A 71,671-nucleotide genomic window follows, 5' to 3' on the forward strand; every position below is an offset into this window, starting at 1 on the left:
AGTGTTTGTGTGTCTTACTGTGTGTGTGTCTAAGTGTGTATGTGTGTCTTACTGTGTGTCTTCGTGGGTGTATGTCTGTCTTACTGTGTGTGTGTCTAAGTGTTTATGTGTGTCTTACTGTGAGTGTGTCTTAGTGTGTATGTCTGTTACTGTGTGTGTGTCTAAGTGTGTATGTGTGTCTTACACACGTGTCTAAGTGTGTATGTGTGTCTGTGTGTCTTTGTGGGTGTATGTCTGTCTTACTGTGTGTGTGTCTTTGTGTGTGTATGTGTGTCTTACTTTGTGTGTGTCTTAGTGTGTATGTGCGTCTTACTTTTTGTCTTTGTGCATGTGTGTGTGTGTCTGTGTGTGTCACATTGCACACACGCGTGTTTCCGACAGACCTCAGTCTAGACTTCAGACTATTAAGCGTGTGTTTGAGGAGGAGGAGGAGAAGAGATCCCCATGCCTTTCACACTCCGATACGTTGAGCAGGAGCACGGTGTGTTTTTATAGGAAACACAAAAAAAGGAAATCTAAAAGAGAACCAAAGCTCTACAAATTGCTGAAGAGAGAAAATGGATGCAGCCCTAAACAGGTCGACCAATGCCAAGCATCTAGCCCCTGAGTGAGTTCAAAGTTAATAGGAAGATAGTTAGGTCTGTGGGAGTGAAGAAGAAACAGTCCTATTGGAAATGAAGTATCTGTTTAATTAAGGTGTCCAAATACATCAAAAGATGGGACAGCCTAATTAAACCAATACTTACTTAATTCACCGGCACCCCTGAAAGCGTTCTCATAAATCATCCAATTGGATCGGCTGAATAACTAACGGGTAGTTTCTTGCGTAAAGCTTTATAACCTCCCATGGTGGCTCCGGTTACCTTTGAAGATAATAGTGGATGACACCTTAGGGAAGGAGATTTAACAGCTCTATTAAGACTAGAGGATGGATGAAATTTTGCCCAGACATTAACTGTGGCTTAAATTCATTATAATATACTCTGCTTTGGACTTCTACGGCCGATGCAACTTGAATGATGCAACTAATGCTAGCCTCTACTTGTTGTCAATTGTATATTTGTATTATTGTATATTAATAAAGATTAATAAAGATCAACTTGACACAGGGTGCAACCGACACTATATCCAACTTCTACCACGGTAAACTGAAAAGGCACGCTGAAACAAAAGCCAGACCTGAACTTTCTTTTCAATTGAACAACATTTCTCATGACACCTTCCCAATGATGGAGGGATGGGATGGTGGAGGACTGCTGAGTCTTTAATTGCTTCCCTCGAGAAGAAAGAGGCACGTGTCTGTGCATCGAGCCTCAGAAGGCACCGCTATATGCTGGGCACTGAGGGCCACTGACAGCCAAGCTCTGTGTGTGTGTGTGTGTGTGTGTGTGTGTGTGTGTGTGTGTGTGTGTGTGTGTGTGTGTGTGTGTGTGTGTGTGTTCATCCCACAGCAGACTCAGCCAAAATCCCAAGGTGCAAAATAAATAGTTTATAATAATAGCCATGCTGCCATCATTTTCATCTTAATGCCCCTGGGTCTCTCGTGGTCCTCAACAACTGATTCTTATGAATATTACCTTCCATTTCCGACACGGATAAATCAGTTATGCCGATATTTAGTTTTAGTTTTTTTGCCTCATGACGGTTAGTACTTTGGCAATACAGCTTCGGAAGAGGTCAGCTAAGACCTAACTTTGTTGGGTCTGTCAGACAACTCCTCATTGACAGCGCCTGATTCTACTCACAGCAAGTGGTTACTGAATCTGGGACCAGGCAGTTTGCTACCGGGCCCGATAGAGCAAACATGAGCCTGCCTACTGTAAAAAGGTACAGTATCGATGTCTTGTAAAGTGAAACAATAATCCTGCACTTATTTACCACCGCTCCAGGGCAGACACCCATTGATTGGGTTAGAAATCGATACGTCCCACTAATCCCGAGCCGCATGGGTTACCGTGGTAATCATTACTTGTGTTAATGCCGTACGACGCCCCGCCGCCAAGATGAATGCTAACATCGGGGCTGATGACGTCACCACCTTAAACCCACATGATTTATCAAGGAAAAAGGATGAATGTCTTAAAAAAGATGCCTAAGCAAAACGCTTGGCTTGACTGTTAGTTATAATTCATTATGGTGGTACCTTGAAGTCTCCATTTCCACCCTAACACAGACAGCTTCTACTGTACATATTTAGCAGGGGCGGACCCTTTGACAGAGCAGGTGTTACTGCTGCCATGGCGGAGGTCTCCCAAGCGCTGAGTGAGTGTTGATGGCTGGTTTAACCTGTGTGCATTCACATGGATTGTTCAATGTGCACTGATTGCTCAACGCACAGCAGAGTCCAATCAGTGTGACTCAGGCCAGCTGAGCACACTGACACACACACACACACACACCATTTATTCACCAGTGAGTCATTTTGTTCCTTACATTTGTATTTGTGTTGTTTTTGGCAAGGTGTGCGAGTTGAGAAAGGGATTCCAGAAACAATATTCTTTTGGAAAAAGAAGGGAGGACCAACCAAATAGGGCGACGCCTACCAGAGTGACTGTCCCACGACAGGGTGGACTCAGAAAGGGGCCGTCACACCGCCAGCCAATAGCAGCGCGTCACACACAGAATACATTACAGGATATGATCTACACCTCCAGGTTCAGTAGTCTGGTTCAAACTCTAAACTATTAAATAGAGAGACCCTTAAATACATGATTTTTATTTTTCAAGTAGCTTCCATCGTTAAGTATAATAAAGGAAATATATATATATTTAAGGTCAACGTATTGTTAATTTCTACAATTACAACGACGGCATTCTGTCCACTGCTTTATTCACAGAACCATAACATCGAACTAGCACAACTTTAAATAATTTAAAGAGAACAAACTGCCATTCAGGTAGCCAGTAATGTTTAGAAGGAAACTACATTAAAGAATAAAGATTACTGTAACCCCAGGCAATGGGCTCATTCCTTCCTCCACGCCTCCAAAGGATAACGCAGTCCGCCATCAGAGGGGTGATTATCCACTACCGAGAAAGTTCCATCCCAGCAGAGTCAGCAAAAACTGCAACGCATCAACGTTTTCCCACCGTGCCTCCGAGCGAACCGTTGCCATGGCCACGGGCGCTCTCGTGCATCCCATCCAATAGAAAGCATCAGAGCAGCGTGACCTCACAGGGCTTAAAAAGGCCCTAAAGACACTCAATTAGTGTGACGAGCCACACCTGGCCGGTCTCACGTCGTCAGCTGGCGGAGGCATCCCAGGTGCTCGCTGTCTGCTTCGCTCTTTTTACGAACCCAAACTGAATGGAAATTACTTGTAAATACATTATCCGGCAGGCTACATAGCAGCACATAAGAGGCACCAAGCTGTGGCCAACTAGGCCAGGGTGATGCACGCACTCTCATCGTGACCTCGTTTACCAGGGCTGCAGCGAGTAGCTACCGTGCAAAGCAGGGAAAATGGCGCGGAGCATTAAATAAAGTGCTGTGTGCGGTGTGCCTCTGGCCTCATGTGTGAGCTAGCGCCCAATCAGTGTGAGCTACTGGTCAGCCTAGAAGCGTCGGCCCCGCTTCCCTGATGGTTTCTACGCTATTCCTATTCATCCTTTATGGCCATTTCAATGAACGCAAGGAGGCAACCCTTACTCCCACAACCGTGGTCATTTTATTCCCACTAGTGTGTGTGTGTGTGTGTGTGTGTGTGTGTGTGTGTGTGTGTGTGTGTGTGTGTGTGTGTGTTAGCAGCAGTAGCAGCATCCCCCTTCCTAAACACATGATACACTCAAACACTTCCCAAACAGCTGCACCTGCGACGACTCCCCCCCTGTACCCAACCCTCTGAGGTTTAGCGTATGTCTCTGTTCAGGAGGCCATGTGCTGGAATGCCTGCGGTACAAATGACACAGCTCCACCGCCTGCTGCTCGGCCGGATAGCTGTGGCTCTTTATCAGCGGGCTCAGACAGTGCCTTCCTAATGCGCCCGCCGGTGCCAGCCTGGCTCCAGATTAGAGGGGAGCCCGCCTTTGTGGGCCGGCGTGTTTCATTGCGGTGGCGGAACGTGTAATAGAACTATGGGCGATAGCGGTCGTCGTCTCTGTGGGGTTTTGTGGGACTTTGAAAACGCCATCTCGATAAATCAGTTGGAAATCTGTCTCCCTGTGGCTACTTGTGTCAAGGAACCATAAATCTGTTATTGGTGTCTTTCTTTTTAACAGGAGGTCAGTAATGGGTTTATTTCAGCTGTTCGTAGCTGTTTTCTCTGTGTTTAGCAGTACTACGCCAGAAGATGAACTCAGTCTGATCGCCTGATAAGAGTGAACATCTTCTGCACAACCACTTGATGGCAGTATATCACACTGCATTGCTGGCAGTGAAGAGAAACTACATGAACTAATACTTTAGATACCAAGTGGAGAAATGCATTGAGAGTTAGCTGAAGAACTTAAAAACCCACCGAAAGAGAAACACAAGACATGATCGTCATAATCTTTACCAACAGACAGCGCAGCACATTAACTTCCTGCTCGATCCCAATTAGCAAACCCTGTTCAGAACGGCACTAAAGGTTATTCATTTGAAGCCAATGTCCTTTCAGGAAATCTCGCACAAAGCCTATAGCCACTGGTACCACTAGAGGACACAGAACTTTTTAAAACGCACTTGAAGACAGGCCTTCACTCGAGCGTCATCATCTGGTCCAACACTTTTCTAGTATGAGGGGTTTTACCTTCAAAGAGTCTTGTGCTTTGACACATGCCCAGAGTTAACTGTTTATTGATTAACAGGCTTTTATTTTGAAATTAACTTCTGAGGATTTTCATCCAGTGACAAGGTGGGTCAGGAGAAATTCTGAATATAAATTGTAACACAGACACTTATTACACTCCACCGAGGTGACTTTTACCAGGCTCCTCCAGACAGAGGAGGCATGGTTGGTGTAACCTGTGCACACTGATTACTAGGGCTGGGTAACATTATCGATTCATCCATGTACTGCAATTTATTTGTTCTCGATTCAATTTTGATTCAGAATTTTTTGGAAATCAATTATTTCCATAATTTCTTTTTTAAAAAGAAGCATTCTCTGTCATTGTAATCTAGAAGCGAGTATGCCTAAATGTACATGCCCTTTTACATTTGTCCATGTTATGATTATTACTTTTATGCTGCAAGTTTAGCTCAGGAACAATACTATACAATGGTGTATTCCCTTTTTGCTAGTTAAAGCACTATGAAATGGTTAATTCATTTTGAAATGGTTCATTCTAAATAATATTTTGGTATTGTCATCTGCACGCATTGTTGAATCGATATCAAAGCAATTAGAACAATATCAAATCGAATTGAATCGATATCGAATCGAATCAAGACCTAAAGAATCGAATTGAACTGTGAGGGACCTGGCAATACCCAGCCCTACTGATAACTCAACGGGCAACAGGTGTGCAGCCAGGGTCAGGTGACGCTGCTTAAACAAACCATCATCCACTCCCACAATAATGTACCTTACATATTACGTAACAGTAACACAGTTGCGCGCGCGCAAACACACACACACACACCCACACACACAATAAAAAGAGTATAAAAATATAACACAGATGGTGATGCGCATAAAAAAAGATCAATCAAATCTATGTTAATCTTAGCCCACTGAGACGCACCTGCGACAGAAATACCACAGCATCACAACAGGGAAACATGGGGTGGGGCTGGCACGCTACAAACCCCTGTCACACCCACCTCATGGCCCATGCAGGGTGAAACGTTTCTTACAAGTAAGTGGTACCAGCAACGGGGAAGTGGCGGGTTTCAGGAGTAAGAAACCCATTGATGAAGACTCAAACCGTTCCAAGGCCAGGAACCACCGCAGCAAACTACTAAGTGATCACCAGAACCCAATTAAAAACGACTTCCCCTCACTCGAGAAATAACTTTGAAGGAATGAGGCAGTGAAGTGTGGAAGAAGGACTGTGAATGGAATATAAACCCAAGCAATCAACAAAACTTGCACCACGCAGCATTTAAATATTGCGGCCATTAATTGTTGAGCCGGTCAGCAAATATTTGCATATCTTGCATTGTTTGATGAAAATGTCATAGTTGTGTTATTTCCCCCAAGTTGAAACTAAGTGTCACCCAAAATTAATGTCATTCTGGTCACTCATAAATGCTGATGTAGCGTTTGCATTAAAACAAATATATACATATGATCGTGAGAATTGAGAACACAATACAGACTAAAGTCATAAACAGCAAATCATGGCTGTTTCTCCAACTGTTGTAAAACAATATGTAAAACAACGTGACGTTGACAGTGAGCCCTTGAACACATCACGAGACACATCCAACAAGAAAACACTCTTTGAAAACACAAGTTCCTCGTTCTTATTTTAAGAGACGGCAAAACCTTGCTCGGAAAGTTATTTTCAATCCCATAAGGTCTTCTGATTTATTCTTACTCATTTTGTTTTTTTTCAACCAATCATTGATAAACGTGACGGAGGACTAAAGGGAGCATCTGTCCCCCCCCCAGGGGGGGGGGCTCATGGACATGGAAAGACAGAGCAACGTGACCACTTCTTCTGGCGCACAGTCAAGCACAAACCCGTCGGTCTTCTCGCTCTACCTCCCACTCAAACGCTCGGAGAGCCTTTCTCTCCTTTTCAAGATCAAATCACTTTGGGTTTCCTCCATCCCCAACCCCTTACATTCCATTCTGTCTTTCAACACCCATTCCAGCTCTCTCCCATCCTCTCCATCCCTCCCCCTCTCCTCCTTCCTCCCTCCCATCCTCCCTCTCCCATCCTCTCCATCTCTCCCATCCTTCCTCGCCCTCTCCCATCCTCTCTCCCCCTTCCTACCTCCCTCCCATCTTCTCTCCCTCTCACTCTCCCATCCTTCCTCCCATCCTCTCCCATCATTTCTCTCTCTCTCTCTCTCTCTCTCTCTCTCTCTCTCTCTCTCTCTCTCTCTCTCTCTCTCTCTCTCTCTCTCTCTCTCTCTCTCTCTCTCTCTCTCTCTCTCTCTCTCTCTCTCTCTCTCTCTCTCTCTCTCTCTCTCTCCTGGCCGGCATCCCAAGGCAGATGGTCTGATTGGGCAGATGGTCTCCCACCCGCTCTCCCGATGGAACCAAACAAACACTGGATCCAAAGCAAACAGAATCTGCTCTGGGGGGGAGACCTATACGGGAAATCTCTGCCACAATTAATGAGTGCTTTGACCGAGGTCTGCTGACAGCAGAGAGCATGAAGGAGCAGGAGACACCCCACTAGGGGGCAGTTGACTCCCATATAATGATCCACGGCACCCAACTGAGATTCTTCCCGTTGGGTCTTGTGTGTGAGTTAGTAAGTGAGAGATATTAATGGATGGAGGGTACTGCAGATTACAAAGGTTCGCTTAGTTGAACCGTAACGGTGGTCAGTTTACAGGTACGAGGAACAACAGCACATTGGAGAATATAATTCTTGAAGCCGAATTGCTTTTGTCAAAACTCAAAGCTGCTGTCTCGAAGCAGTACGTGTCGTTATGTAAACGATACCTCATTAGGCCTACAGCCGCTGAAATCTCAAATGTCAGTGTAGATCTAGAGAAGTAAAGACGCCCTAGACAGCATTGTGTTTCAGTTCCTCCCTCGGCAGATTCATCACCAAGTTTTGCACTTCATTGCCGACGTTTCGGAAACTCTGTAAAATAATTGCCCAGGGGCTGAGCAACGCTGACCGCTGACAATAGTTTTGTGAGCTCCTCTGAGAGTTTATTTAAAGCTCTGATTCAGGGGCCAATAGGTCCTATTCACAGTACGGAAACACCATAACAACCGTAACATTTTATTGTGGGTCTGTTTGGTTCTGGTGTACCAGTGCAGACACAACGAGTCGAGTAAAGATACGTTGACCATGATCAAAACCTACCTCGTGTTAAACCTACAGGGAGAGGAAGTTACCTTACTGGCGATGTTGTTTGTGCCACAGCCAAGGGCCAGGGTATAGCTGTACTATTTAACAAGATGCCTTTTTTCCCTTTCCGATCCCCCAGAATAGGTGCCGCATTGGAAGCCTATAAGGAAAGTTATTGTGTGTACCACTGTAAAGTTGTGAAGAAGTTTATTACAAATAAATTAAAAGCTTAATAAACTTGGTCTCAAAGACTGAATGAATCGTGATGTGAAAAGTGCCAACCGCTTACCCGTGGTTTTTTCATTTTAACGCCATGTGGAGGACTTATCACTGGCGGCGAGGGACCAATTTGAACGCAATTCAGGTGAATTCACGTCAGCGTGTCCAGTACAAACTCAAGATGGCACACGTTGAATTTATATTTTCTCCCACTTTTTATTCCAAATTTGTATTTCTCGCTCTTAATTAATACTGTCACCTGCACAGTGTCACAAGATGTAAAAAAAAAATACTTTAAACACATTTCTGATTCTCATATCATGTCACTTTTACTTTAACAACGGCAAAGAACGACTTAAAAATGTACTGTGCACAATATTCATGTTCTTATTCTTGTCCCCCACAATTGCCTGTTTTGCATACAAATTGACTCCCGGGGATATGAAAATTTCCCTCTGCAGCTAAAAATAAAGAGTAAATATGAAGAGACGTTTCACTAGAATACTGCGTCTGTCAGGAGAGTACTTAGAGCCAGCGTGAGCGATGCCATCCCGTGGGGACGACTGTTCTCTTTACAGCTCAAATTGATCTTATGTCTCCGAGGCGCTATGCAAAGGACATCTCAGTGTATTCTGCACCTCGTCTGTGGAACTGCTTGTCAGAGCTTCCATGAAAAACGTGGGCATGGTTTTGCGACATGTTCAGTTTTTTTTTATTATAAATCAAAAGTTTATTATTGATGGTACGATGTTTGGTAGGAGCACATGTTTTTGTATTCAAGCCACACAAGAGACTAAAGCTAAATCAAAGTCAAGAAATCTTCTTAATTCCTTTATATATATATATATATATATATATATATATATATATATATATATATATATATATATATATATATATATATATATATATATATATATATACCAGTCCCTCCAGAAAAACGCGATTGTGCGATCGCATAATTCAACGGGTAATCAGCCAAAGTCCGCATATTCATGCGGGGGCCGCATTTTTTCAAATACGCCGCACTTTCACCGCATAAATTGCCGATTTACGCGCAAAATATAACATACAACACAAAAAAGTCACATATATCTTAGCAGAAAGTTGAAAAATGTTACGTTCACTTCACACGAGCAGCCATTTCCCCGTTGCCATGGGAACGTTGTGAAGTGACGTAATTACGCGACGTAAACGTCATCGAAAAGCTGAATTTTTCGCAAGTTCCAGCATTTTTTCGCAAGTTCCCGCAATTTCATCACATAAAATTGCATAAATATGCCGCATATTTCTTCGCATTTTTTTACGAAAACGTGCCGCATAATCAAGGATCTTTGGCCGCAACAATCACAAAAAAACGCCGCATTTTTCTGGAGGTACTGATATACAAGGTGCCTCTGAGGACAATTCCCGCGCCAAGGGAGGACGCTGACATTAGTGACGCGCAGGGTGCATGCGCTGAACCAAATCCACCTGACGCAGAGCATAATAACATTGATTAGGTGCAAATGAAATGTACGAGTAAAAAAGCAAAGATCCTACAGCTTAATAAAGCAGTTGAAAGGCAGTGTATAACAATCTGTGGTTGATCACTTTAAAACTTAACACTTTAAAAGGTCATGCCAATTAACTCGGAAGTAACAGGAGTAGGCAAGAAAACGCACGTTGACGACGACCACGGCGAATAGCAAGACTTTACGTAAAACACCAATTAAACCCTATATCGTTACATGTCATTGTTCGGAGCACTAGTCAAACTAATCAAAGGGAATATTCTTTCAAATTAAGGCGCAAGTGAAGGCATCGATTTCCAATCACGACCAATGTGAAGACACGGTGCGAAAACGGGGACATGTTGCATGCAAAGTTGGCCAAACCAACCAATGGAAGTACAGTAAAATACAGTCCTACCAGCTGCAGAACCTCCACCATCGACTCTGGCCGAACTACTCTCAACTCTTTTCTGAGACATCTTTTTCCGAGATCAGTTTTTAAAGCGAAGTGTAAAGTTGTTTTCCCCTCTTCTTCAGCGGGCTGCTGTGTGAGGCGCGTCTCTGTAGGCGCGTAAACGCTGATCTGTCGTGTGTCGCGCGCTCAGCCCTCTGTGCAGGCTCAGCTCTTCGCGTGACCGAGCATCAGCATCCATCGGTCCTATCCTATTTATAGCATATAGGTTACAACGAAATATATTTATCAACGATATTTCAATAGAAATCAACGCAGGTCTCGGTCAATCAAAACATTTTTTATGCAGATGTTTTTGATATGTCCATGTCTAACAAAAAGATACGCCTTTTATAATGTACCCTATTTGATACAGACTTTATTTATTCAAACAAAGTTCGAAACCATTGGAAATAAATAACTGTACTCGGCTATAGTATGCTTATTCTTATCTGCAGAAAAACAGCCGACGACAAGATTAGGATGTGTTTTAATGTTCTATAATTAGATCTTCACCGCTGAAATAAGACAGATCAAGACTGGTGGACACATTCTTTATTTATCTTGTCAACCTGTAAAGGTACAAACACAGTTGAATTAATACAAATCAATGAAAACCCTCGATGCAATGAAAACAACAGAGTGAGGCAGATCAAAAGACGCCTGTCTCGGAGGTGTCCACAGCTAAGAGGTGTCTGTGTTTCACAAAGCACCTGTTCAGGTGAGTCTCACGGCTGGCTAGACACACTGTCTCCCGGGAGGACGACGGATGACAGTCGGGGTGAATTAATGAGGAGTCCGGTTTTACTGGACAGGATAAGGACAGTTGTACATCCTTGTATCGACAGCGATACAATGTTTCTCTTTCTTTTGACAAATGTACTTATTGTAAGTCGCATTGGATAAAAGCGTCTGCCAAATTCCCTAAATATAAATGTAAATTCTAAAGAGGGAAACGGGGCGGGATGGATGGATCATATCTGCACTCAATATTGGTTCAGCACATATTGACGTTTTATTCAAAAAAATATTAAAAAACAACAGGGTTGACCCAAAGTGCTTGACAAACAAAGAAAACAATGAGAACAGTACAACAATAACATAGGGACATCATGGGGGAGAAAGGAAAAAAGGAGGGGGGGGGGGGGGGGGGGGGTATTATGGTGGATTGAAAGCTTGGGAGAAAAGGAAAGTCTTTAAGTTTAATTTAAAGCAGTCAATGTTGGGAGAGGACTTCATCTATAAAGTCAGATTGCCCTCAGGTTGTCTTGAGGTAACCATGTGGTGTCTCGTGGGGTTAAGATCAGATGTCTGAGGTGTGGACGTGAAAGCCCTCCGTAGCGGACGTCTTCCCCGGGCCTGGGACAACGACGGCAGGGCCGCGTGGTCCGAGAAGCGGCTCTGCTGTCCAAGTTGCGGTGCTCGTAACCAAGGCGACGCCCACGTTGATGACAACGGGCTCCGGGAAGCAGCAGGCGGCCGAGGTGGTGCATGCACACACCGCGTCGCCGACACTAGAGGGGTGACATCACAGACCGTCATCACCTGACCCCCGACCCTAAAATAGATGGTTTGGTCATGTAATGTTTAATTCAGAACATTGTACAACATTTAGTGCGACGAGAAGGGCTGAAATAGTTACTAGGGCCCCGTCCCATTATTACCCCTAGCCCTAGCCCTAAAGGGCGTGTTCCAATACTTGGGGAGCAAGAGGGAGTGCCTATTTCCCCTTAGAATCTTCCATTGTCAGCTAGCCAGCTCGGTACCTCACTTGCAGCTAAGAGAGTATCACAAATTACCCAGGATAACTTAGGAACTCAGCAAGCAGTAATTTTTCCATGTTTCTCAAACAGTTATACATTACGTTAAATTATTTAGCCATTGACTGGATTTAACTATACGATCTGAATGTGTAGGTCGTCTTCGAAACAAGGGTCACATTTACAAACATGAATGAAAATAGTAGTAGGGTTCTTCCTGGAGTGTAGACACGTCGATGCTGCGCGTGACATAGGGGACCACGTTCCCCATGCTAATTTGCATAATAAAATTATAGTGGTGTCACATTTCATAGGGAAAGATCTTTACTATCAATTCCCTCTTTACTTCGGAGGGAAGTGTTCTTGTTAAGGGGAGAGTAATGGGACAGGGCCTAGTACTCAACAAAATAAAGTCACTTGTAAATTTAAATAGTAACGGGTAACTGTTGGAAAAGCGGCGAGTAACTTCAATGCAAAAAAATATATAAAATTCACTACTATTAACTCAAATGAGTTTGGCTTCTGGACGCAGTGTCCAAAGATAGATATGCAAATGAGCGGTTGCGGTGGGGAGCAGGACACCCACTTGAAAATGCCTCCCATGACCATTATCACCTCCTTGTCCTCTTCCTCCTCTTCCCCCTCCTTCTCCTCCTCTTCCCCCCCCCCCCCCCCCCCCCCCCCCCCCCCCCCCACACACACACACACACACGTTGTGGTGGAACCTCAAGGCCATGATATGTAAATGAGCGGTTATGGTAGGAGCAGGACACTGACTTGAAGATGCATCCCATAATCATCGTCTTGCCCAGGCGGGGCTCTATGGGCAGGTGGGCCGGGATGCGTCCCAGCGGTGTCAGCTCGCCGTTGCTGGCCAGAGAGTCCACTTCTGGTGGACCAACCCCAAGGAAACATCAACAACAATCCCCGAAGTAAGTAAGTAACATTTATTTATAAGGCCCATTTAAAAACTGTTTACTGGCCAAAGTGCCGTACATGGTGTAAACAAAGGCATGTAAAAGGACGCAGACCACTTCATATACCTACAGCATATACAAACATTAAAGTTGATTTAAAATAAGATAACATATCATACAAGGGGAGGAAAGGTCAGGGAGAAGAGGTGTGTTTCGTGCCTAAATTAAAAAATGGTGACGGAAGGGGCGTCTCTAATTGAAGGCTTAAAGGCTGCTCACACTGCGATGCGCAGTGCGCGCTAGCCAACCATCGACTTCATTGTTGTTAAAGTCGGGCGACTGGTTTACCTTTAGTCGACCCTCAGTTGAGGATGTGCTCTTTTGCTGATCTCAACATCTTGGTGAAAACCAGCCAGAAATCGAAGTTCTGCAACATTACAAAGGACGGGCCCATTGAATTGCTGATGCTAAACACGTAGTATGTAGTAGTACGGACTTAATACTTAAGTATTTTTTTCTGTGGCGGCTTGCTGTATGTCCTGCACTGTTGTTCTAGTAGATTTAGATGATCAATTTATTTCTCTCTGTAGATGTTGTCTACATATTTGTCTATACGTATCCGTTGGTAGTGTTCTGTATGTTTGTCATTACTGCTTTTACTGTTAGCAACTGTCCTTTTCCAATCACAAAACCGCATATCTTGTTTTGCCTTTGCCTTTCGCTTTTTTTGAACATCTTGGCCAGGGACTACTGGCATTTTTATACCATGTGGATTCATTCACGTACACTCTACCTTTGCGGAAATAAACGAAAGTAATTCATTCAATGATTACACGGCTATCCATGCTGTTCTCCATTGGATTATACAACAGGGATGAGATCTTCTTTCATTCCAGATTGACAGCTTGAGGGTCAGGGATTCTGGACGCAGACAGACAAATGTGGGGTTGTCAGGACGACACGGTTCCACCATACATCTGTCTGGAGTTCCAGCTCATGGGGTTTGAGTGCACAAATCTTCATCTGCTCATGGATATTTAGAGAAATTGGTGGCATTTTGAAAGTAGTCTGATGTCGTTCCCACCAGGATGATATTCAACATGTTTTTGCTGCCTTTAGAGCTCTGGACACAAACTATTTCTAGGGGCGAAATGTCAACGGAGGTTATTACCAATATCATGTCTAATATTAATTGTATCATCATGTCTATATGTAGTTCATGATTGAAGCATTTAGGTCATTTAACAGACACCCTTCCCCTTAGTGACCAACAGTGAATTCACCTGCATATCTGCACATCATTAAGGAGCAGGTATATTCAGACTCACACACAGAGATGCCCACAGGCATGCAAAGGGACATTCGTGATCGCGCCCACAACCCCAGCCAGTAGTTTCTAGATGATATTTATGCAGGCTGTAGGTTATATATAATGGACAGTTAATGTCGATAAATACATTCACTGCAGATGTATTAACTGTATATAACTGTATACAGCAGAATACTTTGCCTCCAGAAACGCTGCCTTGTCACAATGCAAGCCAAGATTCCCAACTATGGAGTGGAAACCAAACTGGAGCAGAAACAATGAAGCCAGTTGTTTTCAAACATTATAGCTGTCCTGACACATCTGAATGTTTGACGTTTTGTAGTGTTAGCTTTTTCTACATTCAAAGAGCACAATATAACCTAGAAATCCAATACAGTATTGATTCCCCCTCCTTCATGGAACCTTAAGGCAGTGACCAACAACCCACCAAGCCAATAGAGAGTAAAACACAAAGCCTGCCACAAGCAACACAGATAATTGATCGGCTCTCCGCTTGACATGCTGCAGTTAACAAAAGACACAAAGAAAACCCCAAAACCTTCTCATTATTTCAAGATCACTCTTCTCCCGACTGCAAGTCATGACGGACTGCCGCCCATTCATAACTCCGAGGTCTTATTACAGCACGCTGTAGCCCCGGTCGCTGGGGCGGTAGATCAGTGTCCCGGTGAAGGCTGCTCTCTTTATCAGAGGGTAGAAGCATCGGCCGCCACACTGTTACCTTCAACCAGGCTGCTGTAGGGATGAGGCGCCTCACCCGGGGGCAGAACAGTCGGCGGGAACACAGGTGAGGAGCTCATGATGTTGATTATGGGCGCTGGCAGGCCTACCGTGAGTCCGGTTATAAAGGCCTGAAACAAAAGCCAGGGAACCATAGACCTGGCGCATTTTCCCAGGTACATTACGTTATGGAAATTAACATATCTACACAGATTTTTTCTATAAATAAAACATTCTACACCATGCGAAAGTATCAGCCACCCTTATCTTGTTTTTCATGACGGAAAAACAACTTTTCAAAACACAGGTTTTACGGGACGCTGGAAGTATTTCAAAATATCATATTAGTGCACACTGCTCTAAAATGCTCCATTATAGACCAAAATAAGACCTGTAACATTAACACGGACATAGATAGTTTAGCTGTATGACATTAACCGCAGAACACAAAGACAATCAAGCTCAAAATAACAGGAGCCACTCAGTTTTCAAATCCTACTATTAGGACCACTGCACGCACGCGCGCGCGCACACACACACACACACACACACACACACACACACACACACACACACACACACACACACACACACACACACACACACACACACACACACACACACACACACACACACACACACACACACACGTTGTGGTGGAACCTCAAGGCGTTTCAGTGCTTTTTGTTTTGTTTCAATAAAAATTAAAAATGGCACCAATTACCGGCAGCGATAATTCTTTAACACACAGCAGCTGTGTCCCACCCTCTGCTCATGTTGTTCATCAACCTGGAGGGAATGTGTTTCACGAAGAAAGAGGAGTTCACATGGAACTTTGGGTTTATTTTACGGCAGAACTACAACGAAAACATAAAGGTATGCCCAAAGGTGGATATGTACAGGGCAGCCACACGGCGCAGTTCTTTAGTTCCACACAACTCAAAAACCGTGTAACTCTTGGGATTAATTATATAAAAATAGACCCTTTACAAAAAAAATGGTTATTCATCGACTCAACGGCAACAATCTGAAAAAGGATATCACTTAGTGTCCAATAATTATTTTCTTTTTTTCCCATAATAAAAAACAAAACTATACAATCTGGAAAATCTCTACAAAAGAAAAAAACGAAAAACTTCACAGTTGAGAGGAGGAGCTCTTCATGCAGTCCGTCGGCGTGGAAACCCCCGCTACACGGTAGTTTCGTGTTTCCATAGGCCCGTCTTGATGCCCGGCGTGCTGTCCGTGTTCAGCAGCAGCGCCGCCGGCCCCGCCTGCTCCCTCCTCGTCCCGTCCTGCCCCGTCGCCAGGTTCAGGCCGTACCACTTGGGCTGGCCCTCCAGGTCCGCCCGGGTGGGAGTGGCCCGCCCGCCCGCGTCTTTGCCCGAACCCGAACCGGCGGCGGGGTCGGTGGCGTCCGGCGTCGCCGCCTGCTGTCCGCTCTCCGACGCCGCTGGGCTTCCTGCCCCGCCCCCCGGCGACATCGACACCCCCCCCTTCCCGCCCTCACCGGCACCATCACCTCCCACCCCACCGCCTCCCGAACCTCCTCCTCCTCCGACGCCGTTCGCCAGCGGCGGCGAAGCCCCCGCCGCCGCCTTGTCCGCGTGGCGCGCGCGGCGCGGCAGGCTGGCGCTGTCGCTGCTGTCGGGCTGCAGCTGGCTCTGGTGGCGCTCGCGGTACGCCATGTAGGCGGCCCTGCGGCTGTTCCTGGCCGCCACGTCGTAGTGGTGGTGGTGGCTGCGGCTGCGGGCGGCGCTCTGCACGCTGCCCTCCACGCTGGTCGGCACGTCGTACGCGTACTCCCGCAGCACCGTGAGCCGGCCGGCGCGGTGCGCCCGCGCGCGGCTCTTGTGGTGCCGCGCCGCCGCCGTCGTCCCCGCGTGCCCGTTGCCCATGGCGACGACCCCCCCGACGAGCGGCGGGTCGCCGCTGTGGCCGTTGGGGCGGAACTGCGCCCCCACGGGCGCCACGTGCATCTTGACCTCGTTGTCCAGCGAGTGCTCCGTCAGGCTGTCGAGGAGGAGGAGGGCGGGCGCCGCGGCGGGCGCCCCCGCCACGGCCGTCCCCCCGGGGGGCTTCCCCAGCTGGGCCGCCTCGGCGTGCAGGTTGGTCAGCTTGCTGCCCTGCGGCGAGGGCCGCACGCCGGCCGCCGCGCTCCGGTTGGTGCAGGACGAGTCGGCGCCGCTGCTCTGCCCGCAGCGCGACGGCTCGCCGCTGGTCCCGCGCCGCAGCGACCCGGCCGTGGAGCTCGCCGCCGCCGCCGCCGCCGCCGTGCCCGGCGCGGGCAGCAGCGCGTCCTCCTGGCGGGCCGAGTACGCCCGCCGCCCCGAGCAACAGGCCTGCGCCCAGTAGCGCCGCATGTCCAGGCGGTTGATGCAGTGGTGCGCCGTCATGAAGGCGGCCAGCGCCAGCGCCGTCACGCCGAACAGGCAGGTGAAGGCCAGGTCCACCGGGTGCTCCTGGGACACCGACATGGCGGCGAACACCCACAGGGCGCCGTACAGCGCCAGCGCGCCCGCCGCGCCCACCAGCTGGGCCGGGAAGGTGTGCTCGTTCTCCAGGGCGGAGACCGCCACGGGGAAGGGCTGGGCGGACGCCGAGGCCCCGCCCATCGCCATCCCACGGGGGCCGTCCGACGCCGGGAGGCGGACGGCCAGGGGGAGGCGGAGGTGGGGGTCGCCGCCGGAGCGCCGCTCCTCCTCCTCTTCGTCCTCGCCCAGCTCCCGGAGCTCGTAGCGGCGCTCCGGGTGGCGGTGGAGCTGCAGCAGGATGCTGAGGAAGTACATGCAGTCCACAAACACGATGAAGCCCACTGGGCCGTAGAAGGCCCCGATGCTGGGCTCCCACGCCATCCAGCAGCTAGAAACAGGGAACACCATTATCATTATCATTATTATTATTAACTCCACACATTATGCCTTCCCAGAACAACCAACAACGTGCTCGCATCATTCCATTTGTGTGTTGGTTTGTGTTAGGGGAACTTTGGGGATGATTATCAATTGTTTACTTTCCACAAACAGCGCCACACACAAACAACGCAGCCTCAGGACGGATAAACAAACGGGTGTCCTTTGTTATTGTTGCCAAAAACAGGCCCAAACATTGCAGTGACCTACTTATGGCATTGTCTACAGCCATGTCCAGGTTAGTTGAAACTAGGAGCTTGTTGAAACATAACACGTTGGACTTTAGAATACTACACATGACCTTCCCTAATTCGTTTTAATGAAAGGGAGTTTTAGCATTGTTTAATTTGTGTGTTGGTTTGCGTTAGGGGAACTTTAGGGATACTTATCAATGAATCACTTTCCACAAACAACTCTGCCTCAGGAAAGAAAAACAACCTTATTTCCCGTGATATTATTGCCAGAGACACATCAAAACTTTGCTGTGGACTACTACTTACTACGGCGCATTGATCCGACTGCCATAGTTTTTGATGTTGGCTGCTGCAGTGATGCCGCAAACGATAATGGGTATCCCTCCGCCAATTAAGTAGAACCTGTCAAGACAAAAACAAGAGAAGAGGTAGAGTTAGAGGAGGCATCTCGGATTCAGCACTTTGCGTTTAGAAGGTGGAACTAGCAGGAAGGGAACAAAATAACGACGTTGACTGAAACTAGGTGCCAACACTGACACCCGGTGGACAAAAGATTATTGCTGCTAAACACAACAGAGAAATGACTGTGTTTGAAGTATTATTTGTGCACCAATGTACGATTGTTACTTATTTGAATGTGGTTCTAAAACATACATGTATTATTTATATTTATCTATATTGAAAAAGTATTTAGATGAAGAAAATTGCCTAACACCAATGTTAAGAAGGGTAAGGCAACCGGCATTATAACGTGTGTGTTGAACTCTGAGGAAGCTAGCGTCGTAGCTTGTTAGCGTAGCGACGGACACGGGCTCCCTACCTGAGCATGGGTCGGGGGGGTGGGGGCGGCTCGTCCAGCTCTTCGTAGCGCTTGGCCTTGCGCGTCACCTGCTTGTAGATGTTGCGCGCCGTGACCCCCACCCAAAGGGTGGTGGCCAGGGTGGAGTAGTGCAGCAGGATCCCCACCTGGGGAGGAAGGGAACGCTCAAGCGGTCAACGAATGTCTCTCTCGTGAAATAAACCCAAGGTCCCATGTGAACTCCTCTTTCGTCGTGAAACACGTTCCCTCCAGGTGGATCGACAACATGAGCAGAGGGTGGGACACAGCTGCTTTTAAAGAACTGAACTTTTAAAGAACGCTGCTGAAGCAAAACAAAAAGCACTACGACGCCTTGAGGTTCCCTCTCTCTCTCTCTCTCTCTCCCTCCCTTGCCCCCTCTCTCTCTCGCCCCCCCCTCTCCCTCTCTCTCTCTCTCTCTCTACCCCTATCTCCCTCCCTCGCCCCCTCTCTCTTGTCCTGTCTCTCACCCTCTCTCTTTCTCCCCATCTCCCTCCCACCCTCTCTCTCTCTTTTATATGCTTGACGGTCTCCAGTGAACCTCAAAATTATCATACAATATATGATAATTGTTTTTTTTGTTTTTTTCTGTAGCCATCACTTGGGTTCCAAAAAACTTGTTTACTCTGCCCACCCACAGCTCATCAACCAAGGGACTTATCTTTGAAATGTGGGAAACACAAAGGAGGGAATGTCTCGGATTCAACCGAAGTGACGGCTGGTGTGAAACAGGTTTAAGTATTTAAGTGTTCAAATCGGGGTTGGAATAACTTTTCCTCTGCAGGGAAAGTTTGGGGAGAAATGTTCCCGGAAACCCTTGAGGCGAATGTAAGGAAATGGAGAAGAAGACAAAAGAAAACGCCAAACTCTCTCCGCCGCGCCAGGGTTACGGTGGGATGAATAAGAGATGGAGCGAGCGAGCAGGAACGAGCCAGGAACCCTTCAGCGACAACCGAGGGGGAGACAAAGCCTGCATCTCCTCCCTCCCTCTCCCCTCCCGCCCTCCCCCTCCTGCCTCCCTCCCTTTCTCTAACCTCGTTCCCTCTCTCTCTCTCTCTCTCTCTCTCTCTCTCTCTCTCTCTCTCTCTCTCTCTCTCTCTCTCTCTCTCTCTCTCTCTCTCTCTCTCCTCCAAACGTCTCCCCCCCTCCTATCCAGCATGACTGGTTGGATGAACAGAGTCATCTGAGAACATAGTCAAGGGTGGGGTTGGTGTTCTGGGTGGTGTTCTGGGTGGGGGTCTGGGTGGGCACCTCGTTGGGGGTCTGGGTGGGGTTCAGGGTGGGGTTCAGGTTGGGGTTCAGGGTGGGGTTCAGGGTGGGGTTCAGGGTGGGGTTGATGAACTGAGAACAGGGTGGTGTTCTGGGTGGGGTTCAGGGTGGGGTTGATGAACTGAGAACAGGGTGGTGTTCTGGGTGGGGTTCAGGGTGGTGTTCTGGGTGGGGTTACGGTTGGGGTACTGGGTGGGGTCGCTGTGCTCACCGCCTGGCACACGCTGATGTAGCGCGTCTGGTTGATGCCGCCGATGAAGACTCCGCAGGTGAGGAAGATGTGGAGGCAGAGGTTGACCAGCATGTGCCAGAACTTCCGGCTGACGCGCACCGCCCTGATAGGAGGAGAGCCAGCGGGGTTAAGTCACTGTGGCGCCGGACGGGTGTCAGGGCCGATTAGAGTGAGCGTGGGGTCGACAGTAGAGCCGCCTGACAGTCATCGTGGGTTAAGGATGAAGAACAGTTGGGGTAAAACTTGAGTGAATAAGGTTTTCATATTTATTTTATATTATAATATTTGGTTGTTAGGATCGTATTATTATTATCTTGTTATTAGTTTGTATATTTCTAACGAGATTAGAAACATAGTTAGAAATATACTGTCTGTTTAATAAATTAACTAGTAATCTTCTGAATTGGTATATAATCCTTAAGCACATTTCAAAGATTGCTAAAATAAGGATAATACAGCGCCACACACTAGTTTTCTGAGTGTGCATTTGTTGATAAAAGGGAAAGGTATACTAAACTAATGTAAAAAATAGTTTAATATAAATAAAAACAACTAGCTTATCAATCACCATTAACTGTCATTTCCATACCAAAGCACTTCTATTGATCTTTTACTGAAGAATCCCATTGGTCCAAACCTCGCCCATAGAGACCCATAGGTGGGGGGTACCTGTGGTGGTGGACGTAGCTGATGATGATGGTGAGCATGCAGACTAGCAGCACCAGCCCCGTGGCGTAGATGACCGGGTGGAGGGGCTGGATGCTGGGGGAGAAGAGGTCCACACTGCTCAGGTCCTGGGGGGGGGGGAGAGAGAGAGAGAGAGAGAGAGAGAGAGAGAGAGAGAGAGAGAGAGAGAGAGAGAGAGAGAGAGAGAGAGAGAGAGACAGTTGGGGGGGGAAGAGAGAGAGAGAGAGAGAGAGAGAGAGAGAGAGAGACAGACACAGACAGACAGAGAGAGAGAGCAATACAGAGAGAGACAGAGAGAGGGGGGAGAGAGAGAGAGACAGAGAGACAGAGAGAGAGACAGAGAGAGAGAGCGAGACAAATAGAGACAGAGAGAGAGAGGGACAGAGACAGAGAGAGAGAGAGAGAGACAGAGAGAGAGAGAGAGACAGAGAGAGAGAGACAGAGAGAGGTGTTTAGTTAGGACAGTCTTTATGACAACCACTGTGATGTACACATGAGGTTTATTCTCACATTTGTTTAAAGGGTTTGTTTGCCAGCCAGTAACCGCACAGATATTCAAAAATAAAAGGCATAGGTAATAAGTCTTCCACATACAGTGCAGTCCGCCCACAGTAACACACGCGTAACATCCGAGACCATCTCCCACCAACACCCAACCCGATTGGACCAGACAGTCTCCAAACCCCGCCCCCCCCCCCCCCCCCCAACCCCAGGGCCAATCCCCACCATGAGCAGGCCGTAGTTCCCGAGGGCGTCGCAGGAGATGGTGGTGAAGTTGTCGTGGTGGGACAGCAGCCGGCAGCCCTCGCCCTGCCAGCCTCCCCGGCCCGCCGCCGCGCTGGCGTTCCAGAAGGCCGCCGTGGCGTCCGAGCCGCGGGCGAAGCGCCGCAGCGTGACGTTGACCGGCGAGCGCAGGCCGTGCTGGGGGACGCCGTCTGCGACGGGGGGATGATGTCATGGTGAAGATTAAAAAGATGGAGTCAGCCGTTTGGGTTGGAGGTCGCATTGATTTTCCTGCATTTGTATAGAGTCTGATGTACTGTGTGCTCTGTTTGGGGCAGGATGTTGTGCTGTTTAGGCTGTTGTGTTTGACTCCTGGTTCAAAAGGTGCCGGGGGGTCGATGCCCGATGCCGGCAGTCTACCCCGTAGGCACCCGTGAGCAAGATGTTCTGACCCCCCCACCTGCTCCTTAATAACATCTGCGTTGTCTGAATCAGTGTGATAAATAACAATATTAAAAACGATACAGGCTTTAACGTTGTCCCAAAAAATGGAAGAAGTGAACAAAGTTCTTGCGCGTAAAGCAAGATCCATCTACACCTGAAAAAAAACTTGGGACACCCTTTATCATATCATCAGAGCCCGACCGATATATCGGTTCACCGATATCGCTTATCTTTTACTCCCTATTATCGGTAATGGCATCGGGCCTAAAATCCAGTATCGGTCGGGCTCTCATCGTGACATCATCATTACCCGCCAATCATTCTCCACTGACCTATCTTGGCCATGACCACGGGCGTGGCCACGCTTCGCCTCTTCCCGCCGTCGGCCAATAGCGTGGAGTTCCCCGTGGACGGGAAGAACTTGCCGTTGCGGAATGCCAACAGGTAGAACTTGAAGACGTTTGCGGTGGAGTCGTCAGTCTGCCCGGCGACAGCAGCGGCAGCCGGTGATTGGAGGAGAGAGGACGGGAGCTGCAGGGATGCTTCCAGAACCGTGTTCTGGGGAAAGAGTCACAATAATGGATGATAATTAAAGCTGCACTATGTACATTTCCCAATAAGCAGCCTCTAGTGGCTGGAGGTGGAGCTGCAGGCATCGCTGTGAACAATTCCCTCGATGGATTCACTCTTTCATGGACATGTTGTATCCTTGTGAAACTTTCTAGTTTGTAATCATTTTTAAAAGCGTAAATAGCTATGGTAGACAACGTACATATTGCATGTTTAAAACAAAACTGTTGATTTCTGATACGTCGAAATGTCTACAAAAGTGTAACTTAAAAACTTTAAAAAACAAAATGTTTTTCTGCTGGCACAAAGGGTAACAGTGTCTGGATAGAAATATTGAAGAAGCTTCCCTCAGTTCCAACAGAAATGTCAACAGTGAGAAAAACAAACAACTTGATTAATGCTGGTCATTAAGGTACATCTGATACCAGCTGTCAACTGACTAAATTTAACAGCTTTGTTTCCAGACACTGGCGAGAAAGGCAGTAAGTAACCACTCTGGCTAACGTTTATATATATATATATATATATATATATGAATACATCTACACACAGCTGTCAACTTATTAATTCCTCATTGTGTTGCATTATGTTAGATCATCCAAAACCTCTGAATCTCCATTTAGAGGGAACAGAGCAGAAACGCAATCGTAATGAGGGCTGCTTTCATCGCAAACTCAGAACGGATTAACCGCAGTTTCAACACCAAGGCCGTTATCACGCCAGTGACATGATAGTGATGCTGTTGAAGGAGATAATGATGTTTACTGAAAAGTAACACTTCACATAAACTGCATTTAAGCATCGGTGCAGGAGTATAAAGTCACAAAAAAAATACAAAAAAACACTGCATAGGAACTTTGAAAAATCAACGACTATGTTTGTATAATATACTTTTTTTCTCCTTATTCATCCAAGTTATAAACACATGCCAAAGTGACGATTATGACGAAGACAACGATGATGATGAAGACGACAATGACGATGAAGACGACAATGACGATGAAGACAACGATGATGATGAAGACGACGATGACGATGAAGACGACAATGACGATGAAGACAACGATGATGATGAAGACGACGATGCCGATGAACACGACGATGAAGATGAAGACAACGATGATGATGAAGACGATGATGGCGACGAACACGACGATGAAGATAAAGACGACGACGAAGATGAAGACGACGATGATGACGACAAAGAGCGCGCCAGCCCCCCGTTAGCCCCGCCCACCTTGTGCAGGATGCTGGCGAAGGCGTTGGTGGCGTTGCACTTGAAGGTGAGCTGGCGGTCCTGTCCGGCCGGCCGCTCCAGCCCGGGCTTCTGGAAGAGGACGCACGCCATGCCGCGCCACTCGCCCGCCCGCACCGGGTGGACCTCCAGGGCGATGTTGGGGGACGTCTGGGGGGGGGGGGGGGGGGACACAGAGTCACGCTCAGACCCCGGCTCCTTGTCGCTCTGATCGGTGTCGACTTTTTAATTTTATCGGAAGGCCTTCCTCGTTTCGTAATCGGGAATTGCGTTCTTCAACGAGATACATTGATCGAATAAAATACATTAATAAATTAATACATAATTAAATAGCACCGCGTGTGAATTAACGTCCACTAAACCTTACTTTGTTCAGTCATTTGTAAAGTATATTAACAGCAATAACCATGAATAAATACATGCGTAAAATAGCACCGTGGGGTAATAAATATCCACAAAACCTTACTTCAATCAATCATTTGAATAAATACATTAAAAGAATAAATACATAAATAACACAGTGCTTTTTTTTTTATATGAATAAAAAGCACTGTGTGTGAATAAATGTCCACAAGGTTTAGTTAATTCAATCATTTGAAAATTGAACCTAATAAGCACAAAATGGTAAATAAGTGTTGGTAGAATACTGCCTAAAAATAACTGTTTTTTCCCCTTTTCCTGTCGTGTGTGTGTTGTATATGGGGTTGAGGGCGGAGCTTTGGGGGGCGTGTTTTAAGAGGGACTGACCAATGAGAAGGCCTGCGCATTGACCACCAGGTTGGCTGCGATCCTCTGCAGGCAGGAGACCACTCGCGTGCAGGCGCGGGCGTCGCGCTGGGCCACCCACAGCACCCGGTCGTCTGCCAGCATCAGGTTACTGGCCATGCTCACTATCACCTCACCCAGCTGGGGGGGGGGGGGGGGAGTGATAGGGAGGGGAGAGAGGGGAGAGGAGGGAGGGGAGAGAGGGGAGAGGAGGGAGGGGAGAGTGATAGGGAGAGGGAGAAGAGTGAGGGAGGGAGGGGAGGGAGGGGAGAGAGGGGAGAGAGGGGAGAGGAGGAGAGGAGAGGGAGAGGAGTGAGGGAGGGAGGGGAGGGGAGAGGGAAAAGAGGGAGGGAGAAGAGGGAGGGAGGGAGAGAGGGAAGAGGGGATGGGGAGAGGAGAGAGGGAGAGGAGGGATGGAGGGAGAGGAGAGGAATGGAGGGAGGGAGATGGAGAGAGAGGGAGAGGGAGGGAGGGAAGAGGGGATGGGGAGAGGAGAGAGGGAGAGGAATGGAGGGAGGGAGATGGAGAGAGAGGGAGAGGGAGAGAGGGAGAGGAGTGGATAGGAGGGAGGGAGATAGAGAAGGGTTAAACAAAGGGTCTAGTATGCACAGATACAGATTACTTTAGGGATCCTGGAGGAAATTAGTTTCAATAGAAATATGATTTATGGACCAAATATGCATCTAACCGACAAAATGTAATAAAATATGCTCTTATGTAAAGTACAAGTATATGTAACTGAAGCAGAGAAAAGTAGGAGACACAGAAGTGTCCCAGGTTTACTGCAGGTGTATAGCACAGGTCACCTGGATATGATTACCAATTAAAATGGTTCAACGTGACCGAGTTCAACTGACAGCGCAGACTGCAGACGCCCCACCTGCTCCTTCGTGACTTCATGAACCCCTAACCCTGCACTCTGAGTCACTCTCGATGAAAGCGTTCAACCTCTAAACCAGTGGTATTCACTATTTTTTTCAGGAGAGCCGCACTGACAGGACGACGTCAACAGGAGAGCCAATTTTACCGCAAAGTATCAAAAGCTATAAATCCAGTCATAAATAAGTATGCCTGCTTAATAATATGTCCTCCCTGAAGCAGTGTTTCCCACAGAATTTTGTGAAACTGTGGAGGGAACCTGGTCCTTAGCGGGGTCCGGTGGCATGCTCCCCCTGAAGAAAATTTGGTACCTTTTAACCTGGAATGCATCAATCTGGTGCACTTTGAGAGGAAAATTAAGACTTGTGTGACTGTGTGCTATTTTCTGGAATAATGTGGAGACACTGGGTCACATAACATGGAAGCTATTGAATAATAAGTTAATAAGAATAAGTCCATCCAAAGAGCACATTCTCTCTTGTTATGCAGGAAAACCGCCAATCTGGCAACCCCGCTGTCAGCGTAGAGCCGAGCAAGTTTAAAAATATTTTCTAGACAAGGCTATATTTCGACCTTTTAATGCCGCTGTTGATTTATTTTTTAAATAATTGTTTGTATTGTTTTTTTAAATATCTGTATTCACTGCATGATCATATCACTGTATATTTTTACCGCCATGCGAGCCGCAAATAGAGGCTTGGCGAGCCGCATGTGGCTTGCGAGCCGCGCAATGAGTAATGCTGCTCTAAACAGTAAAGAGTACACAGCGAGCCCCAACGCTGTGACACTTCCAGGCTAAGACCAAACCAGCTCCTATCTGTGTGTTCCGCCGTCACCATGAACCAATGCGTAATAACTGCAACTGTCGACGACGACGCGCGTCGATAAGGGGCGATCGATCGTGTGTCGGGTAACCGCGGTAACAAGACCAGCCACCGGCAGAGGGGAGAACGAAATCGGTGGGGACCGGTGGGGGACAGTAGGCAGAGCCCACATCAATCAAAGGGCCCCAGCCTTAAGCAGGGGGCCCGTTATTGACCAGTAATGAAAATGTAGAGACCCCTAGGAACTGCAGGGGGAGATTATGCAGTTTGTGTGTGGGTGTACGCATATGCATTTGTGTGAAGGCATGAATCCGTGTGTGTGTGTAGTTATGTGTGTGTTTGCATATGCGAGTAGCATATGTGTTTGCGTGTGTATGAAGGCCTGCGTGTGTTTGTGTGTGTGTAGTTATGTGTGTGTGTAGATGTGTGTATGTCTGTATGTGTGTGTCTCTGAAGGCATACATGTGTGTGCGTAGGAATGTGTGTGTGTGTGGCACGGCGAGCACTTGAAAGAAGCAATTTAAGTCTCCTTCGCCTCGAATGTCAATATTTGAATGTAATCCTACCGTTACACACGGCTGAGTTTACACTATGCGTTCAAATGAGTGAGTCAATCACGACAGGAGGGAAGCAAACTACGCTCAAAGGACACGCGGGTAGGAAGGTAACCCCACACTACAGTGGACCCTCCCCTCGGTTTCACGGGAGGTTTCAGACCCAGCCAGGTGCACCCGACAACAAACGCAAGAGAAAAAAACCCAACACTCTCAAAGTCATCTACTCACCACCTGTTCCCCCCCCCCGCCCCCCTCCCCTCCCTCCCTCCCTCCCTCCCTCCCCGTTCATATTAGATCGTATCTCATCCACGCACACATTGTGCTTCCTGACCAGGGTTCCTCTGCCCGGAACAAAGCGCCTTTGTCTCAGCGGATTGAGCAGGAGCTCTCCACCGTGCGGATATTAAATCTCAACACCAACAAAAAGATCCATTGTGGTCTGAGGAGACCCCACAAGGAACCCTAATCTCTGCTTCCTTTCTCTCCATCTCCTTCACTTTTGTTGCTGTTGCCCCAATTAAGCCAGGGAGCAAATTCACTGTGACTATCTCCACGTTATAAACTCGAGCTAATCAAAGAGCGTTTGGCCTGTGCGTGTGTGTGTGTGTGTGTGTGTGTACGTGTTTGTGTGTGTACGTGTGTGTGTTAGAGGGTGTATGTGTGGGACGCTCACGTCTTTGAACTTCTCGGCGAACTTGGAGAACTTCTCGAACATCTCGGCCACGAACACGATGTCCATCGTGTCGGAGAAGTTGGCGGCGTTCTGCGTGTAGACGAGCAGACGGCGGGCTCGCTGCATCACGTTGGTCTCGTTCAGCGGCATCTAGCGTGGGAAAATAAAATATATATAAATAATAAGAGAAGGTGGGTGCCAAGACGTCTTTCAATGAAAGGTAACAGACTTTTGGGAGTTGCGACAAGTTGGCGCAAAATTTCAGGCATATGAGAGAGAGAGAGAGAGAGAGAGAGAGAGAGAGAGAGAGAGAGAGAGAACATTTTACTATTTGCTCTCACTTCAGAGGTGTTTTCTCACAAAAAACGACAGATTCCTCGACTACACACACAAACAGTACACCAGCTATACTACATACACACACACACACACACACACACTAGAGCACACAAGCTGTAATCGGCTGGTACCTGGCTCACACACACACACACACACACACACACACACACACCAGTGCCCCAGCGGGCAGGCCGACCTGGTTGATGACGTTGAGGAAGCGCGTGATGTCCTTCTTGTACTGGCAGAGGGAGTAGTCCTCGTCGGCCCAGGCCCCAGAGCGGTCGCAACGCCGCCACGCCCGCTGTGCCTCCCCGGGGCCCGCGTCCCCTGCCGCCAGCGTGCGGCCGCAGGGCAGGTAGGCCGTGATGCCCGCCAGCGTGCGGGGCCACCTGGGGGCCAAAGCTCAGCGTCACTTTGATTGTGGGATTCGTTTTTGTTTTTGTATAAAAATATGTTTTTAAAAAGAAAAAATGAGAGAGAAAAAAAATTCAATCCAGAAAGTATTATGGATTTGTGAGTGCAAAGCATCAACTAATTCCGTGTGTGTGTTTTAATGCATTTTAAATGTAATGCAAACCATAACAGATCCTTTTTTTGTGCTTGTGTATATCAATACACAAATGGTTGGGGGATGCTGGTTAAGAAAACCCCCTGAATTATACTGCAGACTTGTCTGTAAAGACTTGCCTGATACATGTATATATGGGTGCATGTGTTTTGGTGACGGTTAGTGCGTGGATAAATCCCGCCACTAGGGGGAGCCAAAGCGCTTGGCAACAAACCCACTGAATTGAAACATTTTACCTAAACCTTTTCATGATAAGATGCCACTGCATCCTTTTGAGGTTATAAAATAATGCAACAACAACCTGGCAACAACAATTGCAACATTTACACACACACACAAACAGCAGCATCAAATCAGAAAACCCCTGTGTGTGTGTGTGTGTGTGTGTGTGAGTATATGTGTGTGTTTGTGTGAGTATATGTGCGTGCATGTGTGTGTGTGTGTGAGTATATGTGTGTGTGTTTGTGTGAGTATATGTGCGTGCATGTGCGCGCGTGTGTGTGTGTGTGTGTGTGACTAAATATGCATGAGTATGTTTGCGTGGGTATATACACCCTGTGTGTGTGTGTGTGTGTGTGTGTGTGTGTGTGTGTGACTATATATGCGTGAGTATGTTTGCGTGGGTATATACACCCTGTGTGTGTGTGTGTGTGTGTGACTATATATGCGTGAGCATGTGTGTGTGGGTATATACACCGTGTGTGTGTGTGTGTGTGTGTGTGTGTGTGTGTGTGACTATATATGCGTGAGCATGTGTGTGTGGGTATATACACCCTGTGTGTGTGTGTGTGTGTGTGTGTGACTATATATGCGTGAGCATGTGTGTGTGGGTATATACACCGTGTGTGTGTGTGCGTGTGGACCGACCTGAACTCCCCCTTGTTGTTGGTCAGGCGCTTGGGGCTGCAGTACTTGGCGGAGCTCTCCAGAACCACCACGTGCACCGTGCGGTTGGTGTTCCCCCGGCTCGTGCGCACGCGGCACTCCCAGTTGCCCGTGGCGCCCGGCTGGATGTTGGAGATGGTCAGGGCGCTGGAGGGGCCAAACAGGGGGGGGGGGGGGGGGCAGGGGATCCACACAGAGCTTTTGATCAGCGGTCGACTTTGATATTGATTCGTTAGCTGTTTGGTATCGTAGGATTGAGGGAGGGGGGGGGGGGGGGGGGGGGGGGGGGGGGGGTCTTGTTCAAAGAGGCCTGTGGACAGCGGGGATCGAACCCGGTGCCATTCGGCTTGGAATCAAACACACTAACCACTACTACGATATTCTGTCCCCCCCCGCCCCCCCCTATGATGAATCAATGAGAGAAGCGTGAGTCGCGGGCAGCAGCTCTGGGTTTAATCAGGTATGGTGGGAATTGAGTGAGGAAGATGGATTTAAATGGATTTAGAGTCAAGTCGGGGCAGGTTGTGTTGACTCGAATTAAGTGAATTAAGCTTTGTGTAAGAGACCCCCGGGGCCTCCCAGAGCGTCAACTGACTCCACGCACTCTCAAACAACTAATTCAACGTGTGTGTGTGTGTGTGTGTGTGTGTGTGTGTGTGTGTGTGTGTGTGTGCGCGCGAATGCGTGTCTGTGTGAGTATTCTGTATGTGTGGGCCTTTGTGTGTGCATGCGTGTGAGTATATTTTTGTGTGTGTGTGAGCATATGTGTGAGTTTGTGAGTATATGTGTGTGCGTGCGTGCGCATGTATGTCACCTTGCGTGTGTGTGCGTATAAGTGTATGTGCATACACGTGTGCCCGTGCTTGTGGGCGTCTACATGTGCGTGCGTGTGTGTCCTGTGCCATGCGGGCGTGCCCGTGTGCCCATCTGTGGACACACACCGTGCGGCCGTACCTGGCGATGAGCGAGCAGTTCTGCACCATGCTCTTCTCGATGGCGATGCCCAGCGCGGCGTCGGGCTCCACGGCGCGGCCGTCCTGGTACCACAGCACCTGCATGTCCTGGGCCACGAAGGAGGCCTGGCACTGGAAGGGCAGGCTGTCCCCCTGGAACACCACCTGCCGCTGGGAGGGCGTGAGCAGGAAGGAGGGCAGCTCCAGGGGAGCGTCTGGAGGGGGCGGGCAGCGGACACCGGTTAAGGGGAGGAAACGGGCTGCGCTTTGAACGCTGGTTTGAAAAGGGTTTTGCGTCTGAAGAATACATTCGAGTTGGTCTCAAAGTGGTTCAAATGTTTCTAGAAGTCAAGCTGACAAATGTATTTATTGTAAGCCGCTTCGGGTCAAAGCGTCTGCTAGACTCTGCATAGACACCCCCTCCCAACCACTTATTGCATGTTGTGCGTCCTGGCACTAGTACTTAGTTGTGGAGCATCTTATCCTAGCTAGCTTTGTTGCATACGGGGAATGGGTTAACCTAGCGATTGTTAGTGCTTGGCACTTGTTTCTATGAAAATCCTTACAGTACCGACAGCGATATATTGTTCATCTTTCTTCTGACAAATGTACTTATTGTAAGTCGCTGTGGATAAAAGCGTCTGCTTAATGCCCTAAAGGTTAATGTAAATGCAAAGTGTTTCGGTTGTTCACCATTACATGCTGTGGTTTTGAATGAGTCTAGACATCACAAGTCAGGACTCAAACCTAAAAGGCATGCGTTGGATGCAGGTCCAACATTCAACGACAAAGTCTCAAGGAGCCAGACCGATGTTAATCCCGTTCACCGCGCCTGAATTCACAAATCACAAACACTTCCTGTCCTTTAGTCGCAGTCTGGCCCCTGGACCCAGACAACAAGAGCTAGCCAAACAGTCTGCGTAGCGTAGCGTAGCATGGTGCTACCTGAGACCCCACCTTGCAGGGCAGAGTATTACATAACCAGACCACCGGGAGACACAGGGAGAAGCTGATAAGATAAGAGCACAAACAAAGCCAGTGCCAGGGCCTACACTCCTCCACGGTGTCATTGCACAAGCAGAGCGCTCACACACCAGCCATTTTCCATTTAGAAGAGGCTGTTTCACAATGTTGGCACAGGCTGTGCCTGTAGATTATTCATGGGTACTTCATCGTTTTCCCCCAGTTTTCAGCTTGAGTTAGATATTTTTCTAAAGGGTGCTGTGATCAATTAAAATCAATTCCCCAAGGCAATTATTAACTTTAGACTATTATTATGGTCCATAACTACCCCAGACTGAACTTCCAAACCAATATGCTTCACAATGGGCGGTCGCCATGGCCTTGAAACCACCGACTGAGATTACTAAGAATCCCAAAGCCACTAATGCCTCTCGTTGGGTCTCATTGCTTCACGCTCCATCATGTAGCAAAGCAGAAGGAAAGCATGTCAAGCATTGTGGCTCGAGTTCACTTTAATTGCCGAGATTTTCTTTGTTTGTGTGCCTTCGATGATCTTTGACAAAGTATTGTATGCTATTATTGACGTTGTTGCCTCGTGTTCAAAAAAAGTGTCAAATGCTTCGTTTTCCTCAGGATAACCAGATTTTGAACGCTGTACTGTGCTCCGAAATTGCGTAAGGTTATTATTGGGGCGTCGAAGCCCCTTACACTTCTAAAAGCCCTGTATGTCAAAATGTGTGCCCTTGCAGTTTGATCGACTGGGATTGTACTTATTACTGTGTGCGTTTGTGTTTCTGTCCATATGTGTGTGTGTGTGTGTGTGTGTGTGTGTGTGTGTGTGTGTGTGTGTGTGTGTGTGTGTGTGTGTGTGTGTGTGTGTGTGTGTGTGTGTGTGTGTGTGTGCGCGCATGGCTCCATGCACATGTCACTGCACTCGTGTCCCTACGTGTGTGTGTGTGCGTGCGTGCGTGCGTCCTACCGCAGGTGAGAGACTCTGGCTGGACGTCGGTGGCGAGCTGGCCCTTGAGCGAGCGCGGGTACGAGCAGCGAGTGTCCTTAACGGTCACACTGTGCTCCGTTACCCAGCGCTGCAGCCAGCGCAGGCTGCAGTCACACAGCAGGTAGGGCGAGCTGAACTCCCTGTTGCATGAGACACACACACACAGATCCTATTAGAGCCATACAGCAGGTAGGGCGAGCTGAACTCCCTGTTGCATGAGACACACACACACACACACACACACACACAGATCCTATTAGAGCCATACAGCAGGTAGGGCTAGCTGAACTCTCTGTGACACACACACATCAGATTAGAGCCATACCCTGCACACAGCAACACTAGAGAAGACTAGGGAGATTGACACAGACACACAGTGACATGTGCATGGAAGCACACACACACACATGGGCACACACACATACACACAGACGCACACAAAAACATACACACACACACACACACACAAGCACATATAGAAAGACACACACACAAACACACGCACACAGAAAAACACACACACACACACACAAGGACACAGTGACATGTGCATGGAAGTAAGGCATACACACACACACGCACACACGCATATGGACAGACACACAAACACACATAGTTGAGTAAGTAGAATCGCGTGTTGATGAGGTTTACAAAGAAGACATTTGTTTGCCCATACACTGATTTATAGCGCTTTAAGTTGCTACGTTACATTTTTGTGCGACAGGTGCTCGACAAATCAATGTTATTATTATTACAAATGAGAGCATGCAGGGCTTAGGGCGGTGTGTGTGTGTCTGTGCGTGCGTGCGTGTACACGTGCGTGTGTGTGTGTGTGCGTGTGCGCTCGTGTCTCACAGGTTTTTCAGAGACACCAGGCTGTCAAAGGTCCCCTGAGCCACAGAGGAGAAGATGTTTCCAGAAAGGTTCCTTGAAAGGGAAGAAGGAAAAAAACAAATTAAGATTTATAATATTATTTTTCATGTTGACAGAAATCCGCAGATATATTCAATACAGCCTTGCTTATAGTGCCACACCACTATGTATGGCCTTCAAATCTGTAACACAACGGGCGAGGCGGGGGTGGTCAAAACAAGTATATTATAGGAACAAGGCTAAACATTTCCATTCAAACGGGGGTTTCTTTAGGCTAATGCTCCACTTGGGCTTCCTGGTGGCTCTGTAAAGGGTTGAGCCCACTCACAGTCTGACCAGGCTCGTCAGGCCCTTGAAGATGTCCACGTTCAGACAGCCGATGCGGTTGTTGGACAGGTCCCTGGAAAGGACAAAACGGTTATGTTAGTCCGGGAATTTACATTTAGGGCATTTAGCAGAAATTTCATCCTCAGTGACTTACATAAGTACATTTGTAAGAAGAAAGAAAACCAATATCGCGTTTGCCACATGAAGGATCTTCATAGAACCAAGTATCCGTTTCCAACAAAGATAGCTAGGATAAGATGCTACACGATGCTAAGTACTTATTTTAAGTGCCAGGACGTACAAACATACATTAGCCACGTACATTAAGTGCCAGGACGTACAACATCCAATAAGTGCGTACATTAAGTGACAGGATGTACAACATCCAATAAGTGCGTACACTTAGTACCAGGACAAACATCTACATTACATTTACATTTAGGGCATTTAGCCGACGCTTTTATCCAAAGCGACTTACAATAAACAAACAAACATCCAACAAGTGCGTAAGACGGGTGTTTTCAGGAGAGTAAGTGAAGAGTTGGGGGGTTAAGGGGAGAGGCTTTGCAGAGTCCAGGTGAACCCTGAACAAGTGAGCGGGGAGTCTCTGGTGGAAGCTGTTAAGCTACTCTGCGGTCGTGACGTCGGCAGGGAGCTCGCTCCACCGCTGCGGTGCCGTAACAGAGACGAGCTGTGACTCTCAGCAATGGCAGGGCCAGGCGTCCAGCTGAGGTGGCTGAGTGGAGGGCCAGAGCTTGGGTGTGCGGTCTGACCGACGCTCGCTGGTAGGCCGGGGCAGCTCCGTTGACCCGCCTTTGTAGGCGTGTACCATCGTCTGGTGAGCTACTACAGGGAGCCAGCGGAGCTCACGGGAGAAGGGGTCACTCAGTAACGCACACACGGACATCTAGAACCTTCCGATGAGGCGACGGCGTTACGCCTGCTAAGCGCTGTGGGAGGGTCGGCAGAGGTAATCCGTGACAAGAGCGCGTGTTCCAAGAGAATGACTCAAAAAGAGGCGGATTTCGTCACTGGTTTAATTCAGGTGACGCAAGGTGAGACCGGGGCGCGGCTGTCCGACGCCCGGCCCCGTCGCCTTGACGATGAGAGGTTTTGGCAACCAGGTCTTTAGAAATTCTGCTTTGTCAGACCTGCACCTTTATGTTTTAGGGAGATTTCGGGCTTTGAGTGAACGCGCCTCCGGGGAGAGAGAGCGAGAGGGAGGGGGGGGGGGCGAGCGAGAGGTGAACTGAGGAACGCCTCGCATCAAAGAAGACAAGAGTTACACTCGGCGGGGGTGATTAATGGCGGCTGATTAATGTCAAACACGCAAAGAGGTGTGCGTGCGTTTGATCCCCGGCTGGATGCGACGTGACAGTGTGTCTCTGGAAATCCCTCTCTCTCTCCCCCTCTCTCTCCCTCTCTGAGAAAGACAGTTATAGGACACACACACACACACACACATGATCCAAGCGACCTAACATGGAAAAAAAGAGATCATTCCTGTCACTTTGAATTATGCTCAGGGGTGCAGACATGGGAGTGGGCTGGTGGGGGGAGACTGGGGTGTGTGTGTGTGTGTGTGTGTGTGTGGTGGGGTCCTGCCGTAACTCAGTGGCGGTTTGGGGTCCACTTTAGTAAACATTGAGCTAATAGAACACACTGTCCGCCCCCCCCCCCTGAAAGAAATGTCACGCTTCTTTCAAACAAAACGTCTGGCCTGAATAAATCAAATCGGAGAAAACTCATTCACCGTCTGAACACAAGGCATTGTGGGTAACGGCCAGATCAACCTCAAAATGTTCTAGCCTTTGATGATTCGGTCATGTGACTCCTTTAGGGCGGTTGCGTGCTATCCAAAACAAAGGCCGAAACAAAAACCTAATCCTTTCTCAGGAGGTCAAAAGAGGCAAAGTTTGAAACGCACGTGGGTATTAATGTACCACCAGAGCAGGAACACAACCGGATTAGCAGGCAGAACCACATACATATCAGTGATACCCCGCAGTGTAAGGCAACAGCATACGTATTACCGTGGGTGCACCTTGAAAGGTGGTGGTTGGGAAAATTCTGGGAAAGGTTTATGTGTTTAGCACCACTGTGTTCAATGATTTGCTATAATAATCTTGGTAAATTGCAAATATATATCTGCGTTATTTCTCTACTGTGAGTTAGGTCCTACTCTGGTTAGGCCCTACTCTGGTTAAGCCCTACTGTGTGTTAGGCTCAGTTATTGTTGTACGTCGACCCAACGCAAGGGGGTTTACGGTCCCATTACGTCCTTGCGGACCCTCCTTGCGTCCACCGAAAGGGCCTGACGTGCGCCTCCCAAAAATGTTAACCTTGCGTCGAGGCGATGCAGCAACAAGGGCTGTGATTGGTCCTCTGACGAAACCCCGAAGCAGGACCAAAACAGGTTCACGACTGCGTGGGCAGTGCATTGCGTCAACGTGGGACCGTTACTAAGGCTTTACTCCGGATTAGGGTAGTATATCCGACCGGCGGGCGAAGGAAGCGTTGTGTCGCGTTTCCTGTCCGTCGTTGTGAATGATCGGAGGAAGGCCTTCGAAAATAGCCACGTGTGATTAGGCCATGTTGACAACTGTTGAGCTGGTGGTGGTTGAATGCAGGCCATGCAAGTGTGTGTGTGTGTGTGTGTGTGTGTGTGTGTGTGTGTGTGTGTGTGTGTGTGTGTGTGTGTGTGTGTACATGTGTTTGTGTGTGTACCATTACACACAAAAGACCAGCATGTGTGCGAGGGTGCACGCATTCATTCAAAAGTGTTTCCTGCAGCCGTGTGTGTGTACATGTATGTGTGCGCTTGTGTGTGTGTGGGGCCGGACCGTGAGCCAACAGCCAGCTCTGTGTCTCAGCTGCCAGGTCCTGTATAGCAGACCCGCCCGCCTCCACCCTCCCTCCCAGACAGACGCGACAGCCAGGCACCTCCGCGCAATCTCACGCCTGGTTCTTTTAGCCGCGCTGCTAATAGACCTCGGAGGAATGAGGTAGCATTTCCTGGCTAGCTGTGGAATTCATTTTAAACCCGATTTTGTAGAAGGGAGGGGGGTGGGGGGGGGGGGGGGTGGTGCTTGGTGCACACACACACAAGCACACACACACACACACACACACAAAGAAGTTGGGTCTCCTTCAACTTTCCCTCCTTTCCTTTCCTTATCTTTCCTTCCCTCCTTCAAAACAAACTGGGCAGGGGCCTGGGGAATAGAACCAGCAGAAAGTGAAGATGTTTGGAAAATGTCTGAAAATCTGTTGCCACTGATTAAGAACCATTTGTCTGAGCAGAGGATGAAAATTAAATCGAAGCATCACGTCGGATCTGTCTATCTGCATCAAGACCCTCCTGTGTGGGACGGACAGGCAGGAGCGAAGGAATCCATAAAGAACCACAAGAGATAAGCTTCAAGATGAAGACAAGGCTGCAAAATAAACAACCACTTTCAAACTGGGTGAGTTCTTTCACGCCCTTTTCCTCTGCCAATTGACTCAATTACCCACAAGCCCTTGAAAGGCAAAGGCAGAAACAAGTGGCGAGACTGGCAGCCCACCGAGAAACCTCGCCCAACACAGAGCAGCTGTGTGTGTGTGTGTGTGTGTGTTTTTGTGTCCACACACACACACACACACACACACACACACACACACACACACACACACACACACACACACACACACACACACACACACACACACACACACACACACACACACTCCTGACATCATCTCTTGACAAACAACAAGCCTGCTTCTCCCCGGGAGCGGGAAACCCAGAGGTGTAGGGGAGAGGAGTGCACGAAAAAAAAGGAGATTCTGCGATTACCTCAGACAGGAGGGCAGTGTGTGTTAACGCTGGGGAGGGGCCCGTGGCCGAAGTTACGCTGAAGGGGGGAAAATTAATCCTAAAAAGTGTAGTGCCTGTGAATCTCATGTGGGGTGTGAGAAATAAGAATATTAAAATAGGTAAGTGGGTATGTACATGCCTGTGAATAATAAAGTGAGGGTCTGTCTGTCTGTGTCTGTGTGTGTGTGTGTGTGTGTGTGTGTGTGTGTGTGTGTGTGTGTGTGTGTGTGTGTGTGTGTGTGTGTGTGTGTGTGTGTGTGTGTGTGTGTGTGTTAGGGGGTTGGAAACTTGGAATTCTCTCTCGCTCACTCTCAGCAGCCAAACTGTGAGTTCATGTTGGCAATAGAGTCAGGGCAGTCACCCCAGGGTGATTTCAGGGCTGGCAAGTCTCGTTATACACACACAGAACGTTCGTGCGCGTGTGTTTGCGTTTTGAGTTTGTGTGTGTGTTTAGAAGGAATCCTGGGAAAAGGCTAGCGGCATACAAACCACGGTTGCTTATAGATGGTAAGCACACTACAGAGCTACTGTAACACCAAGCAGATTCACACTGAGGTGGGGACCACACACACACACACACACACACACACACACACACACACACACACACACGAAAGACAGGGTCTAACCATATGAGAATAATCATTGGGAGCGGTGGTGTATACTTAAACCAAATCCTAATGTTTAGTGTCGATGCCAGGGTAATATACATGTATAAAATACAAAACAAATATTGGAAATCACTCAGAAGCCATTATAATAATATCGAAATTCTTTGAATTCCCAACCATTAGGATCTTCGCAGCACCAAGGATCCAGTAATCTGGAGAGACTGGTTTCAATGGGAATAGGAATCCGCCTCCAGTATTTAACAGACGGAAACTGGGAACCGGAGATCCATGGGTACTCACAGTCTCTTCAGCGCCGGCAGTCCCAGGAAGGCTCCGGGCTCGATGCGACTGATCAGGTTACTCCGGAGGTCTCTGTCAACACAGAAGAACAAAGTGACATGTTTAACTGATCATATGACACGTTGGTACTGCCACTTTAAGAGACTGAGGGGTGAATGATGGGAGAAAAAGAGAAATCATATTGTGATTATTTTGACAGATTGCGAAATGATGATGAACAATTGAAATCCTGATCATGTGATAATCAGTGCAGCACCACAGTTCTTCATTTGTAAAGGTTTTGTTACTGTACATACATATACATGTTAACCTAATGAAAAGATTGCAGCTCCTGCCATTTGGTTATTGGATATTGTACTTCTACTATTATACTATACTATACTTCTACTATACTACTATACTACTATTGTACTGTATTTCCATTTATATTTTACTGTTAATGTGTGATTTCTTGATAAACCCAATGGGAGCATCAGCATTGTTGCTGACTTTGTCCTTCCCACTGGTCATTGCGCAAACTTGTACAACGAAATTGGAGTGGTGCTCCCTACCCGCAGTGCAAAATAAATCAGCGCAAAAAGCAAAATGCAAACACAAACAACAGCAATTGGCAACAATAAATATGATATATATAAATAAAATATAAGTGGCTCTTTAAAAATACAGTAGAGGATTTCACGTGTCCATTGGGGGGGGGGGTGTCAGCCGTTTAGTAGACGAATTGCCCAGGGGTAGAAGGTATTCCTCAGCCTGTTTGTCGGGCTCCTAAGGGACCTGTATCTCCTACCCGAAGGGAGGAGTTGGAAGTGGCCATGGCCGGGGTGTGATGGGTCACTCATAATTATTTTTGCCCTATTCAGCCCCCGGGGGGGTTGCAATGTCCTCCAGGGAGGGCAGGGGGCAGCCGTACAGTTACTGTTCTGACAGTAACATTTTGTTGAATTGTGGGGCGTTGGCACCCTTCGCTCCGCAACTGCATGTGTATTAATCGATCTTCTACAGTTTGCCTGTGAGGTGGTCTGCGAAAGGACTCGATGACAATGTAGTGGTCCGGCTCAGGTCAAAGGCGGGGAACCACTGGCTCAGCTCACACTTCAACCCAAGTCCCAGGGGCCCGCTGAGGGGCCGACAGACACCTGTTTGAGAGCCACGCGAGGCACCCAAACACACACTCACACACAGCCCGAATCAATCATCATCACACGGCCAAGTGCATTGACAACCACAGCCCCAGGGCACGTCACACACACACACGCATGCACGCACACGCACACGCGCACACACACGCGCACACACACACACACACACACACACACACACACACACACACACACACACACACACACACACACACACACACACACACACACACACACACACACACACACACAGACAGGGAGGGGAGGTTCAAAGGCTTGCGGTGACGGAATACCTGCAGCGCTCACCTGTGTTGCCGCGGCAACAGTCCCTCTGTCATTAATTAGGGGCTGGGGGTATGCTAGCCGTATACCCAGACAAAGAGAGCTAGAGAGGAAGGGGGGGGGGCATTGATGTCAAGGAGGAGCTGTCTGCCAAGCGGGGTGGGGCGGCTGTTGGTGAGTGAGCAGGCCAGACCATGAATAGAGAAAGGAGAGGGTTTTTTTTCTCTTCCCCGCACTGCTTTAGCGTTTGATGTGGGCTAGCATCCGCGCCGTGTGTGTCGAGAGACATGTTGAATGGCAGAGCGTGAGCTAAGGCACGGGGAATTCAGCCTGCTACACCCACTCACAAACTGTTATATATCCAATAAAGCCAACCATTTATCCTCTTATCCAAACATTTTATTTTTATATATACATCATTAGAGAACAGCAGGTGGGAGACCAGCTCATGGACGCCTGCAGTTGGACTTCAAAACACGGGGGTTGGACCCAGAACCACGCAGCTGGGAGTCAAACTAAACAACAACCAGACTAGCCGAGGTCTGACAGAAACAGACTACACAGTTAGGAGAAAAGCATTTCCTACTAAATCGAGGAACAGTGCCATGTAATGTTGGTACAATCAGAGCCCAAACCAAGAGGAATTCATCCCATATATTTAGTGGCTCTTGATACAGAATGATACTATAAACGATGTATCGCCGTAATAGTCCTACGACATAACTTCTTGATGGCCGACTGAGTCCTGTGATCGAAGCACTCGCGCTCCAAACTGTTGACATTTTTCACATCTGTAGATAAGAAACGCCGGCCAAATGTCTGTAATTTGGGAGGAGCGCTGGGGAGATAAAACGGACCCATAAACAGGTTGTGACAAAGCTAAAGTTAGTTTTGTTACGTGATAATGTCGATATAGAAACATGGCGTGTTGGAGGGCTTAGAGTAAGAGTGTTCGGACGAATAGGAGCCCGCTCAGAGTGGATCTGTGATTATCCGACAAAAAGTCTTCCCACCATTTTGTGTATTTACAATATAACCGACCAAAACACAAGACTATGTTGCAGTTCTCCTTGACATATTTCAGTGATTATGTCTTGTAAGAGTAGGAATGTGTCACGCTGGATGAATTATTTATTTTAATTATGATTATGTATGTATAATTAAGTCTCAACAGTTTGTACAGATCACGTCTGTGATGGATATCATTTAGTCATGTTATCTTTTCATGAATGAGGAAGTCTATGATACATTGCATCTCATATTTGACTAACACTACAGCCATAATGAAACCTTCACATGCATCGTTCACAGCTGTATCACTTCCATGTTATGTAACACTTACATACGGTTACTTTTTATACAATAAAGACAAAACCACATACATATGAGACATTAATAAAGTTGAACAAATAAGCACATTTAAGTAATTCCCACATGCGGGAAGGCTAGAAATCGTCCACCTTGGGCCACAACAAACCATTTATTACCTTTTATTACATTTATTAACACTATTCTGTGTGTGCACATTGATATCGATGTACCGATACTGAGCCACGTGTTAATATGAGATCACAGTTCATGTAAGCTTAAAACGCATGGGACCTCTTTATCTGTTACCCAGAGCTGTGTATGCATATCCCCCATAGAGCAAGCCGGCGTGGTGCGGGTGCGGAGGACATGTCTGAGACAGAAAGAGGGTGTCTGCCCTTCCTCCACTGAGGTACAAAGCAGGTTCTGCCTAATTTCACACCCAGGTGTGGATAGCCTTAATAGCCCCTTGTCGGGGAACACCCACTCTCCTCCCTCTCCAAACAAACACGCACACGCACACGCACACACACACACACACACACACAAGCTACTGTTTACAACGGGGTCTTACATTTATAACTACAAAAGGGCAATCTAAATGAGGGGCCGCCCTGGTTTCTGTACCTACGGACGACAAGGTAAAGAATTGTAAACTCAGAGGGGGGAGTTGTTGGGGGTGTGCACGTTGGAGTGCACGCCCCCAAGTGTAGCGTGCTCAGAGCTAGTGTGCACACAAGAAAACAAGATGGAGGGTGAGTGAGAACTTGAACAAGGGGCAGCCGGCGCCAAGCTAGGCAGTATGTGTGTGTGTGTGTGTGTGTGTGTGTGTGGAGTCATCAACACCTCTGGCCTACACTAGGCCTCATTACAATGACAAAGTAGGCTAGCGAGCGGGCGCGCTGCACTCAAAAGGGGGGGCGTGCGAGAGGGGGAGAGAGCGGGGATATGACAGGGGGGGGAGAGAGGGCCACAGTTGTAGCTGCCTTTGAAAAAAAAAGCTGGCAGAATGGAGGCTTCAGCACAATCGACTGGCTGCTCGCAGACTACACACGCAGGGAATTGCCTTCAAGGCTTCCCTGGTGTGGAGAGATCAAAGCTTTATCCCCCCCCCCCCCCCCTCCCTCCACCAGCACCACCTTCTTCTTCTTCTTTTCCTCCTCATTCTTCCTCTTTTGATTGTGGATTGAGAACATGGCACCGTGTTTACCCTTTGGTGGAGCGGCTTTGAAAAGGCGAAGAGCAGCGTATGACCCAAATCAAATGCCCGCGGGGCCTTCCCTCCCTCCCCCCCTCCCCATGTGCATATCAATAGAAATCTTGTTCATACGAGAGTCGTCGAGAGGCCGCTTGTGATGGTTGTGTAACGTGAACTCCCGGAAGAGCGATAACAGAAGAAAAAAAGGATAACATAACAAACTCAGAATGTAGCGAAGTGAACCCGGGCACAAAACCCGTGCTACTTGAGAAATATTCGAGGCAGAGCGCAGCGATGCAGAGGTTGAATACCTGGCTGCTCGAGCAGAGAGAGAGAGAGAGAGAGAGAGAGAGAGAGAGACTGAGGGAGAGAGAGAGAGCGAGAGCGAGAGCGAGAGAGAGAGAGAGAGAGAGAGAGAGAGACTGAGGGAGAGAGAGAGAGCGAGAGCGAGAGCGAGAGAGAGAGAGAGAGAGGGTGGGTGGGTGGCAACGATGTGGCCGGGAGAAAGAAAGAGCGGACTTAAAGATAAACAACTTTAAATGCATGACTAAAAGGCTTAGCCCGTGCGTCTCGTATGTCTTAGTTTTCCTTCAATTCTGAGCAGCGGGGGGGGGGGGGGGAGAAGGACTTAATATATCCTTCAGAAATTCCAGATCAATGTAGTCATGTGTTAGTGTAGGCTTGGGTGGAAATGTGGCCATTAATGGTCTGGTTGCTTCAGCTGCATGGAGCCGTTTCAGAGTGATGAATCATCCTGGGGGTCGGTGTGTAGCGTGGGGCCCCGGTACCACGGGCCCAGGGTCTCCGAGGAGAAGCCTGGCAGATGAGTGGGGGGGGGGGGGGGGGGGGGAGAGATGCCAAACCCCAACGTTCACTCCCTGTGTTACACCGGGACACTCGGCTTAACTCTTCCAAAGTGTTCTGCGCTGCCCTGGCAACTCTTCCAGGGAATGGTCCTCGAAGGCTAAAGCAATGCTTCCAAAGTATTTAGCGTTTTCATGGCGCACACTGCGAGGTGCTGCTACTAAACAAGTCATTATAGGCGCGGCCACACACACACACACACACACACACACACACACACACACACACACACACACACACACACACCTCAAGGCCAAACCAAGATGATGATGATGATCCACCACTCTACTGACATATTCCTTTGAATGTCTTGGGAAAAATGTTTTTCCCCCCATTCCTGTTTAGATGCTTCTAGTGCTGCGCCAAGGCCAGTGATCTAGAAGCTCCTCAATGCCCCGTTTTGTTGGGATCTCATCCCATACAACAGGCACAACACTCCCTGCAGGCCCTTTCTATAATTAGTGTTTCTCTAGCGCCCTCACCCTATCTTCTCCTTCTCCCCGGGCCGGGTGCTGTTATTCTTAACCAGGGATAAGTGCCGGGTGTGGGTGCCTCCTGCTTCTCTGTGGCCTGGATGTTCTGCTGGCACAAAGCCAGCCCGTGGTGACCCCCCGTCCACTGCGTCCTGCGCAGGCTGACGGAGGACCTGACGGTGTTCTGTGTGGTTGAAACGACGCAAGGTACGGAACTAGGGTTGCACAATTCCGGGAATTTTCAGAGGTGGAAACTTTCCATGGGAATTAACGGGGATTTATGGGAATAAACGGGAATTTACAAAATTTAAGGTTTGCTCTTAGCAGGGATCTTAAATATAGTTGAGGAAAATATATTTTAGCATTATCTTGACTAACACAACCAGATTTCATGCAAGTTAACTTCAATATCTATGCTATTCCTCAATCACGCTAGCACACTGCGTGCTTACTGCAGGGCTACTGAGACCACGCCCCCTACATGCACTGTGTATTCCTCCATCACATGTGCCCTGATGACTTCTAGAACCCTGGACCACAAAGAATAAAATAATTAGAACTTGTTAAAGTTCTACTCACAAATAAATCTGCTAAAATTAGGTTTGGCAAGTTTTTGTAGTCTTTTAATAGTTTTTTTATAGTGTTATTTTGCATGGCGTGTCTACTTATAACAAGAAAGGTATATATACATATATGTATATATATTTATGATTGGATAAGATACAGTTCGATTAAATTACTCTACATTTTTTGTTAATTCCCATAATTTTCAGATTTTTAATGTTTCCAAAATTCCCAAGCCTTACTTCCCATGGTAATTTACCGAAAGTTTCCGGAAATTTACCGGACATTTTCCAGCCCTTTGCAACCCTATACGGAACTGAACCTCGCTCCAAGGCTAGAAGATTATAAATTTGTTTTAATTGCTTATTCGTGGACGTTTATTCTTCACAGCATTTATTTTTGGGGTTGTTTTTTTGCTGTTCCGATAACGATACCAGTACAGAGTACAGGTACAGAGTACCAGTACAGATCGAGTATCGGAAATACCTCTGCGAGTATGCAAATGTATGACTTTATGACTTGCTCATTGACTAAACAGGAAACAGGTGCGTTTTTGTTGCTGCATATATCAGATGTATTGACTGGTGTTTAATGCGGTTAACAATGTATATTCATTATTCCCTTTAAGAATAACAACTTCATCGTATTTGAGGGTGAAACCCGAGACACAGTGCTGAGTGATTGTTTTTTCATGCAGAAGAGTATCAGAGAGCTGGCCCGACACGGCTGGTACCTGACTGGGAGTACCGGTAACAAAATAGAAGATGATACTTACAGTCTTTCCAGTATCGTCAGACCCACAAACGATCCATTCTTGAGTTCTTGAATCTTGTTGTTGCTCAGTATTCTGCAAAGAAATGAAGCAAAAATAAACACATTGAAAAGCTTCTGAAAATGATTAACCGTAGAGATAAAATTTGTCCCCGATCAAGACATGATACCGCTCTTGGAAATGAGCACCTCACTGTCCAACGAGAACCAACCACAAACACACAGGTGGCCCCACTTGTTAGAATCTGCTCCACAGAACCATGAGTCAATGGTGCCACGGGTTATCCATCACACCGCACGCTGCCACGGAGATGAGTTTTAATCACTGACTTGGTCAATTTAAAAGGGGTTGATTGAGATGCCAATATCTAATGATTGGAGTGTTGGGGCCAATATTTGGAACAGTCGAACACATAATTACAGCTACTGAAGTCCCGCCAGTGATTATCAGCCTCCTGGTTAAAGGAACCGGGCCAGGTATCGCTTGAATACTGCCATTATGATGGTACAACAAGAATCATTTCTAATTACACATATCACACATGGGATGCCAATTCACAATTCCACACTTCTGAAGAATAAGGCAGACACAATGTCTACATAACAGAAAACTATGATGTGAAACAATGATACAGTGATAACTATATTGCAAATAAACAAGAGTACACATTTGACTTGATAATTCATTAACTGCCAAATACATTTCCCTAACTCCAGTGACTTGCCCTCTAGCTCTTGATATCGGACTACCAGAGCTCATCTCCGGCCCTAAAGACCTGCCAATGAGAAAATCCACTCTGCCCAATGGCAACACTGAGGAGGAAACCAAATAGGGACTCGGCGGTTAGCGTACATTTCTGGCTAACGGGAAGGGGATGCAGTGGGGGACATGCATGTTGGCGGCAGCCACATCCCGGGGCCAAATTGCAGTCATTATCGGGTGTTGAGGGCTTGTTTTATTACAGGGTTGGGCTGTGTCATTGGATACTCGGCGTTTGGCGTTCAACCGCTCGACAGACAGAGATAGTGTGAAGGGAGAGGGATAGAAATACATGATTTGTATGCTTGACTTTGCTGTTGTTGCAGAGATTCTTCCCACAGACGTAACGTATGTTTAAATGTCTGCAGTCCATCATAGTCTGACGCTACAGGGGAAAGACATGGGCTCTCTGTTGAAGAAAACGAGTCACATGAACTTCAGTGGGGAATTCCTAGTTATGCCGTGGCCAACAGATGGCAACGACGACTGGTTTATCATATTAAATGTGAGCAGGCTGAACTCTGGCTGAACCCGGGACTATGGCACAGGATCCAAATGTTGAACAGCCCTGACTAATTGTCAGTATTTTTCATCTTCATGAAAAAAATGACTCTGTTAAAAAATGAATATTACATTGCACGTTGCCATCAGCCGCGGAAATGCTTTCCTGTCCACACGTGAAAGACGTTAACGAGGTTTACATAGCAATTTATTCCTCTAAAACATAACTGCTGTGTAAATACACCATAGGTCCGTGAAATCAATTTCAAAATCTGATGTCTGGACACAAATGTGATCCACGTCCAACTTTTGACTCTTTCAATTATCTAAATAAATCCCTGCTGTTCGGAATTAGAATGCTTTTTCCCTTAAAAAGTTTCCACAAAAACAACGGAAACTTGGTTGATGGTACCTTTGAACCGTCTTCCTGTCCCTGGTCACAGCAGCATGACCTTGTGTGAATACAAGCGCTTGGGTTTCAACACACAAGGCCTCCTATATGTTGCATTAGCCCCTTTGGGCTAGGTACGTAGGCTAATTTGCCAAGTTAAGGTTAGCTCATGGTCTGCTCCGGATTGGATGGAATCTCTCCGTTGAGAGGTCATTGAGTCTGAGAGATCTACAGACACCCAAGACACGCATGACACAACATGACAGGCAATTCAAAATGAGCAATGATGCATCGACCATACCAATTTAACACATGGTATGAACTTTACATTAGCTAGTCATTGATACAATAAAACTAGGCATTTGATTATAGCCAATAATAGATTAAAACCAATTGTTTAGTCAAGGAGAAAGCAAAGCCACGCAAGGGAAAATGGAAATCATTTTGGTATTCTACACTCTCCTGAAAATGGAAATCCTTTTACGGTCTTGGAGCCTATTGCATCCAGTAAATTTCACTTAATGTAGCCCAGTAACCCGCCTGGCTCTGTAAATGCAGTTAAAACATTTGGTTTAAACCCTCTTAAATGCATAATGGTTTATCTTTGCATAGTCACGCCCCCCCCCCCCCCCCCCCCATTTGTTCCCTGGGGATGTCTGAGCAGCTTCCTCAGCGCCTCAGACTGACAGAGCAGCCAGTGGAATTCTTATGAGGGCCTTCACCAGAACAGGAGGGGAGTGGGGCTTATCTTGATCCACAGATAAAGGCAGTTCAGAGCCTAAGCCAGGTCGGAACCGCTGAAGGAACCCGCACCGACTCCCAGAGAAGCTCAAAGTACTGTTGTGAGTTACAGCGGATGGTGGAATGTGTTTAGAAATATATACTTTCAATGATTTAAGAGGCTAACATTTAATAATTCAGCAATAACTCTGGAGATGAGTACTGTGTCCCCATAAGCCAACTTTCAGCAGCAGTCATGTTTTCACTAATAACTTTGTGCAGAAGGATAGCTCTGTTACAAATATACAACCGAGGAAGCATAAGCAGTCGCTTCGATTTAGGCCTTCGACGGAGATGTTTGGAGTTCCCAGAACACGGCCCAGAGTCAGATCTCTGATACTTTTAAGCCACTTCAGAACAACCCAACCTGCTGTTTTCAAGCCTGCGTCTCTAAGTATTAGAGCTTTAACGGGTGGTGTTTTTATGTCATGGCTAATAGCAGTGGGAGGTTTGCGTGGTGTCACAAGACCTCTCTCAATTCGCTTCAGCACACCAACATGTTGCCGTGCAAGAAGACAGAATTCATAAAGACACAATCCATTGTTTACTACAGACCGCAGTCGTCCATGTGCTGCTATCCCTCAAAATATTGAAATGCATATTTGAGTGTTCTGAATTATTAATTGGTTTCAGGGCTGAAAACATGTCTCATGGAAGCCAACAATAATTGTTTTAAGAATGCTTTCAAATCGTTCAGTAGTCATCTCTGCAGGGACACATTAATTAAAACTCTAAACCAAACCATCCGATTTAGTAATATAATGCACAATTCCTACAACAAATATGATACTCACGATATTCACCATTCATCCTGTTATGGAAGTGGTTAGATGTGTCGTAAATGTATTTTGAGTTCCTAGGATTTGTTATTGTAATTTTTAAGCTAGCTACTACTCACGTTGACGGAAATGTAATAATATAATCACGTAATTTGTGCCACTTTATGTATCCCTTTGTAGAATTCATAAGACTGATGATAACGTCTTTCGACATGGCCCAAACACAATTATCAGGGGAATGTATAGGAGACCAGATTCCGACTCATCGCTTCCTCTGGCCGAGTGGAAACGCGAGGCGGAACGCAAACAAGTGACAAAAGGTCATCAGTGGTCACCAAAACAGAAACCAGCATGTCTGCCTCCCTCGTCCCTGCCTTAACTCCTCCTCCTCCTCCTCCTCAGTCAACAGACACGGACTAAAGCCTTGGTACGGCCTGATAAAACAAAGCGCTCCAACGCTGCTCCACCAATGCGGGTCTGCGGACGGACTGACTTCTACAGCTGTCAGTGGCCGGCCTATGGGATTTTCCCCTTTTCCGGTTTCCTGACAAAGGCAAACATTCAAGTGTTGCTTTAGCACTCATGCTTGCCCAAAACGCCGAAAGGAAAACAAGATCTCTGTAGCCGCAGGCGACGCATGATGGACCCCATGAGCCACACAGGAATCACACCATTCAGACAGAGTTAACAGCCTTAGCCTTCCTGGTGTAACGACACTTGACTTTGGATACTTTATACAAAAACAAGCGGAGTAACTAACTACGCATGATGCATCATGTCGACAAAAAGACAAAATAATTAACCAAAATGTTAGAACGGTTTGGCTTCTCCTTTTCTTTTCCCTCGGCCCTCAAATCTTTTTACCTGCAGTAAAATAACCAGATGTGTCCGGGGCCTTCGCCCGCGGTTCCACCGAGGGCGGTGAACCCGGACCCTTTACTGCACTCTGATGTGTCATCAAACTGTGTGTGCCTTTCCTGTGGCCCAGGAGGAAATCCCTGCCTCCCCCCCCCCACCCCCCCAACATTAAACCAGTGCCTCTCTCCCTATCTGTGTGCATGGGCCGGGGCCAGGTGTGTCTGAGTGCCAGCTCCACCCCATTGGCTTCTGGGTAAGAACTCGGGAGTGAGAGTAGTGCAAAGAAAACTCGAGCAGAGAGGGAACAGCAGAACTATAGTCGTGTAGGGCAGGCTACCAACATAGTAGGGCTCCGGTTTGGCAACGCAACCACCAAGTCCTAAATATGAGCAGCGAGTGGACACTAGAATAAACGCTCATGTGTACACACACACACACGCACACACACACACACACACACACGCACACACACAGCTGCTGCACAGCCCTGGAAATAATACTTGTGTTTTCCCAACAGTAAACACATTTGTGTCATTTCCTCTCCGATTACTTAGGCATGTGGGATTATTTGGAGCATACGAATGCATCTCTCATCCCTTTCTTCCCACAGAGAACCATTCAGTGGGCTAGCTAAGCTGGAGACAAGCTATGCATTCCACAGGTTAAGTAAGATAATACTAGCTTAACCATTTGAACATGTACACACTTTAAGGGCCGCAGTATGAGTCCTTAAGGGTATTCTTTTTCCTGGTTCTGGATTAATTGAGTTTGGCAATGAGTCAACCCAAGTATGCAGCCATTTTGAAAAACAAATGCAGCCTGTTCGTACATACACATGTGTCTTTCTATAGGGGGGCTGACCTCACATTAACAGAGGTACAACGGATATCAGCCAACAGCCAGATGGAAAACTGGAGTACAACAAACAGGGAGGAGAAGTACGACGAATGCCTCTAATCAAACCTTGTGATACTGTTCCCTGACAGGGCCTTTCATTTGATCGGGAGGGGGATGTTTCTCAATGCAGCCTAAAAAAACATTCCACAGAATCTGAAAATATCCATGACTTTGTTTTTAAACTAGCCTCCATAACACCGATTTATAACAACCTCAATAACATCAACCTCGAAAGTCTACAAAGTTAGGTGTAAACTTAGTACTAGATACAGTCGTAGTAGATGAGTCATAAGTACTTTGTAACAAACACTTCCAGCCAACTTCAGCTCCTTCTTATCTGGTGTCCAAGAGGAAATCCTGGATAACATCCAAAACAAACCAAAGATGGGGGTCTGTTTACCATCACCGGTGATTCAAGTATGCACGCTATTCAGTCCCATTTACACCGCGGCCATAGGCCAACACAGCCTATAGAAAACCATGTTATGAGCTTGACCGGTGACTGCAGACAGCCAAAGTAAAGCCAGAGTTTAATTATTTTCTCTAGTCTCGAGTCTGGCAACGTCAGGTTAGGGAATGAAGGGCTCTAATAGGGGATCTGGCATGGCTATAAACATGACGTCCCAGTGAAAGTCTCACTGGTCAAAATCACATTATAATGTGGTCCCAACTGTTGCTTTATGATGTAAATTATTTTAGTGTCTGCTTTATTTTCACCACATGGTTTAAGCCAACATCAGTTAGCTTGAAACATCACATCATTGGACCAATATGTAGTGCCAACACCAGTTATGAATGGCTTTAATTCACTTTTTCTTCGATGAAACTGAAGAAAAACATACCGAGGTGTTCAGTGAGAAGGTGCGAGGCCACAATGCCTCTCCGTAATCTCAGGTACGACAGGAAAAATCAGAATGTTCTTACAAAGTTAAAACTCTTAAAACATATCAATGGCCTCAGACCTTTAGTTGTGTAAACCCACAAGGAAACGACGGCCCGTCAAGCGGATACGATGCGCTCGTCTGTGTTTACAGCAGCCTGGATTAAAATCCCAGGCCGTAGCACCATCATCATCCCAAGCCGCGAGTCGTAAAAACACACAGAACACATCACCTCCAGGGAGGGCCGGGCAATTTTACATACCATAAATCAACACCCGCCCGCCCCAAACGGTGCCGTCAACAGGAACCACTGCTTCATTGGCACTTTCTGGAGCAGGGGAAGGGCTTTGAAGACGATCTGAGGCTCGATTTCAAGCTGCAATTGTCGAGAGACATGCTATTTGTTTACCAAAGGTGACGGAACATGTCTTGGGAAAAGAGGGCATCGCGGAGACAAGTAGGAACTTGAAGACCCCTGCAATCTACCGTTCTTCTAACCTGCTCTGTGAGGGCCGTCCAGGAATCCCAGACCCTGGCTTTACCTTCATCCATTCATCACTGCCGAGCTTGAAGACAAACAACCCAAAGAAAACGTAGACACCAATGTCTGCCTATTGGCTGTATTGGTAGACGCAAAGCAAGCCAAGAAGAAGAACTTATAAAAGATAGACTGACTTATCATAAGGTCAAACAGGTGAGTTCAAAGTGTATAAGTGTAGGAGATAAAGGGAACTGTCCAAACCAGAACGTTTTTTTCTGAAAAACTAGGTCTAATAAACTAGTCACTAAACATGTCCCACATGCCTGTAACACAGGCAAACCACCTTGTTTGATTCTTGTTTTATTGCCTCTCAGCCACTGCCAACAGCCCTAGTGTTGTCACAGTAACCAGCATCACACTGCACAAATACAAGTGATTTTATACCCAATATGTTTGGTATGGTTTGATACAAGCAATTGAAACGAGTTCCCAAACTGAAGTGGAGTTCCCTTTCAGTTGGTCCCATTATTTGGGGATCTAGAGACCCATTGCTGCACACACAAGCCTTTGACACACAAGTGCGCCCAACAGTGTACCACCCCAATACAAAGTGTGTATTATTTAGCACGATTTCAAAGCATGTCTCAGGTATCAAGAACCAAATAACACACATTATCGCGTGAACTAATCCATCCAAATGAGCTCAATTATAGTAAGTCCAATCCTACAAGTGGGTGATCATCACACAACGCAGCTTAAACATCCAGTCTAAATTCAATTAGCCTTAGTATCATTACGATTTGGGGCCCTGGGAAGGGACAGTGGAGCCAAAACACCTTCCACATGTCTCGGTACATGGGGCGTGATAACTATTGTAATGGCCGTGGGTGATTCGTGTCATACTCACAGGGTGACTGTCCTGTTGGGGAAGGAATCGAAGGGCAAGACCTGATGGAGTTCAATGTTGCTGCACACCACCTTCTTGTCGTCCGTGGCGTTGGGTGCGAGGGGTCTCGCTGCGCCTTTGGTGCGTTCATTGTAAGGTTTGCAATCGGAGTAGGACACGGCAGACCCACTGCCCAAGAGCAGCAGGACCACCAGCAACCGGAGCATATCCGCAATCATAACTCCCCCTTGTCCAGCTTAGAAACGTCCCTGTCGTCTGAGGGGGGAACACGGTGGGCAGGAGCGGGACGGGGGGTCTGGGGAGCGCGTCTCGTTTTTAAAACGCAGTGGGGTCCGCGGGGGGGCGAAAACAGACGCTCTGCCATGTCGAGAAGAGTTGTTTTAAGGCGACGACTCGAAACCCTTCGCCCTCCATTCTCAACGAGGCTACGCGTAATTCGGCGCGTCAAGCCAACAAGGGGGGGGGGGTCTCCTTCTTTGTCTCCCAGTCGGTTCGTTTAGTAATCCATTCCGTCCTGCTCCGGGCTAAGGGAGAACGAGGAGAAGATCCCGTGTCCCCCAGCGATCAGTCGCTACAACGTCCAGGAAGAGAAGAGTTAAAATCCTGCAACAACAACCACTCCTGGGGTCTGGGGGGCTTCTTTGTTGCGCTGTGCGCACATCCGAGCGGGGATGTAGTGTGAGTATCGCAGACAGCTGCAGGGTTATTCCCAGCGTATCCAACAGCGAAGACCAACTTTAACTCGTAATATTCCTCACTTCGACCATCCGAAAGTTAAACCAGGGACCCGTGAACCCCTGCTTCGTCCAATTCCACTCCAACACGCAGGCGCAGTTCGCAGAAAGTTCGCCCGCTGCTGCACGATTTTTACAACTTTTTTTTCTTTCCCCTGAAGAAATTCTCTCAGTTTTCGGTCAGAGGAAAAGTAGTGAGCTCAAAGTGCCACAACAACAATAGAGAGCGTCCTTTAATGGACGGGGGTGGACCGCAGATAATCAGCCGGGTACCTAGGATAGATCCAAATGAATACGTAAATTGATACTTTCTAGTTCCTAATTCCTTAAAAAGTGATATTCCGAGGATCGGTTTCAGGTTCAGAGTGGCGGACAGTCCCAGGACCTCCTCTTCCGCAGTGTGGCCGCCGGCGCCGTGATGCGCGCTCTCCAGCGGTGACGTCACAGAGTAGGCAGACATTGCTCCCAATACGAACACAAAAGTTACAAACAACATGGAGTACAATCTCCAAGGCCGACTGAGTATTTCCAATGTAACGATACATTATTTTCTTTATAATGTAGAAAATTGGATTAGGGCATTTTGCAACTTTATTGAAACGTTGAACAAACATTAATTTGGTAAATGTGCAAGAAGGCTGTATGAGTTGGGTATTTGAAATGTGTGATTTAAAATACGGGTTAAAATGTGTTAGTTTTCATTGGACGGCAATTTTTTCTCAAACAAGTAGCTCCACTAAGTATTCCTATAAACTTAGTCATTTCTGAGTTATTTTATTTTTTAAGAACCAAGGGGAATTTGTAGTAGTTGTAGACAATATCGAGTCTGGTTTCAAATGGTCTAAGCGTCCGACCACTGAGACACTATGCATAATTTGGTCTGAGTTTATAATTGACATTACAAACAATGATGCACTGGCAATACCCCCAATCAGAACCTTTCATCTAATTCCCTGAACCAATCAACAGCCCCGTTTTTACCCTGATTGATGAAGAAACAGTTCCTGAACTTTTGCTGCTGGTACAGCTGGCCGCTCAAGTTACCCCCTACCATCTTTACACACTGTTGCCTTCCCAAAAAACAACTAAGTCTATACATATAGTTTACATTGTTTAAGCCAAAAGGTTATGGAAATAAGGCTTTGAGCGAGCTGTGAAGGTTATAACTTAGCAGGATCCAGAATATTTAATAGCTTTAAATGAACTCATTCACAAACATCCATTCACAACCACTCAGCCATTCACCAGACTGTGATTCCCACAAAACCCCTCCATTGCCGGAATCAAACCTGTGTGCCCAGAACAGATCCTCAACAGCTCTATCATGCTCACTGAAACACCGACTTGGATCCTGCAAGGGTTTATTATCTACCTTACAATCATATGACATTATTTATCGATCTCCAACAGCATTAGCAATGGAGCTGTTTGTTGTATAAAGTTGGAATTCCAAGGAGCGTGTTCTAGTTGTGAGTTGAACCTGGACAGGGACGCCACTAGACCTTTTGGCGCCCTAAGTGAGATAAGATTTAGGGCCCCCACTCGCCCAGGGGTCAAATGACATGACATTGTTTCCAAAATAGTTCAGGGCATGTTCTTGGTGGGACTTGAACCCAGGTCTGCAAATTCCTCAACTGGAATTGAACACAAAGTCGAACACGGACAGGCCTGGTCACCATGGTAACGGGACGTCTCCGTTGAGCTCTGAGCTGCTTGGAAGTTATACTTGTAGCTGACATTAGAATAGACGTGACTTAATAGCAAGAGGATTGTATCACAAACAAGATACGTACAGTCATATTCACACGATACCAGTGTGTGTGTGTGTGTGTGTGTGTGTGTGTCAAAACATACTAAATTGCCACATATTAAAATTAGCAATGCAGGAAACAGCATGATGCACATGAGAACCCCAGACTCAACAGAGAAAGCTGAAGGAATGTTGAAGCATGCTGAATATACTCCAAAGTATAAAGATAATCTGAAAAGCAGGCTCGTACTTGTAGAACAACTACTATATTATTTCCCTTTTAATAACTCCATTTCATTAAGTGATATACATCATTGTTGGCTTGTGGAGGAACGATCCACCGGCCCTAGTTCGGTCGGGGTCCCGGCACCGCCGCCGCGGAGAGACCAGCGCCCTCTGCTGGGCGTAGAGGAAGACCACCGGACACATGGGACTCACACTGGGTACAGGTCTTCAGTCCCATGGTCAGATCGATCTTATTCAGAGCGCGGGTGTAGAATATCAAATATCTTTATATATATAAACATATACATATATATATATATATATGGTTGCTTTTACCACGGATAACACAAGTTTAAAGTTCCTATTTAACATGATCTACAGCTGTTTCGGGGATTCGACCCAACTTAAATTTGATTGACTGATTTTATCGGCTGCAATTTCTTTAGAATAAAATCACGTGACCTAACTTCACGTGACTATAAGGTTAACAATAACCCGTTGGTGAACATGATTTAACGTCAGAAGGGGTTTTAACCCGCCGTGGTGGTGAAGACAACATCTCCCATGTTCCAACGCTACCTCAGACATCATCAAACTATGTATTTTGTGATTATTATTTGTCAAAGGGTAGAATGTCGAGGGTGTTAGGTTCAGCACAAAAAGGCAGCAGTGAAGCAAAAATTACTTCGAATCCATTTTAATCCATTTTTTCTTTCATACAACTGAGAGTACACAGTCAGTACATAACATAACTCCCGCCCTCTAGCTTCCCCAATGGATTGGCATACCAATCCATGAAATATCGCCGGGGGTGATTACATATCAATCAACTAAATATGCATCAAACTGGTCAAAACAAACGTACCTATAATAAATTAAACTACATCAGACCTTAGTTATTATTTTTGCGTGGACACACGCCACTGCTTACAAAGTACATGTTCAAATAAAGATAATTGATTCCACGGAGACGCAACGGCGTCACTCGCGCACGCCCCCGCAGCATATAGCTGTCCCCAGCCGGGCGCGCGCTTCTTAGAAGCCGCATGGAACGCACAGCTGACAACGGCGGTGAGCAGTTGTTTTTTTACCACTCAATACACAAACCCGCCCACAATCGCATAATACATCAAATCCCAAACATAATGCAGAAACTTGATTACTCTCGCTTACTCTTGCATGCAAGATAAATGCCCCGGTGCGGCCTCAATACGGACGCGCCAATAGCCGCGTCATCACATTATTCTTAAATTATTCTTTACCGTAGTTACAATTTAAAAAGCGCAGCGCGCATGCGGACAGGAAAAAGACGCGGTCCAATCGGAAGGGTGCATCCTGACAAACGCCACTCCAGGCGCATTCGTACAGTTCTGCAGGAAGTTATCATAATACGCATCGACCACAGTGATGACCCGAGTGTGAACATGTTTCCAGAGGACTTTGCATGGGGAGCGTCCACGGCCGCCTATCAAATAGAAGGTATGGAGGCCTCAAACACCGCGATATAAACACGCAAGACGCATCGACGGAAATGGAGAGATAGTTGCAAAAGTTGGGTTAACTCTACGGACTGATGTAAATTCATCAATTCTTTGCTTTATTTAGACCACATGTTCAAAGCTAACATCGGAACCTCATTGGACCACACTTTTGTACTGCCAACACCAGTCCTGAATAGCTTCTTCTTTTACACACAACACAACACCACATGCAATGTTGGTTGTGAGTTGGTTAAAGTGGGTTTGAGATAAGTCAGACACTACCAACATGGCCTCTTTACCATTTCCGCCCAGGCCATGACAGAGCAAAGGTTTACCTAGGTAAATTAAAACCTGCCCTGTAGGCGTTGCTTTTTTACCACTCCGCCCATTTCCAATATAAACTGAATTCCCACCTGGGTTCGAGAGATTCTTCATGAGCCGCGGTTCCAGAGTGCCAGCTCATCTCCCTTGTGTATCTGAATAAACCACGTGTTGAACATTTACCACTCTCCTAGCCCGAGCCACACCTAGCCCGAAACAACGACACCACAAAGGATTCAAATCGTTTTCTCATCAGGGCCTCAACCACCAAAAACTCCCATCACACACTCCTAAACGTGCTATTGCCATAAAGGGACTCTTATATATTTTTGTAGGTTTTATCCTTTTTACTGTAGAGTGAGACAGGTAGGTATGGGAGAGAGAGACGGGAAAGGACCACGGGCAGGAATCGAACCCCGGTCGCCGCGGTAAGAACTGGGCCTAAGCGGTACGCGCTCTAACGGGTGAACCACCGGGCGCCTCCATTCTTAGTGTGTTTTAACCCGGGTCCGCGCGCGCGCACGCGCGTGTGTGTGTGTGTGTGTGTCCACGCAGGGGGCTGGGACGCGGACGGCAAGGGGGAGAGCATCTGGGACGCGTTCTGCCACCGGGATGACAGCGCGGTGTTTGAGCGCCACACTGGAGACGTCTCCTGCAACAGCTACCAGCTCTGGGAGGAAGACCTGCGGTGCATCGAGGAGCTGGGCCTGACCCACTACCGCCTGTCTCTCTCCTGGTCCCGCCTCCTGCCCGACGGGACCACGGGACACGTCAATCAACAAGGCTCGTAGTTCACACACTGACCACAGTCCATGTAGGGCTGGGCGATTAATCGAATTTTGATCGATTTTTGAAAAATTAATTTTATGTTTTATAGAAAGGGCAGAACAGCTGGATACATATCTGTATATTATTTTAGATTGGAACATTTTCTTTTCATCATTTTGTGTAATTTGTAAGGCGGAATTTCAAAGTTACAAAGTTTTTTTTTGGGAGAGACACGCTGAATAAATACAACATGTTTTCAAACTCAAAAATAAACGTGATTGTGATTTTTCCCATACTCGAGCAGCCCTATGTCCATGACTACCTTAACCTTTAGGGGGCGGAGTCAGCCATGCAGGGCGACAGGTCAGAAGCAGTCAGGTCGAGGCGTCTTAATCAGGGACACCTCGACACTCCTGATGGAGCCGGGGGTCGAACCAGCAACCTTCCGGTTACCGCTCAAACCGCTACCGACCACACTCCACCTCGGTGACTCTTCATGAACAAAAAGGACGCGGGTCATAACAACGTGCTCTTTGTCCGCACCCCGCAGGCGTGCGGTACTACAACCAGCTTCTGGATGGCCTCCTCGCCCGCGGCGTGACCGCCATGGTGACCCTCTGCCACTTCGACCTGCCCCAGGCCCTGCAGGACCGGGGGGGCTGGCAGTCGCCCGACACGCCGGCCCTCTTCGACGCCTACGCCCGCTTCTGCTTCGGCGCGTTCGGCGACCGCGTGAGGCTGTGGATCACCCTCAACGAGCCGCACGTCTGCGCCAAGCTGGGCCACGAGAACGGCCTCCACGCGCCCGGCGTCCGGGGGGCGGGCGTGGCCGCGTACCGGGCGGGCCACCACATGCTGCGGGCGCACGCCCTGGCCTGGCACAGCTACGACGCCGGCTGGCGCCGCCGGCAGGGCGGGCTGGTGTCCATGGCGATCAACAGCGACTGGGCCGAGCCGGTGGACCCCGACAGCGCGGAGGACGCCGCCGCCGCCGAGCGCTACCTGGCCTTCAGCCTGGGCTGGTTCGCCTGGCCCCTGTTCGTCAGCGGGGACTACCCCGAGGTCATGAGGGCGGCGGTCGACGCCCGGCTGCCCCGCTTCTCCGAGGACCAGCCCGCGGTCCTGGGCACGGCCGACTTCTTTGCGTTGAACTACTACACCTCCCGCAAGGTCCGGAGTGTCGTCGGGGGCGGCGGTGACGGGGAGGCCCCCAGCATGAAGGCGGACCTGGGGGCCGAGGGCGTGGTGGACCCGGCCTGGCCCCTGTGCGGGGTGCCCTGGCTGGCCGTGGCCCCCCAGGGCCTGAGGCAGCTGCTCAAGTACATCAAGGTGAAGGAACACGCCATCATAAAGGCTGGGGAGTAGCTCGTTAACTCAGGGGCCCGGGGTGGGTTGCGGCTCCCACGCCTGCCCGCCGGTGTCGTCATGACAACCTAAGAGCCGGGGGGGGGGGGGGTCGGTAAAAAAAAAAAAGAGGGGGAGCCGCTCTGGCCTTGGTTGTTAAAGACGGCGATCAGTCACCTTTAGAAGGAGACAAATGGCCGCTAACTAAATGAAAACAAACAGACATTAGTCAAGCATCTTTCTATTGATTCTCCTTCGGTGTGTGTGGTCGGCGTTCGGTATTGTTCTCCGGCGGGGGCCCCGCACACAAACACATCGCTGCTTCATTAGCGCCGTCACAGAGGCAGTTATTCGAGTGAAAACGCTTTGCCAACGAGCAATTTCCTGGTGTTGTGACTTGTCACACGCCATTAGTTTGAGCCCGGGCGCCGTGGAAACACAGCGCTTAAACGGCGCCCGCTCTGAGAGAAGGGGGGGGGGGGACGACCCTTTTTGTCTTTTGTTTTTGTGCGCCGAAAGGGCGCTTGATTGATCGTTTGCTGACGCCGCCTCTGCCGCCGCCGCGGCTGACTTTACAGGCAACCTTTAACCACCCCGCCGTCTACGTCACCGAGAACGGCTTCGCCCAGACGGGCGCCCTGCTGATGGATGACGGCGACCGCGCCGCCTTCTACCGGGAGACTGTCGGGGAGGTGGCCAAAGGTAACGGACAATTAGGGAAAGGTCTCTGTAGCGGCTCGGCTGATGAGAAACGCCCTACGTCGAACACGTCGCCCTCGTTTTAGTTCAGCATGTTTTACGAGTCCCGGGGTCTGCGGGGAAGCGATCTGTCCATTATTGCCGGAGCCCTAAATCATGCCATGGCTGAGAAATAGTTTTAACGCGGGATAAACAGTACTGTTGCATCACAAACGTTGAGCTATACAATTAAGCCTGACTGACTGACTGACTGACACACACACACACACACATTTTAAGCCTGACCTTAATTGTATAGTTAATTAAGCCTCGATCTCTTACCAGTGCTTTAGGTCGTTCATAGTAGTCGGTGTACTTGCGTCCTTTGTCCCTGTATCTCTGCAGCGATTGAAGAGGACGGGGTGGACGTCCGCGGTTACTTCGCCTGGTCCCTCCTGGACAACTTTGAGTGGGCGGACGGCTACAGCACCCGGTTCGGCCTGTTCCACGTGGACTTCTCCGACGACGAACGAGCCCGGACCATGTACCGGTCAGGGCGCGAGTACGCAGCCATCATCTCGGAGCACAGGTCCCGGTCCCGGGCCCATCGGGAACTCACCAGCAGCTAGCAGACCAGGGGAAACACACAAAGACACACACACACACACACACACAACACAGTTGGAGGTGAGACAAAGACAAGCCCCAAAAATACAATAATTTTGACTCAACAAAACACTTACTGTTAATCTTTGACTAAGTATTCAGATAAGTCTGTCTTTGTTCAGGCCAGAGTGGAAAACCTCCACAATGCACAGAAGCCAGTTGATATCAGAATGAAATGTTATTCCTTGAAATAAATGGTGCTAAAATAATAAATATTCTGCATTTATGTTTCTCATTTTTAATCCAAAGTTGATTCCCGGCACAAAATATTTTTAATACATATATCTCTACCCAGAATACAATCTTTAGTTATACTTTGTAACTATACTTAGTATAAACAATTAACATTAGAAGTGTGTACTGGACTCACCGCCACCGGACATTCATGTTATGCCATTTAGACCAATTTTAAACAAACAGCACCGCTTTGTGGTACATCAGGGTACTGCAACTCAGAAAATATACACATAGGCGACGTCGTGACTGGGACTACAGTTTAAATATACCCTGACACAGTGCGGTGCTTGATAAATATAATGGATCCAATCTAAGTAACAAACAACTAAAGCTGTGCCCAAACTACAATACATCACACGCTTAACACAATTAATATTTATGCTGCTATGTGAAGTAAAAGGCCATTTATATTCTGTTTTGGGAGAGTTTGTTTGCATTAGTAATCGTGGTGGATCGTGACATCCAGTTGCCTGTGCACAATGTTTTGAACAGATGTGAGTTATGCCCTGGTGGCCCTCTTCCATCTATGTCAAGCTGACTGGATTGTGCTTTGTCTCGTAATGAATAACAAACTATTGTGGGAGCATGAATAATGCCACGGGCAGCGAGACTGGAACTTCTTGACAGACTCTTTGAACCACTAACTTGGGCCGATATCTCAATATATATAAGGAGCGAGCAGCACAGTGGGGCCTATTGTATCGGCTGGCCATTCTTTGTCTCTGCATGGTTACGAATGCAACAGCATGGACGTTGTGGAGTAAACTAAACACGCGTTTGAAACCTGTTTCCACAAGCTTGAGGTCAACCTCGCTTTGAATTCTGCAATGTTTTTCACCGGCATTTTAACATCAACCGCAGTGTGTTCAACAATGGGAAGGAACGCCGTTTGAAAGATTGGGCGACTTCGTTCCCCGAGAGAAGTCATGTTATAACGGTCGATGACGGCCGTTTTAAAACGTTAGCCGGCTGCAGTCGTCCATGGATGGGGAAACTGCCACTGGTGCTCATTTGACGGAATGGAAATTAACTGGAATGTCGCAATTAGCCAATTGTGAGCGCCGTTGAATAGTGTGAGGCTACTACTGCAGGTTGGGAGGCTGAAACATTAATTAGCATTTAAATAATGCAACGGTACAGTGTCTTTAATAGGCCCCCACCACCAATACTCAACTTCAATTTATTACGGGCGACCAGAATTTATTTTGATTAGGGCCGCGATGTAGAATGTCGCCGAAGAAAAAAAAGATTTCTAAACGTGCTTTCCAATTAAGCGCCAAATATATCATGTGTGTAGATAAGTTGCTTTTGACAATGAATTAGTATGTTTAATTGTAACATTCAATCACGTTCGCCCTGGCAGAGATTTACCCCGCGGAATATTCTGGCAAATTACCTAGGGAGCCTTCATTTGTATTGGACCAAACTTAACCAGTTACATTCTGCCAGCCCTCGATAAAATATTCAGAAAAGCGAGGAACTCATTTAGCTATTATAAATTAGCTAAATAATTTAGCGGCTAATAAACTATCTTCATAATGAATTATGCGAAAATGGAGATCTCCCGGATTGCCACGTTGCTTACAGGTATAAAAGGCTACGACTCCTGGCAAATAATTACCTTTTCTATTTACTGATTGCCTTCATATGCATATTCCCAGAGGAAATGTTGTAATTAGATTGCTGCTTTGTTATCAAGATGAAGAGGACGGCAGGCACCCTCTTCATCTCGCCAAACACTGATAACTTTCCTTTCACCTTTTCGACACTTGAACATCTCTCACCTGGTGATGAAGGACTCCCCCGGTCCGCTCCCGTTTGTCTCTAGTACCTCTCTCCCCCCTCTCTCCCTCGCTCTCTCTCCCTCTCTCAGCCTTGCTCATCACCCTCCCTTCTTCTCCTATAATCACTTTCCCCGTGTTCCATTGACAAGAGCGACTATTTGAAAAAAAAAAAACGAGAAAAACAGCACAAACTTTTCTAAATCCCATTGACCTACTTTGGCAGACATTTCGCTGGGAATTCATATTAGTGGAAACAGAGTGAATTCCACATATTTTTCCGCCTTGAAGACATTTTCTCCCCTTATTCCCATTTGACACACGCGCGCCCAGTGTGCGTGTGTGCTCGTGTGCGCCATGTGCTTGTGTGTGTCCGTGCCTGTGCGTGCGTGTGTGTGCGCACAGATCATTGTACCGCGGTAGGTTAATTCCTCGCCGCACGCTCGTCACCACATTTGTGTTGCGCCGTGTGAGGACGACGCGCAGCACAAACGCGCCCGAGAGGCCTCATCTCCATCTCTGATTGGATGAGGAGCGAGGCACAGATAGACCCAGAGAGGGGGGGGGGGGGTGGTGATACATCACCAGCCTTGATACACAGGAAGTGGAATTACGATGGACCCATGCGGAGGAGTTCAAAAGCAGAGAGTTGAGAATGGAGGAGCGCGACAAAGACAGAGTGAATGGGGGGGGGTAAAAGGAAAAAAGGCTTATTAAATCTCCTCTATTAAGTCCCCCCCCACCCAACCCGCAGAGGGACTCAGGATGACCCCGCTAACCAACGGCGAAGTTCTAAACTCCCCCGAGAGAGAGAGCTCTGCGTGTGTGCGTGGGCGAGAGATCGGAGTGTGTAGAAGTGTGTATGCAACACAGAGACAGTGAGATCGCCCCCCCCCCTGTGCTTGGGTCTGCGTTAGACAAGGCCAATAAGTTGAGTTTTCTATCACTGTGTGTCTGTGTGTGTGTGTGTGTGTGTGTGTGTGTGTGTGTGTGGTGTGTGTGCACGGCGTTAAAATGGGTAAGCCCCCCATGATTCTGTGTGCGGTCGCCCCCCGTGTGTTTTGTGTTCTTGCAAGTGAGCTGGCCCCTGCAAGTTGTGCGTGGATTCCTGGGGAGCTGAGCTGGGTGCGTGCGTTCTAAGCGACCGTGATAATGTGTCTCTATTTAAGGCTGTGAGCGTTGTGTGCGTGTCCGTTGGCTCCGGGCTCTGTCTGAGTCCCTACTGCGACACGGGGCTCTATGTTGTGTGTGTCTGTTGTGCGTCTGAGTCCCTACTGCGACGTGGGGTTCTATGTTGTGTAACAGGAAAAAAAAACACCCCGGCCGTCATTACCATCCATCGGCCAATTACACTCTGATACGGCTGCCCCCGCTTGCTGACATCCTCAACTGCCTGTAAATCAGCACCAGCCCCCCCCAGACCCTCTCCTGCCATCGCTTTACGACCGCCGCCCAGCGCCGCATGTTGATCAGCGACACTGACGCCGAGAGGGACGGGGGCTGAATCAAAATTAAGTCACATCGCTAAAATCCGCGGCACTAAAAACTGTCAATTCAAGGCGGAGTACTAATTCTTCTGTGTGTGTGTGCGTGCGTGCGTGCGTTTGTGCGCGTTTGTTTGGGGTCGTGCGTGTGTCTGCGTGTGTGGCACGTGCACGGCTGCAGACGCCACGTTGGCGATGACACACCGTGTTGGGCGTGGCGTCCCTGTGAGGGGGGCGGCCCCACGCCACGCCGACGTTCGGGGGTTCAGAACGCGGCGTCATCAAACGCTCCGCGCAGCGCCGTGACTCACGGCGACCGAGACAAACGGTGTCCACGTCGTGTTCGCCTCGACGTGCGGTAAGGAAACACAAGCAGCGGCGTGGAGAGGCCTCCTCACTTATAGCTCTGGCCCGCACCCAGCCCGCCACAGGAGTTATGAGCGCTCCGGAGTTAGGAGTTATGCTTCACTTTAAGAGGCGAAGGACGCCACCTCCTGTGAGCCCCGAGACAATCATTCACCAGACGCTGATCGCAAACAACACACACCTGCCCCCACACACACACACATGCGCACCAATGTACGCACAAACCAATGTACACACAAACACACCAGTGTACACACACACGCACACACACATGCGAACACACACACACACAAACACCAATGTACACACACACACACCAACGTATACACACACACACACAAACACGCTCACTCACTCACAGACACACACACACCAATGTACACACAGACGCACACACGCGCACACACTCCCTTGGCATTCCAGTCCTTTGGGTGTGTGTGTGTGTGGGGGGGGGGGGGCGTCCTGTTTGGCATCCTAGAAATGCCGAACTCTGACTGGGATGTAGACACTGTCGGGTAGTGCGTCTTTGAGAGTACAAGCGAGCGGGCGAGAGAGAGAGAGAGAGAGCGGCGAAAATCCACTAAAAACACAAGGAGGGGGGGGTCTCGGCGTCTTGGACTAATTAACACTAAGTGTTGTACGACATGCTCCGGCCTCGACGCCTCGTTGTCACTCAGGGTCTGAGTTGCGCTAATGAGTTATGGTTATCTCCCTCTCCCCCGCCCCAACACCCCACTGCCTCCTTGGTGGTACATTCAAATGTGCACCGCACCACCTCCTCCACCGCATCCTCCACCTCCTCCTCCACCACCTCCACCACTGCCACCACCACCTCCATCCATTCCGCTCACAGCTACACGATGGCCTTTTTAAACCAGGCCACTTCATAGCAATGAGACCCCCCATCCCTGTGGCCACTTTAGACTTCAGAGAGGCAGGGGGGAGGGGGGGGCATAGCATGGCAGAGGGAGGGAGAGGGAGAGATGGAGAGAGAGGGAGAGTGGGTTGATCTAAGAGGCAGTGCATTAATAGTGTTCACTGACCGGAGGGCTTACCTTATGCGTTGGAACCCCTGTGGTGTGTGTGTGTGTGCGTGTGTGTCTCTCTGTATGTGTGTGTGCGTGCGTGCGTGTGTGTGTCTTTGTGTGTGTGTGTGTGTGCGTGCGTGTGTGTGTCCGTGTGTGCGTGCGTGCTTGTGTGTGTCTCTGTGCGTGCGTGCGTGCGTGCGTGCGTGTGAGTCTCTGTGGTGTGTGTGTGTGTGTCTCTGTGTGTGTGCGTGTGTGTGTGTGTCTCTGTGTGTGTGTGCGTGCACAGCATGAGCCCCTTATCACCGGCACCAGGATGAAAGGTTAATGAGGTCACACGCACCTACAACAACAACAACAACAACAACAACAACATCATCCACAACAAAACTCCCACGACACAGAACATGGCCGCCGTTCGGATAATCGTACGCGCCGTGGTTTAGCAGCCTTACCTGTGGCTCTGGGTGGTGTTTTAAGATCCGGTTAAAGTATTCAGGTGGGGGCGTGTGTGCCAGCTGGTGGGTGGTGCATGTGAACAATTAGCTGTTACCGGTATTATCAAGTCATACTCTGGAAAATAAGCCAGTGTTTATAATTGGATTAAGGCATTGTTGGTGTTCGTTTGCCGTTGTCTGAGCCGGGCGCGAATGTCTTGTTTTTCGGGGGGGGGGGTATGTCAGACGGCGGTGCACTTACCAGGTGGTGCGGTAAGCTCTTTGGAGCACCCTGGGGTGGAGCTACGCCTTTGTTTCTCCACCCGGCGCCTGGGGAAAACAAACAGCACATCGGCCCAGAGTTCACCGGAGCTCTGGGAAGAAAAACAAAAGCTCCACACATTTCAATGTCTTTTTTAGGGGGCGCAGAGTTTTATTGGTGTTAATGTCGCCGGGGCCTTTAGGAACACACGGCTGTGTGTGTGTGTGTGTGTGTGTGTGTGTGTGTGTACCGAATTGAAACCACAGCGACGGGTTGCCCTGTGTTTGACGTTAATGGAGGCAATCACAGCGCTTTGGTTTTTTTGTGTTGTGAGACCATTACACATGTCCACCGGCCACAAGATGGATGCTAGGAGGGCCATGTTGTTGTTGTTGTTGATGATGTTGCTGTGTTCCCAACTAGGGACTGTGTGCTTACATCGCAGCCAAACAGGCATTGGAAATTTGGATGCATAGCAAATTTGACAACGGAGTGCTTTTGTTTGTTAGTTCAATCTTGACTGAAAGAACAACATGATTTTGCCAGACAGAGAGAGAGAGAGAGAGAGAGAGAGAGAGAGAGAGAGAGAGAGAGAGAGAGAGAGAGAGAGAGAGATCTGTCTCCTAGGGGTAGTTTGTGAATTGTGGGGGAAAAAAAAACAAAAACTGAAACTAGGATAATGGCAGAGAGGCAAAAAAAAAGGAAAAGATACGTATAATCTTCAAACTGGTCCCTATTTGCCTGGCTCGGGCCCTCTATATGCAGACATGACCGGCCCTCTTTTTGTCATCTATGTGCAAATGGACTGCAGCAGTGTGTGTGTGTGTGTGTGTGTGTGTGTGTGTGTGTGTGTGTACACCGGATAGCCGGAAAGCATAATCAGAAGCTTGCTGAATTTTTCTCCCCAGCGTCTGCCGCGGCGGAGGGAAGATTTGCCCGTCAACCTGCAAATACATATATCCCTCTAACCACGGTGGAGACTGCTGGCTCTAACACATGTAAACACACACACACACACACACACACACACACATATCCTCTAACCAGGGTGGAGACTGGCTCTAACACATGTAAACACACACACACACACACAAACACACACACACACATATATCCCTCTAACCAGGGTGGAGACTGCTGGCTGTAACACATGTAAACACACACACACACACACACACACACACACACACACACACACACACACACATATATCTCTCTATCCAGGGTGGAGACCATGGTCTCTCTAACACATGTAAACACACACACACACACACACACACACACACACACACACACACACATATCCCACTAACCAGGGTGGAGACCATGGTCTCTCTAACACATGTAAACACACACACGCACACACACAAACACACACACATGCTCTCACACACATATGTACACACACAGATACACATGCACATACAGTATGTATGCAAACACACACATGCATACACATTCATACACCCAAATGCACATATTTACACATTTTGGACAGACACGCACACACACAAACAAACACACACACATGTACACACACATGCACATAATTATGCACACGCACACACACACACGTCTGCCAACGCACACATACGTCTCATTATCCAAGGATGCATTTTGTAGAGCATGTTTATATGTCAGAGGCTGACAGCTAATTGTACCGTCGGCAATAAAGGTGGCCGCCCCGGAGTGTGTGTGTGTGTGTGTGTGTGTGTGTGTGTCAGAGCCCGTGTCACGCCGCCGCTCAGGTAACCAGCCCCGTTGTCACTCACACACCCCGCCGCCACCACTATCTGCCACACACTGACTGATGACGCGCGTGTGTGCGTGCGTGTGTGTGTTGATGTGTGTGTGTCTTGGTGTGAATCTGCGTCTATGAATGTGATTGTCTATGCATGTTTCAGTCTGTTCCTGTGTGTGTGTTTATGTGTGTGTGTGTGCGTGTGTGTATGGGTGTGTGTGTGTCGATGTTTGTGTGTGTGTATTGGTTTGTGTGTGTGTTTCTGTGTGTGTATCGATGAGTATGTGGGTGTACCCGGTCTATGAATCTGATTGTCTACGTGTTTTTGAGTCTGTTTCCGTGTGTTTTTTTGTATGTGAATGTGTTTGTGTCTATGAATGTGTGTGCGTGTCCGCTGTCTGTTAATGTCTGTGTGTGAGGATTTGTAAGGTATCTGGGAGCGACTGTCTGTTCGTGTCAGTGAGTGTGTGTGGGTGGGTGTATATTTGTATACATCTATGATGGAGCTTCTTTATGTGGGTGTGTTTGAGTGTGTGTCTATAAATGTGTGTGAGTGTACATTTCTATAAGTGAACTTATATTTTTGTCAGCGAATGCTTGAGTGTGTGTCATACAAAAGGAGGAGGGGTGGGGTAGGGGTGGCTGTGCCCATGAATAATGGTACACACGGCAACCAATCAAGATCACACACACACACACACACACGCACACACACAGCCGAAAGGTGGAGGAAAGTCAACATATTTTGCACAAATATACGGTTATTTTGGCCTCTTTTCATTCTGGGCATTAAAGTTGACTTTGAATCAATATATCATTTCAGGGACGGAATTACTGTTTAACTGAACCGTCTAAAAGCTGGATCCTGGGGCGGGCATTTAGCATGTTGCCACCATGCCTTGTAGCCCTCTAGTGGTTTTTCAGGCGCGCGCACACACACACACACACACACACGCACACACACACTCACACACACACGCACACATAACCAGTCCTACCGTTGGATCCCTTGGACACATTTTGAGTCCATGTGAAAATCCTTATAAATCAAATCATGGTGAATGTATGTGTGGTACAGCACATACGTGTTGATACATACGTGTGGACGGGTGTGTGTGTGCCCGTGGTGGTAAGTGGTAGATGGTGCGGGGACAGTGGGTGGGAGGAGGGCCGGGGGTGGATGGGAGGACGGCGGGTGGTGGTGATGGTGGAGGTGGAGGTGGTGGTGGAAGGTGTTGATGGTGGTGGTGGATGGAGCAGGGAACAGTGGGTGGTTAGGGGTGGTGGTGGTGGTGGAAGGTGTGGGTGATGAGGGGTGGATGGGAGGAGGGCGGGGCTGGTGGTGATGGGGGGGGGGGGGGGCATGTGCTAAGTGGATGCAATGCAAACGGCGCAGAGGACATGGGAATCAATTTACCTTATTGAAACAAACGAGAGCCGCTCGGGGCCGGGGCACTGGCTGTTTTTACCCCCCCCCATTGTAATTGTAATTAACCCCTGCAACCCAAATCCCAGGACCCCCTCCCTCCACCCTCAGCAAACACAAAAAACACAACACACACACACACACACACACACAGAAGAGCATGCAAGGCCCCTATACCAACTGCACTACAGTAGCTAGGGGTCCCTCTTACCCTAATGAAACCCCCCCCCCCCCCCGGAGGTGCCCAGGTAAACATGTGGTCTCTGTAATGGTGATTCATGGTCCCCGTGAGACATGCTAAAAGGCACCGGAGATCTGCCTAGCAAGGCATTTAGCTGGAGGGGCATAGTGTGCGCACAGGTCAGGGTACCCACTCTCACACACACGCACACGCACGCACACACACAGACACACACATGTACACATACACACACACACATACTCAAACACGCCTAAAGCATCTCAATTATCAAAATGGACTGTGTGTGTCGTCAGCATGACCTCAGCGGGCGAGGGGTCGCGCGTGATGCCTGATTCATCCAGTGCCATCGGACGCGCTAGTGGACGCTTACCGCCGCCTGCGATAAGCGCCCTTTTTTCTGTTTGTTTTCAAAAGGACGGCGGTGGAGGAGGAGGTGGGGGTCGCGTTGGTGCCATTGTGGACACTCGCGGTTCTCCTATTCCCGAACGTGTGGCCATTGTGTCCTGTGTGTGTTTGGTGTGTGTGTGTGTGTGCACGGATCAATAGGCAAAAGCAGAGCGATGGGGGTCACCGTGGGATCAATGCGGTGAACAAATGACCTCCAGAACCCCCCCCCACTCGACACCTGAGGCGATCCTTACCCCTGGCTGTCCTCCACGGCGTTTCACCAACAACCCTGAAAAAAGAAAATGTCACCTGGGGGTCCACGGATCGCTGAGCAGCAGCTCATGCACGGCCCCCCTAATGTAGGCACCGCATTCAAGCTGTACCCCCACCCCTCCCCCCCCCCCCATTCCGATGACCAAGAGACCCCCCCCCCCCCGCTCCATAAACAAACCCACGCACCTGAGAATGTCAACGACTTGGCGGCCGCTCTCCTTCCTGTCAGCAGCTCCACGCCTGATGGCCAAATTGGGATTCATTTACGGCTGAGGGGCGGAGAGAGGGCGGAGAGAGGGGGGAGGGAGGGGGGAGGGAGGGGGGGAGTAGAGGTCACCCCCCCCCCCCTTCAGCCACCCACTCACCCGAAGGCTATCCAGCGGAAGGGAGTGTCCCGTGGGGCGAGGGGAGGAGGAGGAGGAGAGGGTCCTCTCAGCGGCGAAGAAAGGCGTGGATAAACAAAAGTGGCAGGTTTCAGGTCGGACGCAGACAATGAGCTTGTCTTCCTCCTCCTCCTCCTCCTCCTCCTCATTCTCTTCATCCCCATCTTCCTCTTCTCCGCCTCCTCTCCCTCTTCGTCTTCCTTTTCTTCCACATCTTCCATCTCCTCCCCCTCCTCCTCTTCCTCCTCGTCCTCCCCCTCTTCCTCCTCCTCCTGCCCCTCTTCTTCCTCCTCCTCTCCCTCTTCGTCTTCCTCCTCTTCTCTGCCTCCTTTCCGTCTTCCTTTTCTTCCCCATCTTCCTTCTCCTCCTCCTCCTCCTCCTCCCCCTCTTCCTCTTCCATCTCCTCCCTCTCCTCTTCCCCCTCCTCCTCCCCCCCCTCTTCCTCCTCTTCCTCCCCTGTCTTCCGCTGGGCCGCATCAATTCAGAGGAGCCGTCTTGGTGGAACGTCAGCGCTGTGCGCGTGTGACGGCCGCCCCGCCCCTCCCGTTGGCCTGACCTTGCGGGTGCTGATGTATGCAGCCACATTTGCGTCGAAAAAACTAAACAAATGCCTCTCCTCCGTCCCCCACCAGCAGGGCCACCATGACGGTTCATGGAGAGGTGGTGCGTATATTTCACCGAGGCCTCTCCATCTCTCTCTCTCTCTCTTTTGTGTTCTTCCTCGCTGGAGGATATGGATTCCCCCCCCGCCCAGCGCTCCTCTTTAAATAGGGGTCAGTACCCTGTCATGCATGTCTTATTCTCCTCTCTCGCCCCCCCCCCTTACATCCCATTCATCGTGGCCACAGCCACACGTCTGACACGCAACACACGCCGAGTTGTCATCGCCTGACCGCAGACCCCAGACCCTCCGTCAACTCGACATCGCCACGACAACGCCGCCGCCGTCGCCGCCGTCGTCTCATCTCCATCACCCCCACCCCCACCCTCCTCTCCTCTCTTCCCTCCGTCCTTTAGCAAACTGATTATAAATGGCCAATTTGAAAATAGAGTCCAAAGTCCCCCAAGGGGGGGGGCCACTCCGCCCTGTCAGATGGAGAAGGCCCAAGGACGAGTCTTTACCCCGACAACCATCCCCCCCCTCCCCCCCTCGTCCCCTCCCCCCTCCCCTCCCTCCTCTTTCAACTGTCCGCCACGCAGAGATCCCCCCCGCCCCATATGGCGGGAAAAGGCGAGGGAGGGACTGTAATGGTGGTGTTGGTGGTGGTGGGGGCAGTGTGGCCGGGAGTGGGGGTCCGAGGTTAAAGGGAAATGGGTGGGGGTGGATCTTGGACATCTCGCCCCGGGCGTTTATATCAGCGGCCCCCACAAAGGGTCTATGGATCACTCCGGCCGGGCTCCGGCACTGGCAGTATCAGGAGGAGCCATGGGGCTGTCACCCAGGATGGGGCTTTCATATTTCAGCCGCCGACAGCATCTCTCTCTCTCTCTCTCTCTCTCTCTCTCTCTCTCTCTCTCTCTCTCTCTCTCTCTCTCTCTCTCTCTCTCTCTCTCTCTCTCTCTCTCCCTTT

General features: G+C 48.4%; 2 protein-coding genes across 2 annotated transcripts; one reads left to right on the forward strand and one right to left on the reverse strand.

The window, feature by feature from the left end:
* Positions 1-15,617: 15,617 nt before the first annotated feature.
* adgra3 (adhesion G protein-coupled receptor A3) lies at positions 15,618-53,222 on the reverse strand. Its single transcript, XM_079757951.1, has 19 exons — positions 52,130-53,222; positions 44,899-44,970; positions 38,296-38,367; positions 33,527-33,598; positions 33,181-33,252; positions 32,305-32,465; positions 30,364-30,577; positions 29,392-29,556; positions 28,153-28,345; positions 27,618-27,767; positions 24,667-24,825; positions 23,902-24,069; positions 22,427-22,652; positions 21,654-21,862; positions 20,910-21,034; positions 20,220-20,343; positions 18,722-18,867; positions 18,208-18,303; positions 15,618-17,657 (listed from the first exon to the last, which is right to left on the reverse strand). Exons 1-19 carry the CDS (start codon positions 52,345-52,347, stop codon positions 15,986-15,988), a joined length of 4,314 nt encoding a protein of 1,437 aa, XP_079614077.1. The 5' UTR covers positions 52,348-53,222; the 3' UTR covers positions 15,618-15,985.
* A 2,975-nt stretch (positions 53,223-56,197) lies between these two features.
* On the forward strand, positions 56,198-60,246 carry gba3 (glucosidase, beta, acid 3). The gene is made up of 5 exons (XM_079757805.1): positions 56,198-56,317; positions 57,196-57,423; positions 57,959-58,737; positions 59,331-59,454; positions 59,836-60,246. The coding sequence occupies exons 1-5, from the start codon at positions 56,263-56,265 to the stop codon at positions 60,057-60,059; spliced, it is 1,410 nt and encodes a 469-aa protein (XP_079613931.1). The 5' UTR covers positions 56,198-56,262; the 3' UTR covers positions 60,060-60,246.
* Positions 60,247-71,671: the final 11,425 nt, after the last annotated feature.

Source organism: Pollachius pollachius, assembly GCF_949987615.1.
Source record: "Pollachius pollachius genome assembly, chromosome: 20".
Taxonomy (NCBI): Eukaryota; Metazoa; Chordata; class Actinopteri; order Gadiformes; family Gadidae; genus Pollachius; species Pollachius pollachius.

Bases quoted from the DNA above. Each gene is read 5' to 3' on its own strand.
- adgra3 (XM_079757951.1), bottom strand. From the start codon at position 52,347: ATGATTGCGGATATGCTCCGGTTGCTGGTGGTCCTGCTGCTCTTGGGC. The intron at 44,971-52,129 runs GTGAGTATGACA...ATTTCTTTGCAG, and splicing joins CCCAACAGGACAGTCACCCT to AATACTGAGCAACAACAAGA. The intron at 24,070-24,666 runs GTCAGTCCCTCT...CCCCCCCCCCAG, and splicing joins ATGCGCAGGCCTTCTCATTG to ACGTCCCCCAACATCGCCCT.
- gba3 (XM_079757805.1), top strand. From the start codon at position 56,263: ATGTTTCCAGAGGACTTTGCATGGGGAGCGTCCACGGCCGCCTATCAA. The intron at 58,738-59,330 runs GTGAAGGAACAC...CTGACTTTACAG, and splicing joins AGCTGCTCAAGTACATCAAG to GCAACCTTTAACCACCCCGC. The intron at 59,455-59,835 runs GTAACGGACAAT...GTATCTCTGCAG, and splicing joins TGTCGGGGAGGTGGCCAAAG to CGATTGAAGAGGACGGGGTG.